At 44.0% G+C, this 72,089-nt stretch overlaps 1 protein-coding gene across 5 annotated transcripts; it reads left to right on the top strand.

Moving 5' to 3' along the window:
* The first annotated feature begins 16,722 nt into the window (after positions 1-16,722).
* Positions 16,723-64,650, top strand: egln2 (egl-9 family hypoxia-inducible factor 2). Of its 5 annotated transcripts, XR_013791134.1 has the most exons (7): positions 16,723-17,053; positions 17,620-19,145; positions 54,098-54,217; positions 58,274-58,410; positions 62,429-62,496; positions 63,043-63,297; positions 63,361-64,650. XR_013791134.1 is itself a non-coding variant. In XM_079514452.1 (6 exons), exons 2-6 carry the CDS (start codon positions 17,847-17,849, stop codon positions 63,115-63,117), a joined length of 1,593 nt encoding a protein of 530 aa, XP_079370578.1. In that variant the 5' UTR covers positions 16,723-17,053; positions 17,620-17,846; the 3' UTR covers positions 63,118-64,650. The 5 variants fall into 5 exon arrangements, 4 of the variants coding, with proteins under 4 accessions (XP_079370578.1, XP_079370577.1, XP_079370576.1 ...); XM_079514452.1 differs by having other exon boundaries at positions 58,274-58,307; positions 63,046-64,650; XM_079514451.1 differs by having other exon boundaries at positions 58,274-58,307; positions 63,043-64,650.
* The last annotated feature ends 7,439 nt before the right edge of the window (positions 64,651-72,089 follow it).

Raw genomic sequence — 72,089 nt, 5'->3', positions numbered from 1 at the left:
CGACACGCCAGAGCATATGGCCTATATGTGGCATGCGCCTGGACCACTAGGCCAGCGGGCGCCCCGGCACCGACTGGGTTAACTGTGCCAGAGATTAGCTGTTAACAGACGGACGGACACACCACACACACACACACACACACACACACACACACACACACACACACACACACACACACACACACACACACACACACACACACGGACGGAGTGCAAAACATACTCTCTCCCCATGCCTTCGGCAGTTCGGCCTGGTGGAGACAATAGGTAATTTAATTTACCTGTATTAATTTAACATGTAGGCCTACATACCTGCATGCATAAGCCATTAAAAAAAACATTTGAAAAATGTGGAATATTTATTTTAAACATTTTAATAACACAAACACTTATATGGGGTCCTAATAACATAATGTGTTTTCGGATGGGCGTTTGCGGACAAATTAATTAATTTTAATTTTATATATTAATTTGTGGGTCCTTGACTTGAAAATTAAACACTGAAGTTTGAACAACATTAGGGAACAAGCCCCCCAAAAAATGCAACCTGCAACTATAAATATTTACAAGTAGGATACCTTTACAGAAAAACAAGTCCATAGTCGCTTATAATAAGGGGACATGGCAACAGCGAGAAGAGGGCCCCCGGTCTTCTCTGAAAAGGTTAACGGGAATATTATAGCGCCATCCTGCGGTTCACGCCAAGGTTCAAGCATTCAAGGCTATTTTTTTTACAGTCTATGATTCAAGGTTACTTCTGCACAGACCAGGCAGGCAGGCTGCAACCTATGGCTGCAACTTATTTTTGTAACGCTACCTTTCAGACAACAATATAGCAATAATAGGAATTGGTAATGATAACTACTAGTTAAGAAAAAAAGAAGGAAAGAGGAAGCCAGATAATAGCAAAAAAGTCAGTAGTTTTAAACTAGAAATACTAACAGGATAGTTAAAATAGCTCATATAGACCTACACACAATGTATTATGCATGGCATAGGCTATTAAATACGTCAGCATTCATCAGTAGCTGCCAGTGCACAGCACCGACGGTAAGGTTGGTGAGAAAGTATGATATGAATGTGATGTGATATATTTATTATGTATAGGGCTATGATTAATAAAATGGCCTAATTCATGAAAGGTGGATTATTCAAGATGAGTGGGTTTGTGGTGGTGGAATTTCTCTTTGGTATGAATGATCAATGTGGCTCAATCAATCCGCTTTCCTTTTTGACTGCGCCTGAAAATACTTTCTGAAACACAGCATTGTGATGTCATGTTTATCTCACTTGGGGGCGCTAGAGGACACTAGACTATAATTAAAATCGATTGATTCAGATGAGCTTTATATTGGCAAGAGAAAACAAACGGTTAAATTGCCAAAGCAAGTGTCAAAATAAAAACTATTAAAAATGAAGATATTAAATGTACAGTTGAAGGAATACAGCAACGTGTAAACAGCTGTCATTGCAACTTGGAAAACGGTGTCTGTCACTCACTCAGTCACACAGTATCTCTCTCTCTCTCTCTCTCTCTCTCTCTCTCTCTCTCTCTCTCTCTCTCTCTCTCTCTCTCCTCTCTCTCACTCAGTCACTCTCTCTCTCTCTCTCTCTCTCTCTCTCACTCAGTCACACTCTCTCTCTCTCTCTCTCTCTCTCTCTCTCTCTCTCTCTCTCTCTCTCTCACACACACACACACACACACACACACACACACACACACACACACCCATCCAGAGCGCAGGAATACGTGTCCCTGTAATGTTGCACCTAAATAACCTGTGACTTATCTAAAAACCAGGTGAGATGAACACAGTAGGCCTATATTAAAGCTAATGTACGTCATTAGGCTACTATAGTCTATACTCTATCCATATTAATAAATTCACCTTTCTATTATAATTGACCCGTGATATATAACACTGATCCCATGCCATGACAAATAGATAAGAAATATTGTTATACATTACACATCATACCAAGATTCCACTAACTGTAACTGAAGCTACCTCGTAAAAAAGATCAAATACAATGATAGTTGCATAGCATAATTCTATTTCCAAATACAATGATAGTTGCATAGCATAATTCTATTTCTGAACATAGACAGAGAGTTCAGAACAGAACTGTCTTCATTCTTGTCATTTAACTTGATGTATAATTTCCATCAAATATACAGGTAGGCCTACATTTAGGTTTGTTTTAGCATGTATATTGTACCATTTTGCTCTTAATTCTAATGTCTGCTACACCATAACGCTGTGAATGATTCCGTTTGTCAACTCCGATACTGCCTCCATGGAAGGCGATACTGCCTCCAGGGAAGGTGATACTGCCTCCAGGGAAGGCGATACTGCCTCCAGGGAAGGCGATACTGCCTCCAGGGAAGCCGATACTGCCCCCAGGGAAGGCGATACTGCCTCCAGGGAAGGCGATACTGCCTCCAGGGAAGGCGATACTGCCTCCAGGGAAGGCGATATACTGCCTCCAGGGAAGGCGATACTGCCTCCAGGGAAGGCGATACTGCCTCCAGGGAAGGCGATACTGCCCCCAGGGAAGGCGATACTGCCCCCAGGGAAGGCGATACTGCCTCCAGGGAAGGAGATACTGCCTCCATGGAAGGCGATACTGCCTCCATGGAAGCTGCCTCCAGGGAAGGTGATACTGCCTCCATGGAAGGCGATACTGCCTCCAGGGAAGGTGATACTGCCTCCAGGGAAGGCGATATACTGCCTCCATGGAAGGCGATACTGCCTCCAGGGAAGGGGATACTGCCTCCATGGAAGGCGATACTGCCTCCAGGGAAGGCGATATACTGCCTCCAGGGAAGGCGATACTGCCTCCAGGGAAGGGGATACTGCCTCCATGGAAGGCGATACTGCCTCCATGGAAGGCGATACTGCCTCCAGGGAAGGCGATATACTGCCTCCAGGGAAGGTGCCGAAGGCGGAGGTGCAGCGCAGCGAAAGACATGAATCAAACACTGTGAAGCCCTTTTTCACCTAAAGCAGGGGTTTTCAACAGGTGGTCTGTGGACCACTGGTGGTCCGTGGACCATGGTTTCCACTAGTTGAGAAACCATGAAGTCAATGACCTGGTGACCTATGATGACCTTCCACGTAGTCATTTTACTGACAGTGTCAGTATGACACTGTTTAACTCTCTGTCTATGTTCAGTATTAGAATTATGTTATGCAACTATCATTGTATTTGGAAGTAGAATTATGTTATGCAACTATCATTGTATATCTCCGGGGTTGAGAATCCTGCTCATATCATAATTGCAAACAACCTTTTTTTGCAGATAAAGTGAAGTTTGCTTTGGTCCGACATGTATTACGACCTGCTTGCGGTTATGTTTAGGTTTGGGGTTTGGGGTTAGTAATAGTAATGTCCGACATACAGTATGTTCACCCGTGGCTTCGTGTGGTGCCACTCAAAGTGAATACTGCAGGGTTGGGCTTGCTGGATGCATGTTCCAACCCCTGGTATGTCTGTCAGAAGACATTGAGGGGTGATTTCACCCACGTGCGGCGATGCTGTGTTCACTGAGTCTGTACCTATAGTCAAAGCAGAGTGTAGAGTAGGAGAGTAGCGACACGCTTTGATCTCGCTACAAAGCGGGTGCCTATGGGCTATAGTTCCAAACATTGCTCCTATGGCTGGAACTATCCCGTTGAGATAGAATGAGCACGTCCGCATTCCATTGTTACAATGGGAGTCAACGCTAGTGTCGCCACTCTCTTATTAAATTACTGTGAGTCAAAGCAAGCTTTCCTTATTTTTGGACTGGTCAGATAGGCCTCAGGTAGGCCTATTATTTAGACTCAAATAATAGAGGCAAATTAGAGTCAAATTCCTTTGGTTTTGGGTTGACTGTTTGCAGAATCAATTATGTCAGATATAGCGTTCTTTTTTTGTGGTTTATTCCAGTGGTTTATTCTGTCTGGTGCATGCATGGCTTTCATGTGTTTGTGCACAGAGAATAACTAGACTATAGTGTGCAAAGTCTCTCGTGGTGTGTGTGTGTATGTGTGTGTGTGTGTGTGTGTGTGTGTGTGTGTGTGTGTGTGTGTGTGTGTGTGTGTGTGTGTGTGTGTGTGTGTGTGTGTGTGTGTGTGTGTGTGTGTGTGTGAGTGTGTGTGTGTGTGTGTGCGTGCGTGTCCTCAGTGAAGCCAGTTCCAATGCACAGGGGGTCTTTTGTGTCCCAGAGGCCTCCAGGGACCCAAGAAGACCACACCCATCATACCTGATTGTTTGGTGTTATCAGCACAGAGAGCTGGACACGAGCCTCAGAAATGTTTGTACTTTTGTGCAGACGCGCGCACACGCACGTGTGTGTGTGTGTGTGTGTGTTCGTGCGTGCGTGCGTGCGAAGTTTATGCAGGGGTGGGTCCAAACTTTGATCTGATGACCAGCTGACCCTCTGGTCTCTCTCACGCCATCATCCTCCACAATGTTTTTTTATGAATAATCTCGATGTCCTGAATTATGACCTTCTGTGCACCATGATACGAGATGCATGTTCTTCTGTTCCTGTTCATTTCTGTTCTTCTTATATCTGAATAATTTAATTGATTGAACATTTTATTAACAGTTTGCCGAATGGGTACAGACGCTCCTCTATGTGTCTTCGATCCTCACAAATACCCCATTTTGAACCCTCAGGGCTCCTCATCATATATAGTTTTTTTTATGGAAATTGCTCTCAGAACAGGCCAACTGACTTGGTAATAATAATAATAATACATTTTATTTATAAGGCGCCTTTCAGGGCACTCAAGGTCGCCGTACATCATGGTTAAAACAGTTTATACAAACATAGTTAAAAGCAAAACATAGCTAAGCTACAGCTTGCAGCAGAGGTCAGCCATATGCCATGCCTAAACAGGTGGGTTTTGAGGTGAGATTGGAAAATGGTGATAGAGTCCATGTTTCTAATATCAGGGGGGAGGGAGTTCCAGAGTTGAGGGGCAGAGCGGCTGAAGGCTCTTGATCCCATGGTGGAGAGACGGACTGGGAGGTGGTACCAGTGATCTCATATCACACTTGAACTTCCATGCGCGGCCAAAAGAAACTGTCTTTTGCGTCATTTCCGGGTTTTTAGACAGCTGGTGGATGGAAATGAAGCTCCACCCACGCGGCAGAAAGCCGCTGGGGCAAGCTTTTCCGGGAATCTGGCCGACGCGGCAATCTGCCGCATGGGTGGAGCTTAATTTCCATCCACCAGCTGTCTAAAAACCCGGAAATGCCGCAAAAGACAGCTTCTTTTGTCCACGTATGGAATCTTAGGTGTAGTTTTAGGGAGTGTATTGCCCTACTTGGTATAATCCCTCCCCCTCTGACCTCTTCAGTCCTAAATTTGCATTTCCTCTTTGTTTACAATGCCTGCCATTGTTGCCATTTCCGCTCGCGGGACGCGGTCATATCATATCATTTAGATATATAGAATGAAATAAAAGTATAACCAAAAGGTTGCGGTGGCTAAATATAGCGACACCAGCCACATCAAGACAATGTGGTACTGCAGCTGAAACTGCTTTAGAAGCCATACAGAAAGGACTTGAACTGGTTATATCAGAGTGGTGATTTAGGCTCAAACCATTAGAAAAACATTTGAGATCCCCCCCAAATTACGTACAGTCCTGTCGCCCAACTACTTTGCCATTTCTTATTATTTTGAAAAACATTTTTGAATAGTTATAATAGCCAATGTAGTATATTGTTACCCCATATACACATAATACACTTAATATGATGTAGTCTGTATCATGTAGAACTCCAGATAGCCTGAGCAAGGCTATCAGGCATCCCTTTTCTCCTCCCCTTTGTTGAGAAAAATAGAGCGTCGCAGTCCCGCCCCCAGGAAATTATTCTCCGTTAATTTTCCTCATAGACATTTCAGAAAGTATTTATTTAAAGACGTTTACACCGCGGACAAAGCCAACTCTTGTCGTGACAAATCATGACAACAAACACCATTTTTTGGGCCGAACAAATAATTAGAAAGAAGAAAAAAACGGCAGGTTACAACACTTTTTTGTTGTTTTTCTTCTTTGTAATTATTTGTTTGGTCCAAAATATTGTTTGTGTTGTCATGAGTTGTCACGACTCGAGTTGGCTTTGTCCGCGGCGTAACCGTCTTTAAATACATACTTTTTGAAATGTCTATGGGAAAAATGCATTGGGAATCATTTCCTGGGCCCGGCGTCGTCATGAAAGGGGGCGGGACTGCGACGCTCTATAGGCCTGCTCTGAAGTGATGTATAGGCAACATGTCTTTATACCAAGTCACAAAAACCCATACTGCAGAAACACCTGGATTGCATCCACATCACAATGTTATGTTATGCCATGTATTTCACATTGCACAAGTAATGAGTTGTTGTTTAGATGTAGGTTTACATATTCCATGTTTAAAAGTAAAGCCATGTCCTGAAGACGTGGGGTGAGCTTTGAGTGGTCAATATTGCGAGACCCGGAGTTAACAGGTCAAAGAGGTCAATATGGTTCCCATGGAAAGTTTATCAATGGATGTGATGTGACTACCATCGTAATATATTCTATTATCTTGAGACCTTAGTTACGTCCTTGGTTACGTATTGTTAATGGTTACACACACACACACACACACACACACGCACACGCACACGCGGGGCGGCGGTGGCTCAGGGGTAGAGTCTCCGGATGGTAACCGCAAGGTCGCAAGTTCAAACCCGGGCTCCCCCAGAGTTAGTGCCGATTTGCCGAAGTGTCCTTGAGCAAGACACTGAACCCCTAATTGCTCCTGATGTGCTGGTTGGTGCCTTGCATGGTTTCTTCCGCCATCAGTGTATGAATGTGTGTATGAATGGGTGAATGTAATGCACAATCTATGTAAAGCGCCTTGGATAAAGGCGCTATAAAAATGCACCATTTACCATTTACCACACACACGCACACTCACATGGTCACATGCATTTAGTGCATGTGAATAGACACCCCGTATATAAGCACCTCATTTTCCCCCCGTACTTTGCTTTCAGTGAATATTCGTCCTGTTGGCCACGATTTGGTCTAATCATTGATGTCCTTGAAATAAACTCTAAATTAGAAAGAAAGGACACTGCCTGGACCCTCTCTTTTTTATACAACCTGCCTGGTATATATCCACCTATTATCAACACGCAATAGACTACACCAATCTACATCGACACGTTGTGAGCTTGTAGATTGACTATTCAAAAATGTTTGTCAAAATAGTAAAAAAAAGAAAAAGGCAAAGTATAGTTTAGGGATAAAGGGGTTTCGCATGGATGAAAATAGCAGTATTATGTGTGTCTTAAGTACCATGTCTTATGACTTAACTTAAGACCTGGAGGCGTGGTCAATGCTGTTTGGCCACTCAGAATAGCCAAATGGCATTGACCACGCCTCCAGGTCTTAAGTTAAATCATAAGACCTGGTACTTAAGACACGCATAATACTGCCCTAGCTAGTGTGTAGGGTCACTAGGGTTTATGTGGTTAAATAATCTGGGCATTATGAAAACATGGACTTCATATAGTCAGGCATCTAGTCATACTGTACGTATCATGGTAATTAATTTGAGAGACGAGCGACACTGTTACGATGAATCGTGAATTAGGCTTCACTCGTCATACACAATAGTGACACAGCATATAGAATGTGACCTGAATATCGTCGCTGTCGCGAGGAAACCACCTATAAACTCCATTTATGAGGTTTTAGATTTTTATTTCTCCATAAATCAGTGCTATTGAACACCCTTTACGTCTGTGTGTTGGTAAAGACAAATGTAACGAATGGAAAATATTAAAAAGTGCTTTGGACAAAACCTCTTAAAGGTATATTCAGTGATTTGACTTAATCTAAATATCACTTATTTTTTCTTTTTTTCTGGATAATCCTCCCTACTATAGAGTGTGCTGACCATATAAGGAGTTCCTCCCTGTCCCCAGTGAGCCCCTGGGGTCAAAAGACCCTAGTTTCAGTTTTGGTGGCGGGTGGCAAAGCCTTCATCCAATCAGGATGAGAGGGGCCTTCCTCCAATCATGATCGAGTGGGGGCGGGCCTTGATGCACATGCTGTTGGCCTGTTGCACTTCCCCCACTGTAGAGAGTGCATGTGCACATTTTGTTACCGGGGCGGACTGGGTGGTTTTCCAAATCACTCAAATCACTGAATGCTCCTTTAACTTCACTGGACCCTCGAACTGTCTTCCCATGCAAGTAAGTGACAATATATAGTCACAATACCTACTTTGATGATGCAGTATTGCATTGTTTGGGGGCAGCGGTGGCCTAAGGGTTAGAGGAGCACCCTTGTTGCCGAAAGGGTTCCATTCCCCGGACGGGCAGGAAAGATCTGGGTGGGGAAGTGATTGTCATCACTCACCCAACACGCTGAAGTGCCCTTGAGCAAGGCACTGAACCCCCAACTGCTCCCCCTGGAGCTGCTTAGTGGCCAACAGTATAAGACTGTGGTTGTACTGGTCAGCTCCCAGGTTTTAGTGTGTGTGTGTGTGTGTGTGTGTGTGTGTGTGTGTGTGTGTGTGTGTGTGTGTGTGTGTGTGTGTGTGTGTGTGTGTGTGTGTGTGTGTGTGTGTGTGTGTGTGTGTGTGTGTGTGTGTGTGTGTGCAGGGCGTTGCTGAAAATGAGCACCTGTGCTCAGCTACTTCCCTGGGTAAATAAAGAATAAAAAAAAAATGTCTTCATTTCCTGAGTTAGGTGGTTTCAGCAGAGATATGTAGAATACCATTCAATATGGATAACAGGATAGCCAGATTAATGTATAGATTGTGTATACAATATTCAGACTAAGACTACGTTTAATATAATACATGTGCATCATTTTGAAGGTAATTATTCAGTATCTTTGTTAGTCTTTTAGAAGGAGATGTAGTAGAACATAAACATAAAAGACCATCTACCAGCTAGGCTGGTTGACCCTTGTTCTCTTTAGTGATTTCGTCGACTAAGACGAAAAATTTCGTCAACAAATAAATACATTTTAGTCGACTAAATCAACTGTAGATTTAAAACTAGACTAACACTAAAACATTCCAGGTGACTAAAATGTGACTAAAACTAAATGAAAACTATTGAAGAGACTATGAATGAATAGTTTATTTCGGTGCTTTACATTTACATGTTAAGTTTCATCATTTGCATTTAAGTTTTTTACAAAGAGGTGGCACCGAAAAGGTGTATAGGCTGAAGCCGAAGCTTATTTTGCCTAGCCTTTTTTAAGAAAAGAAACAAAATACAAAATTAATACAAAGAAAAGCAAAACAAAATACAAAGGAAACAGAAAAAAAGAAAAAAAGCATTTTTTTATAACTTATGATAATAATCTTATGTTAATATTTAATAATGACTATGACTAAAACTAAATTAAAAATTTGCTGCCAAAAACAACACTGGTTCTCTTATCATCCTGTACAATGTACAGGATCAGCCTGGTTGAACTGGTTCAACTTTATGTACAGTGCAAATTATGTAGAGTGAACCTAACCAGTGGCGTGCACACACAGACATTGTGAGGGGCATGGCTGCTCAAGTGAAAAAAGGCACCTTGTGCGGCGCGTGGAATCGCCGGCTACCTTAATAGCTAGTGTGTGCGATTTGTAGATTTCGTGACATAAATAATATATTAACAGCTCTTTTGACCTGAGATCAGATTCTATAAATGTCTTCTACATCCCGACAGTTTTCTGAAAAAGCTATGTTTCAATGTCAGTGGTTCTTCGATTTTTCAAAAACAGCAGACCTACAAGCTCGTAGCGTGCCACTCGGTGGCGCGCTATGAGCTTGTAGATCTGCTATTTTTCAATAGCTAAAGCATAACATAATGCTAACACCAAAAGGGGTTCCCGCCCAGAATGGGTTAAATCCAGAATTGGACGATTACACCACGTGCTGCATACTGTACACGGAACATACAAAAATAAAAAAACAAACTGTACAAAAAAACAAACTTTCAAAAGGGCACATTGCTGTCCAGAGGGCAAAAGGCAGGTGCTCTGGCATTACCATACCTTGTGTCTATCTGTGCACAGTGCACACCCCCGACTTTATGTACAGTGAGAGAGAGAGAGAGAGAGAGAGAGAGAGGAGGAGAAGGAGGAGGAGGAGGAGGAGGAGGAAATGTGTATACGTGCAGATTTGCACTAGTCTGTTGAGCAGGCTGGGAGATTCCCGTCCAGCTGCATTGGGAGCACTGACCTTGGCAGTGACTGCACTGTTTTGCAGTTCCTGGAAGAAAAGGAGAGAGAAAAAAAAGAAAGCGTTAAAGAAAGATTAAGTGTCAGCTATAGTCAACAGACAGGAAGCATGGGTGAGGTGTTTTGGTGAGTTTCCTGTCTAATATGAATATGATAATATGCTTTTCCCCCCCTTTCATTTGGGCACTGGATATTCAGCCGTAAATGGTAAATTTATAATAGCGCCTTTATCCAAGGCACTTTACATAGATTGTGCATTACATTCACCCATTCACACACACATTCATACATGGTGGAAACCGTGCATGAAGGTACCAACCAGCACATCAGGAGCAATTAGGGCTGTATTTTGCGTGTCTTAAGTACCAGGTCTTATTACTTAACTTAAGACCTGGAGGCGTGATCAATGCCATTTGGCTATTCTGAGTGGCCAAAGAGCATTAACCACGCCTCCAGGTCTTAAGTTAAGTAATACGACCTGGTACTTAAGACATGCATAATACTGCCCTCAGTGTCTTGCTCAAGGACAGTTCGACACTAACTCTGGGAGAGCGCGGGTTTGAACTGGCAACCTTGCGGTTAACATCCGGCAACTCTACCCCTGAGCCACTGCCACCCATGCCACGTCAGACAGCATTAGTAAAGAAAACGCTATTACACTGCCAGGCCCTCTGAACATTCCCCCCAAGGTTCTTTACCCTATATAAGCTTAACCTCGCCACGCCTTCCGGAGTCCATTTTGACCTAAGGATGGCGCTAGTCAGGAAAGCAGTGGGGTTCATCCTCCGTGGAGCTACAATGCACACAGCTTGTTTCGTGGCATCCCGGCCATTCGACATTGAGATGCTGTGGTTCATCTTCTGGCGAGCATGAGGGTGCACGCAATTGACACAGTAGTCTTTTCAGATAATTGTGTACTTTGGTTTGGGACCAAGTGGTTGACTGACTGACTGACGGACGGACGGACGGACGGACGGACGGACGGACGGACGGACGGACAGACAGACAGACAGGATTCCAGCTGATGGGGGGGACTAACAACATGGGGAAAGCTCCCTCATTAGGACCATTAAAGGACACCGGATAGGAAGCTGTGAAGGTCAGGAAGCTTTATTTAGGTGCACACAAATGTACTGCATGTGCACGTGTCTGCACATGTTGGCCTGTTGTTTCCTTTAATTATGATCGTGCTTTCCTTTCATCTCTTGATACAGCATTCACCATTTTATTTATTTTCATGGATTTTGTTTACTCCCTGAGTCCCTAGGCTCCATTAGTGCATCAATAACATTGTAGTGGCGTGTGTGTGTGTGTGTGTGTGTGTGTGTGTGTGTGTGTGTGTGTGTGTGTGTGTGTGTGTGTGTGTGTGTGTGTGTGTGTGTGTGTGTGTGTGTGTGTGTGTGTGTCTGCGTGCGTGCGTGCGTGCGTGCGTGCGTGCGTGCGTGCGTGCGTGCGTGCGTGTCTCACTGACTCCTGTTGAACAGTAATCAACTTCAGAACTAAAACAATAATGATATTAATCTGTTGTTAATCAATGTTCCTAAAATACCAACTGACAGACACCCACGAAAGAATGATTTTCCAACATTATGTCAACTGTATTTTAGTTATGTTTACTTTAATATATAACATCCATTTGTTTCATCACAGATAAGATAACAGCAACATAATGAAAATGACCAAGCCAATTAACCTATAGTCACACAGATGTGTCAAAAATGACATGTCTTTTTAAAGAGTGTACAGCAATAAAGTATCTTACAGATGATTGGCAATGGCAAATATTATGATGGAGTGGAGACAGTACAGTCAGTCCAACTGGGCTGACAGACTGTATACATTTTTAGAGCCTTACTGAAATGGAAGGAATTGGGGAAAGGAATATAAAGGGAGGCTCCGCACACTCAAATCTGTGCACAATCAATTTAATGCTGCAAGCTTTCGGTCTACTGACCTTCTTCAGCACCTCACTTAAAACCTTTATTTTGGGCGGGAACCCCTTTTGGTGTTAGCATTATGTTATGCTTTAGCTATTGAAAAATAGCAGATCTAGGTCTGCTATTTTTGAAAAATCGAAGAACGACTGACATAGAAACATAGCTTTTTCAGAAAACTGTCAGGATGTAGAAGACATTTTTAGAATCTCATCTCAGGTCAAAATGGGTTAATGCTGCAAGCTTTCGGTCTACTGACCTTCTTCAGCACCTCACTTAAATCTTCCAGCTGATGAGCGGTGGGCCGGTGGCTTTTTTACAATTTTGTCTGAATTGCCATATAATATAAAAGCTATATAAAAGTTGAATGCTTGTGAAGATAACTACACGGGCAGGGACGGATTAACCCCAACGAGGGCCCCTGGGCCGGTAATTTTAGCAGGGCCCCCATTTTTGTGTTTTTCCGTGTTTTTATCATCTTTTTGACCTAAATTTAACAAAATCAATGGCCAATGAAGGGCCCCAGGAGCCCTTTTCAGGGCGTCAAACCCAGTACCACGCGGTCCAATGCCCCACTGGCCCAATGGCTAATTTGTCCCTGTACACAGGGTGGCAGTGGCTCGGGGGTAGAGTAGCCGATAGAGCGGCTGGATGGCTGGATGTTCGATCCCGGGCTCCCCCAGAGTTAGTCGAAGTGTCCTTGAGCAAGACTCTGAACCCCGGCCTAATTCATTGCTCCCGGTGTGCAGGTTGGTGCCTTGCATGGCTTCCTCCGCCATCGGTGTATGAATGTGTGTGTGTGAATGGGTGAATGTAAAGCTTTCTTTTAGACTCTTACAGACCACAATACCAAAGTTCACAACAGATCTGTTATCTATTTTTATTACATGGCTTGGTTGAATGCTTGATTCTGATTGGTCAATCGCTTAATTCAGCGGTGAATTATGTGTCGATAATGACCGCTCCGCTGTATAACAGACCGCTGCCTAATCAAACCCTCTGAGCACCAGCTGCGCGGCTGCGCCCCGCTTGATTTACTGCTGTTTCCAACATGACAGCCATGTAAACACACACACTAGTGACACACAATGTCATTTACAGCTAAACATTGCTCTTAAAAATGTTTTTGGAAACATTTGAGCGAGAAATAGACGAAGCAGGACCCGAAAATGGATTCTATTTGATCAACTCACTTCCTTGTTTTCCGACATTGCTGCAGCCCTGCAGCTACAGACGCAGCCAGTGCAAACTTATGGAATACTTTTTTTGTTGTGTTTGGGGTCAATGTATTAATTTCTGTTAGTTAGCCATGTAATAAGCGGGATAATATCTGGCTAGGTGGTCATTGTCGGGATATAATTCACCACCTAGCCAGATACTATCCCTTACACACAATCCGTTAGCCATGATCTCATGTCCATGAGTGAACACTCACTGTCACTTATGAATATGTTCTTATGAATACACAGCCTTCAGTAAACCACTTTCATCTTGGCATCCCTAAATGTCCAAGTTTTCAGAAATAGCTCAATGTAGCTCACAAGATGATTCCTAGGGTTTAAGTGGTTAAGCAGTTGACGTGACTGACTGACTGACTGACTGGCTGGCTGGCTGGCTGACTGACTGGCTGGCTGGCTGGCTGACGAAAATTGACTGAATGAGAAAAAACAAGCTGGAACCTGAATATATGTTGCTATTGGTATTGGCTGCCCTAAAGTGTGACGTAAAGCTTGTATGAACCATGTGTGTGACTTCGTCTGTAGAGGCTGTTCCAGTATCACTACACCATTCAGCACAACACCATAGTTCAATGTGACAGGCTGACAGCTAGAGGGGTCAAAGTTGAACGAAGGTTGCTGTATATGGTAGAAATACGTTAACAATATAAATTACGCTATTCGTTTTGTGGATTCATTTATTTTTTATATAAGTGCCCCCCCACCCAAATGACCGGAACTACTTAGCCTAATATTCATCCAAACCAGACCAGAACTCCCACCACGGACACAGGCAATCAAATAATACATTTGCAACCACTATATTAATGTATGTAAGTATTTCCTTGTGCGTGCGTGCGAGCGTGCGCGTGTGTGCGTGTGTGTGTGTGTGTGTGTGTGTGTGTGTGTGTGTGTGTGTGTGTGTGCATACGTGCGTGTGTGTGCTAGCTTGCTGAGGTGTGAGAAGCCCTACTGATCCAGCCAGTAGTCCACATTGGCCTCAGTCTGACCAATCACGTATGTCCATGCTGAATGAATGTATAGCATGCGACCAGTGCGTAGTATATACTATACCAACCTTTTGTAAAAAATACCTCCCCTTTCCTCTATAGTAATCCCTCAGTGTGGGGCCCAATAATCCACCGCCTTAACCCCATTCCTGGCATTGTACTGTATAGGCTATACTGTATCTGGCACAATTCACCTCACTTCCCCTTAAACAAATAGGTATCAGGTACGGTCGCCCCTAAACCACCTCGCCCCTCGATTTCTTCCGCCAACCTCACGCCGACCGCTCGGCGGGATTCTCAGTAATTTTGTTTTACTGAGAATAAGGTTAGAAATAAGTTTAGGTTTAGGCATAGTTTTACTGGGGTTAAGTTTAGGTATAGGGTTAGGTTTAGGCATAGTTTTACTGAGGTTAAGGTTAGTAATAAGGTTAGGTTTAACTATCTAAGCATCATAATCTTACGTCTGGTATCATGGAGTTAGGAGGTTTTCGCCAAAGCATCTATAGTGGTTCTCAGGAATACCAAACAACTCGCCCCTTTACCAACTCGCCCCGGGCGTACAGCCGGCGGAACTGTGGGGCCTGGTATTCCTGGTATTAAGTAGCCTAAGTAAATTATGCTTAAAGGGTTGAACCTAACCTTATTCCTAACCTTAGCCCCAGTAAAACTAAGCCTAAACCTAACCCTATTCCTAAACTTAACCTCAGTAAAACTATGCCTAACCCTAAACTTATTTCTAACCTTATAAGTAGCCTTGCCGAGCCATGAGGCCCATAGGGCAGGAGCCTATCTCCTGTTTCTGTAGCGTGAGGCAGCTTGATGTGTACACCCCCTGGACATGACGCTAGTATGTCGCAGGGACTTACCCCCAATCTAACCCTTGATGCTGAGTGTCAAGCAGGGACTTACCCCCAATCTAACCCTTGATGCTGAGTGTCAAGCAGGGACTTACCCCCAATCTAACCCTTGATGCTGAGTGTCAAGCAGGGACTTACCCCCAATCTAACCCTTGATGCTGAGTGTCAAGCAGGGACTTACCCCCAATCTAACCCTTGATGCTGAGTGTCAAGCAGGGATTTACCCCCAATCCAACCCTTGATGCTGAGTGCCAAGCAGGGACTTACCCCCAATCTAACCCTTGATGCTGAGTGTCAAGCAGGGATTTACCCCCAATCCAACCCTTGATGCTGAGTGCCAAGCAGGGATTTACCCCCAATCCAACCCTTGATGCTGAGTGCCAAGCAGGGATTTACCCCCAATCCAACCCTTGATGCTGAGTGCCAAGCAGGGACTTACCCCCAATCCAACCCTTGATGCTGAGTGCCAAGCAGGGATTTACCCCCAATCCAACCCTTGATGCTGAGTGCCAAGCAGGGATTTACCCCCAATCCAACCCTTGATGCTGAGTGCCAAGCAGGGATTTACCCCCAATCCAACCCTTGATGCTGAGTGCCAAGCAGGGATTTACCCCCAATCCAACCCTTGATGCTGAGTGCCAAGCAGGTATGACGGGATGGAGCCCCCGACCTCCCAGTCTCAGGGCGGACACTCTAACCACAAGGCCACTGAGCTGGTATTTCTAACCTTATTCTCAGTAAAACAAAATTACTGAGGTCGGCGGAAAAAATCGAGGGGCGAGATGGTTTAGGGGCAATACCCTAGCAGTACCTGATACCAACTCCATGGGATCCTCAAACTATCTGCCAAACCAGCTATAGCTCCACCCGTTTAGTGTTTATCTTTTTTCATGAATGAATGCTATATGATTATGAACACACTTTATGTCTGTTGGTTAAACAAAATGTAACCAATGATTATTAAGAAGCGCGTGGCACAAACTGCATTGAGTTGTGCTTGAAATGTACTGTAATTCTCCAAACTGTTAATACATACTTCAATCAATCAATCAAACCTTCTATTAAACTCCACTTGAGCTGGATGGTTTATTTTTTTTATTTTTTTCATTTCTTGAAAAATGAAAATTATTTTTGGAGTTAGGTGGTTTCTTCCAGACAGCATAGATATAAAAAATATATATGTTGAAAACACAAACACATGTTAATATAAAGGAATCAAGGGAAGGCATGCCAGCCATAGTAGAAACACATCACGTGACCTCTGTGCACGTGTAACTGACAGCAGAGGGAATGGAGCACTATGGAATGAATGGAGAGAGAGAGAGAGAGAAAGAGAGAGAGAGAGATTGCGTTGGCAATGTAAACGAGTCATACCAATAAATCTCTTTTGAATTCAATTGAATTGAATTGCATTTGAGAGAGAGAGAGAGAGAGAGAGAGAGAGAGAGAGAGAGAGATAGGAGGATACTGTGGTGTGGAGTGTGGTGGGAGTTAACAGTGGAGGGAGGCGCACGTTCGGCGGAACGATATCGGACTTTCTGTTTGTTGTTGGGGTGTGTGTGCGTGTCAGTCTGTGTGTGTGTGTGTGTCTGCACTGTACTGTACCCCCCGCCGGTCTGGACGCTCCCCTGGTTTAATATAATACCAGCGTGAGCGTCGAAGAGCAAACGGTGTCGGTTTCTCTGATATTTATAACCGAGCGAAAAAGAAAAAACAAAATAAAAATAGCATGGGACGACGAGCGGCATTAGGAATCCCGGAACATGCGTACCCGCGGACGGTCACGTACGCGTCTGTAGCTCTGCCCATGGTAAGACCCCTTATGTTACATTATCTTATTTATTACAGTCTGTGGTGGGTGGACTAAACACACAACTATACAAGCTGACAACGCTTTGCACCATGACTTTTCTTTTATATCGTATATATTTGTCTTTTCTTTTTTTGTGTGTATGTCTTGTTAAGATCTTACAGTTTTATATATACCAACCCAAATTGTTGTTTTAATCAAATAATCGATGGACATCATGACATGAAGACCTCCTGGGCGTTTCAGTGCATATAATCGATTCATATTTCAATTTGGAAAAGAAAAGAAAAACCATTTAATTGCTACTAAATTCACCTAAAGTATAGCCTATACAGAAAGTAAAATCCTCAAGAATTTGCATTATTCAGAAAATATCAGACAAATAGCCTAATTAGTAATTAGTGACAGTAGTAGAGTCACTACTCGTACAAGAAGTGGTCTGTCTGTATGTATATATATATCCTACTTTAAATGAAAGCTTCCGGAGCAATATGATGATCCTTGTTTTCTATCAATCGGACTAACATCTTGTTTTCTGTTCTCACGTTTGCTTCAATGCCACCCAGGACATAAAGACTAAATGCATGGGAGTCTAATCCAGATCTTTGATGGCTGAAAGAAAGCCCTGTGGAAGAAGTCCTCAACGGGAAACTTCCAGAAGAAGAAGCAGCGCTGTTGTTGCCGCTCCTCTCTTCCTCAGCGGTCGTGTGCTGCCCTCACACTGTGACTCGCTGCCAATGAAGCCAGGAGGACGTGAGCTACGTGAGCATGCAGCAGCGCCGCACAATATGAAATGGAGAGGTGGGAACACATGGACCTTTTAGATCCCGGCTCTTCCCACCACAGAGCCGTCAGCGTCTCGGCGTCTCGGGAGAGACTGACGACGACGCGTGAGCTTCGGCCACATCGAGAAGAGAACATGGGACAGAAGCGCTACTGCACGGTGGTGCCGGGGGCCAGTCCCACCGCAGCATCCGAATTATTATTATCGCCGGGCCTCGCCTCCCAAACCGCTCCCGGTACTGGGTACACGGTCGTGCGGATGCAGTCCGAATTGGGAATTGGTCATTGTAACGGAGTGGTGTCTCCGTGCTCCAGCATCGAGGGGAGCCACAGTTGCATTTGGACTCAAACGCCCAAAGGCTACCCTCCGCCGTTGGAAGGGACGGCGGCGGAGGAGGCGCCCCGTGGTTACCCCCGTTTCAGCAAAGCATGCGTGATGGAGAATGGAGACGGAAGAGGTCCCGACAAATGTGATTTGTTGCCGGAAACGAGTGTCAACAGCGAGCTGAGACAGGCCAGACAGCTGCAACAACAGAAACGGAAAGGTGGGGAGAATCCCGAGTCGGAGACCATCAATGGTCATACGGGGTTATTATCGGGGTCAGGGTTAGGACGTTCTTCTGTGGCGCTGACTTTTTGCCCAGGAGACTCACCGACTGCAGATTTCAAAAGGAGGCGGCTTGCGGAGGACAATGTCCTTCACAAATCCTCCGAGCGATCTGGTGGCGCGCCCCGGGTTGTTGCGCCTCTCGCCGTCGTTGTCCACGGCAACGACATGACCCATAGCAACCAAATGAACCACAACAATAATTTGCACTATAGTGTACCTCAACCGCATACCTCCGACACCAGGCTCCACCACGGTGGATATGAGCCGTCGTCGCTCGGCCCGCCCTCTGCATCCGACGACGGCCAGGCCTCCCCCGCGGAGGCCAGCGTCATCCCGCCGCTGCAGGTCGCCGCCGGGTCGGGCTGGTCGATGGAGCGTGTCGCTCAGCAGTACGTCGTCCCCTGTTTGAAGTACTACGGCATCTGTCTGGTGGACAACTTCCTGGGCTGTGGGCTGGGCGAGCAGGTGCTCGAGGAGGTGGAGGTGCTGAACAGCACCGGGAAGTTCCGCGGTGGCCAGCTGGTCAGCCAGAAGAACATTCCTTCGCGGAACATCCGGGGCGACCAGATCGCCTGGGTGGAAGGATGCGAGCCTGGCTGCCGGAGCATCGGGGCGCTCATGACTCACATCGACGAGGCCATCATGCACAGCGCCGCCAATGGACAGCTGGGGAACTGCGTCATCAATGGTCGCACTAAGGTGAGAAACGATGCTGTGTTCCCCCCGCATGAAGCCGCAGTCATACTCCAGTTTGAGGTGACAGCTTATCACTGTGGTGTAGTTTTTTAAGGGTTAGAACACATCTCTCTGGGGGCACGGTGGCACAGTTGGTAGTGCTGTCGCCTCACAGCTAGAAGGTCCTGGGTTCGATTCCCGCTCGGGACGCTGTGGGTGCTGGCGGCGTGTTTCCTCCTCCGCGTCATCAGTGCCCATACCCAAGGTGTGGTTGGCGAAAGGGCCTTTCTGTGTGGAGTTTACATGTTCTCCCCGTGTCCCCTAGGGGACATGCAGTAATCCTGGTCTCTAAACTGCCTCCCCCTGGCCAGCCGGGGCGCCTGCTGGAGGGGAAAGGAACTGGTCGGAATAACGTGTTCCTTCCACGCGCTACGTCCGGCCAGGGAAATTCCCCTCTGTCAGGTGAAAAGAAGCAGCTTGGACTCCTCATACATAGAAGGAAGCATGAGGTCAGTCCGCTGCCCCCCCCCCCCAGGTTGGCAGAGGAAGTGTAGCGCCCAGGATTACATTAGATAATTGACACTGGGTGAAAAAACTGGGTTGCAAAATCGTGGAATAGCAAAAACAACAAAAAAAACATCACCGCGAGTATGATGGCCTCGACTCAGTATGAAGGTGACGGTGATATAGGTGAAGGTGACAACTTATCACCTAAAACTGGAGTATGTATGAGCCTTAAGAGGTCCTAGGACTGTGGTCCTGAAACGGCATCCTCCTGAACTGCAGGAACATGCTACTCGTAAGGGGGTGGGGGGGGGACAAATTTTATGTGACGATTGTTGTTGACATTTATGCCAAGTGAAGAAACACAGCTGGGAGACGGGGGAGGGTGATTGCAGCAAAGCAAAGCTGGTATATAGGCCACGAAAGTGTCTGATGTCAGTCTGGTGACATCACCACCAGTTCCTCTCAATGTCTCTGTGTCTGCATTGTTCCAGTCCATTCTATGTTTCACAACATCGGCGTCCGTTAGCAGGTGGACGGGAAAACACACACACACACACACACATACATACATACATACATACATACATACATACATACATACATACATACATACATACATACATACATACATACATACATACATACATACACACATATATATATACACACACACACACACACACACACACACACACACACAGAGCAGGGGTACAGTAGGTAGTGTAATTGTCAGGGTGAGTCAGGCTTAAAACCTGACATCGATATTATAGGCTAAAGATTCCAGATTGTATTTGTTACGTACCAGACACAGGTGGCACGCGAGAGTAAAACCCATTGGTTTCAGCTCCTGAACTTCATAGCGACATGACGAATGACCAGTTTGCACGCCAACCTGGCGTGGCCTTGGCTCTGTGCCCGGAGCCCAGGCCTGCCTCAGTCTGCCCCTGTCGCTGCAACAACACTGGCGTTGGCACCTCGCTTGGCTGTAGGTATCTCTTCTGCCATCGTTGTCTTCTGTGGCTTTGAAGATGACGTTCTATCTCGATCTCTTTGCCCGTACCGTACACAAACAAGGCGTCTTTAACGTTGGCATGGCGTGTGTATGTGCAATTTGCTCTCCCCCATATCGGTTGTTTGTGCAGTTATTTTCTCTTCATGAGTGAATATGCCCCACAGCATAAACTGTTTGTTTGGCCCATAAACCATGGATGGTATCTGTAGTAATGTTACTAGTTGGTATTTGGTAAAGTGACCCTGCTTAGGTTAGGGTTATCTGAGCCTGGTTTGTGTGGTAACGGGTATACCCTTTTCCATCTCGCCCCACTACTCTACTCTACCTAGCTGTAAATAACAAACATAATTCATGTTGGTGATTATATAAAAGGTATTATCATATTAATGTATCATTGTTAAGTTCACTCTGTATATCCACAGAGTATAGAGAACCAATAGGTTAATGCAATAATCAATTAATAATTGATCGCTTTTTTTGACATGTCATTACAGGCGATAAATCTCAAATCTTAAAAGGAAAAAAAGTGAAAATGGCCGATGTGATTTATACAAGCTTCCAACTTGTCCACACGTTGTGAGCTTGCCTGGCTTGTAGATCTGCTGTTTTCACTATCTTTGCACAACGTTTGTTGTGTTTAAGTGCTTAATCGATTATTCGATTAATTGACAAAGGAATGGATAGAATAATCGCTAAGAAAATAAATAATCTGTAGGGATGAGCCGACATTTTAGCCGATTATCGATATCCGATATAATTAATTGCTGTTATTGGCCGATAACCGATATTACCGGTTGTCGAGATGATTTCGTATCATTTTCATATCGCCAAACGATATTGTTTGATGATCCCAGCTGGTGTTCTTATTAAATGTAGCTACTCCTATTGTTTTTGACACCCTTTGTTGCTATCGATCGATCCACCTGTCTGTTCTGTTATCGGGTTGACCTGTCTGTTTATCTCTCACACGGTTGACCTGTCTATCTGTCTCTCACACTGTTAACCCATTTTGGGCGGGAACCTCTTTTGGTGTTTATAATTTAGCTATTGAAAAATAGCAGATCTACAAGCTCATAGCACGCCACCGAGTGGCGCGCTACGAGCTTGTAGGTCTGCTATTTTTGAAAAATCGTGAAAATATTTATTTCAGAAAACTGGAAAATTTTGAGTTCAGGCCTAAATGGGTTAAACATGTCTGTTTATCTGTCTCTCACATGTGCTGTCTGATCGTTATGGACTCTTGAATGGTGCCTGCCCTCCATGGCCTTGTGAGTTAAACATCACAGGCCTGTCTAGACAGTTTCACCCATTCAGTGGTATACAGTAACTAACTACATTTTTACAATACACTTTGACTTTGAGTTGCTCAAGTTAATTCATTGTAGAACACTTTCCCTGCGATTCACGAGTTGCCCCGAGTTATGTTTTCATTGTTTAATCCAAGTTTTTAATCAGTTTTAAGTCATACGGGCAATCCACCTGGACAGAATGGGATATGAGACGCGTTTTGACAACGTCATCGCACAAAGGTCCGTATAGCTCCGACGTGCAAAGGGTTACAATGGGAGAGCCACCTAGCAGCGCGCCGCGGCTGCCCCGTCCGGTCTGTTGTTGTGGTCGGCACTTTGGAATATTTTTGCAACACTACAACAAGCGGTTACACCGTTTTAAAGTGGATTCATGACAAGCAACTCAGCGGTCGGTGCACTGGCTGTTCAAAGGTACCTTTAAACATACTGTAGGCAGTCTAGCCTGAAAGACGGGCGTAAATTGTAGGCATTCAAGCTGTTAAAGGACCACTTCACCACTTTTCAACATCTCTTCATATAATTGGTCCTCACTAATGTTCATGATAAAACACCACCATTTTTTCCTACTCAGTCTGTGTCTCATAGGAGGGCTTTGGGCAGTTCGGACACCCGTCCACCAGTGACATCATCATTAGGCAGATTCTTTTTTAAAACAAGATTTGTTTTAAAATATATTTAGATTTGTATTATCGTGAGAACGATGGCTTCAACTTTTGCATTGCAACTTTTCAGGAAAAGAAAGCCTGCCGTTTCTATTAGCTTGGATTCACCATCGATGATGTCACCGGTGGATGGGTTTCTCAACTGCCCACAGCCTTCCTATGAGACACAGACTGAGTAGAAAAAAATGGTGGTATTTTATCATGAACATTAGTTAGGACCAATTATAGGAAGAGAAGTTGAAAAGTGGTGAAGTGGTCCTTTAAGTGAATGTCAGATTGAGTGGCAAATCGAGTGGCAAAGTCAGTGACAAAGTGAATTTAATGTTGTTTAAAGTAATTTAATGCAATCAAATAGGACTTTTCTGTTTGGATGAATGGGCTGGCAAGGCCAGAAAGTAGTTTTTTGCCACTCAGTAGGCATTCCGCATAACTTCTGGGTATGATGATGATGTCACGCGCATACCCTCTATTTTCAAAAGATTTTTAAACATTTGAAAACTTGAAATGGGACATTTTGCATAATGAGTACTTTTACTTTTACTTAAGTATATTTCGAATTTTCAATGTCAATACTTTTGTACTTTTACTCGGGTAAATGTTGCTTGTAGTAAAAGTATTTCTACATTGCAGTATTGATACTTTTAATACAAGTAAAACATGTGAGTACTTTCTTCCACCACTACACCCAATGCTCATTGCTTTCTAAACATTCAAGTCAAGCGTCAAGCTCTGGCCCCGGACATCCTGACATGTCTTTCTCCACAGTAACTTAGGTTACGTGTATAGTGTTGGTTTAAGGACATTGAGTAGCATATGTAAACAAGATATTGCAGAGAAAGAAATCCATAGGTTACGAAGGTAACCCCGGTTAATTAATTAGACGAATATACCGTACTCGACTCGTATATCTCTGCTGTCGGGAAGAAACCAACCAAACTCCAAAATGGTCATTTTTCAGGAAATTACATTTTTTTCAGGACATTAAACACATTTATTGCTTATGGCGGAATATTCCGTCATATAAAATCCAATCGTGGTCTGTAAGGTCGGGTGACTATACGAATATATCGGCAAGTGGATTGGATGAGTCCATCGCCGATTTCTTTTTTTAATTAGGCGATTTTCTTGCCCAATGTAGCCCAATTACAGCAAAATAAAGTGTGAGCAATATGCGAAGCAATCGGGCCAGCAAACTAGTAACATTCGCCGCTGGAAACCCCCCTCGTCCCCTTGTAATGGTATGCTCCATTGGCCCAGCAGCAGCAGGTCCGACCGTCCAGGGAGGAGATTGGGAAGGCTGTATGTTGTTACGTCTGTCACTCCAGTCCGACTCAGTTAAATAATATACAGTCGCACCAGAATGCACACTGCTGTCTCGTGTCTCATCACAACCTGCTTCAATGCGCGACCCGTGACCCGTGACCCGTGAAGGAAAAGACTGAGTGACAAGCGTTACCAACAAGCTAAGCTAACACCACCACCATTGTTAGCTTAGCTTGTTGCTGCTGATTCAACGCACTGATTCAACTTCACTTCATCTCCGCCTGTAATCTAGGTTATTTAGTTATTGACCACGTGAATGAACCCTTACACCGGCGGGCGCTGCAAACATGGGCTGATCTACAAGCTCTCAATGCGTTGCGAACGGCGCTGCAGATCCACAAGCTTTATAGCACAAATATATCGTCCATCTGCGATTTTAGGCCAGACGATGGGCGATAGGAACATTTTTGGGATATCGCCCAACCTTAGTGGTCTGCTTCTTCTTCGTCATTAACGCTTTTTAATGATATAAACGGGATCGCTGTTTCGCGCATGCGCACTGCCGTTCACTTCCTTGTTTACGGCCCGACTAAACCTTCTCTTCTCTCTAAATCTACGTTGCTCTCCATTGTTTTGATCAAAACGGCAATGTTCTGTCCTCATTTCTGACTTAACTTGTCCCCCGCCAACGTTTAATGTCATTAAATGCCGCAGCCTGCCGCTCATAGACCACCATTCATAAGAGCCTTCCCCAGAGCTACCAGTACCAGCTGATTTTTATGAACTGGAAGTGATAAGCAATAGTTTCAGGGGCGCTCTCTAAAGACTTCCATTTTCGTCATAAGCGCTGAAACGGCATCGCAAATTGAGGTGTATGATCACCTCAATTCTGAGAAAAAGGCAGATAAAGATCGTCACTAAAGATAGTCTGGACGGAGGGAAAATATTGAATGACGGCACAACACGGAAGCGAAGCGCTGCCTGGCGACGGAGAGCCAAGAACCGCTAAATATAATATTTGCGATGCTGGATAGAGTGGATCCGATTGAGTTAATCAAGCATCTCGTTTTGGAATATAAACGCTTCTAGAGAGAGATGAGATGTGACAGCGTGAGTAATGGAAGATTTCGCCTTCCGGTTTTGGGGAGGAAATGGAAAGCGATTGCTTTTCAGTGTAAAATCTGCCCATCTGCTTGGCACTCTACTGCCTTTTATTCTGAAAAATTCCCGGGCAAAGAAAGTGTTAAGAAAAACACAGATTTTGAAAACAAAGCAATACTGCCTCATCAAAGTTGGTGTTGTGACTTATGCTGCAAGTAATTGCTATATATTGTCAATTACTTGCATGAGAGGGGGAGAGGTGGTGGAGTTGGTTGCTTTAGCAGCCAGTTTGAAGGTCCAATGGAGTTAAGAGGTTTTGTTTTTTGCCACACAGCACAGACACGCACATGAGTGTATCTGCCAGACAAGTCTTATCAGTTTGTACTGTATTACCCCATCTTCTGTGTTCAAACAAGGACTGGTAGCTCTCACTCCCCTATCAGCAGCCTTTGCTCCGCTGCGAGAGAGCGGCCTTTGGCGATTGGAGGTCGAAGGCCGCACTCTCGTCTATTAAATGCTGTCGCGGTGACATTACAGACGGGTGGGAAAGTTGCAGTCAGCAGTTTATGCATTCTTATGAGACTGGGGAAGACATTATGTGTTTAAGGCTAAGCTGGTGAAAATTTACTTTTTTTTTATTGCCTCCTAATTACTCTGTTCCATCATGGACTGCATGTTGGTTTCAGTGTGGATGGATACAGTATTGTGAGTCAGCTGTACAATAATGTCACATATAATCAGATGCAACCATTTGAATCACACACAGTCAACATGTCAGGGTTTTTCCATGGACATTTTCAGTTAAGACTCTGATTGGCCGTAACTGAAGTCGTGATTGGTCCACGGACGTCCGTGATTGGTCATTTCATGTCTCTTTTTTTTGTCTTAGGGCAGGGGTTCTCAACCCGTGGGTCGCGACCCCTCGGGGGGTCACCAAATTATTTTGGCGGGTCCCCAAATTATTTAAAAAAAAAAAAAATGGGGGGGGGGTAGAGTGCCTGGATGATAACCGTAAGGTTGCCAGTTCGAAACCGGGCTCCCCCAGAGTTACTGTCGAAGTGTCCTTGAGCAAGACACTGAACCCCTAATTGCTCCCGATGTGCTAGTTGGTGCCTTGCATGGTTTCCGCTGCCATCGGTGTATGAATGTGTGTGTGAATGGGTGAATGTAATGCACAATCTCTGTAAAGCGCCTTGGATAAAGGCGCTATGCACCATTTAGTATTCATTCATGATATATTTTCTCTATTATTAAGGTTATTTTTGCAGTCAGTTTGTATTGGGGGTGGGGAGGGGCTGGGGACCCCCGGAAATGCTTTGGCCATGTCTCGGGGTGGCGAGACATGGCCAAAGCATTTCTGGTGGTGGTCCTATAATAACCTCTCAGTAGCTGTGACCCAGGCGTTATCAACTGGCTCCTGCAAGATGATTTGCACGGTCGGTCAATACAATCTACCCTCGTTCTTCTGCCCCACCTTTCAAAGTAGTTTGTTACCATACGCAGTTTATCCTGACACGGTCCTCTGTAAAGAGTCTACCGGAGCTACCGAAGATGAAGAGATGAGTGTGCACTGCAGCCAAATGGAGGGTTACACAGCATAGGGATGGGCAAAAAAAAATACCGTTTTCATATCGGTGTCTGCCGATAGGGCTGGTGGGTATTGCCTACAACCTCAATGAGTGTCCGTCCATCCATCCATCCATCTTCAACCGCTTATCCGTAGTCGGGTCGCGGGTGCAACAGCTCCACCAGAGTGTTCCAGACTTCCCTCTCCAGAGCAACATTAGTGACTTCCTCCTGGGGGATCCCGAGACGTTCCAAGGCCAGTGAGTCGATGTAATCTCTCCATCTGTGCCTTGGTCTTCCCCAGCGACCAAGGCTGCCTCACTTTCCAGGCGAAGAAGCAGTGACTATACTCCGAGTCTCTCTCGTGTGACTGAACTTCTCACCCTATCTCCAAGGGAGATGCCAGCCACCCGTCGAAGAAAACTCATTTCGGGCCGCTTGTATTCGAGACCTTATTCTTTCGGTCATGACCCACACTTGACCTGAACGAAGATTGCTGGGTAGATGCAGAGCTTTGCCTTCCGGCTCAATGAGTGTGTCCTACTCATTTTACTTTTGCAGAATCTTAGACCATCGATTGCCGATGTTTTGACCAATATATTGTCAGAAACGGAATTCAAACAAGGTTTCCGAAAATAGTTTTGAAAAACTTAGTTGATAACATTTAAACAAAAAGCAAGGTTAAATTAATACAAAAATGTTTTAAAGGATAAATGCAAAAGATGTAATCATATATATCGCCACTGTCGGACAGAAACTGATTGTTTTTTAAAGCCGCGTCACACAGCATTTCCTGCCGTATCGATATGGTAGCCTCTGTATCCATACGATTGTCGGCAAGGAATACGATACGATTATTGCCGTATCGATTACGAACACACCCCTATGGGCCGAGGTTGGCCTTCAAATGCAATATTGGTATCGAACCTATATCAGAATAATATCGGTTTTAGCTGATTATTTAATTTTATTATTATTTTGAAAAATAAAATAAAAAAATCCTGAAAAAGCCTTTTGCGATGAAGAAAGGCGGCAGTGTTTTATATGCCTTTTTCAGAATGGACAAAATTATTATATACATTTTTAATACAGAATGAGATCAATTATCAACATCTGTTAATTCTGTTTATATCGGTTATCGACCCTAAAAGCAACGGATATCGATATCGGCCAGAAATGTCATATCGACGGCCATCCCTATATTACTATATAGGGATATATAATCGCTTTATCTTTCCTCCTCCTGTCTTCCCTGTCTATTCCTCCTTTTGTTCCCTCTCTCTTGGATGTTCGTCCTGACCCCCCCGTCCTCTTCATCCTCTCACCTTCACCATGTTCGTCCTGACCCCCCCCGTCCTCTTCTTCCTTCACCTTCACCATGTTCGTCCTGACCCCCCGTCCTCTTCATCCTCTCACCTTCACCATGTTCGTCCTGACCCCCCCGTCCTCTTCATCCTCTCACCTTCACCTTCACCATGTTCGTCCTGACCCCCCGTCCTCTTCATCCTCTCACCTTCACCATGTTCGTCCTGACCCCCCCGTCCTCTTCATCCTCTCACCTTCACCATGTTCGTCCTGACCCCCCCGTCCTCTTCATCCTCTCACCTTCACCTTCACCATGTTCGTCCTGACCCCCCCGTCCTCTTCTTCCTCTCACCTTCACCATGTTCGTCCTGACCCCCCCGTCCTCTTCATCCTCTCACCTTCACCATGTTCGTCCTGACCCCCCGTCCTCTTCATCCTCTCACCTTCACCATGTTCGTCCTGACCCCCCCCCCCGTCCTCTTCATCCTCTCACCTTCACCATTCCCTCACTAGCTTCTCAGACAAAATAATCCCCCACTGTTTCCTTGGTAACGGGCCCATACAGAGAGGAGCTCTGCAGTGTGTGTAGAGAGAGACAGACAGACAGAGAGGGGCTGGCATTGTGTGTGTATGCGAGACAGAGAGAGAGACAGACAGACAGACCGAGAGGGGCTGGCAGTGTGTGTGTATGCGAGACGGAGAGAGAGAGAGAGACAGACAGACAGAGAGGGGCTGGCAGTGTGTAGAGAGAGACAGACAGACAGAGAGGGGCTGGCAGTGCCCACAATAATGTCAACCCAGCTCCGACTCGTATCGCTGCTATGCAGACCACAGACACTATCTTATGGAAGCAGTATGGTAGTATGCTGGAGTTAAAGGAGATGGGGGAAGTGGGAAGGCTTCAAGGTTGTACCTTATTCTTATACCTTGTGCAGAGCACGGGTATATAAGAGTTGTTTGGCTTCCTTCAGACAATATAGCAGCATACGTAAGTAAAAGAAGAAGGAAAAGATACGAGCAAAAGGAAGTGTCAGTACGAATGGGATAATAAACATAGATCATTGTTTGTACAATGTACTGTACGTATAAGCTTAGCATAGACCAGCAGCATATGTTTTTTACCTCTGTTATTATGAGTGTTCTTCAGTACTGTAGTACCACCTGGTATGGATGTTTGTCTGCAGCCCTAAAGTCACAACTGCTGCAACAACTGAACATTTGTTCGAAGATTGTTGGACAACAACTTCAGAAACTTTATACATCCATGTATGATAACAGCATCCTAAGGTTAGCAAGGAATATCACCTCTAATACTAAGCATGTGTTGTATGGAGAATATAGGTTGCTACCTTCAGGAAGGAGATATGGTGTACCAGCATACAATAAAGTCAGATTAAAGAGGTCCTTCGTCCACCAGTCGACCTTGAGGCTTAATCAGGAGTTGTAGTAGCCACAGGATAATCTAAGCGTGGATATTGCTCTTGTCTTCATGTCTTTATGTATGTAAATTGTCTTGTTCTTTGTGTTATGTCAAATGTGTGTATATGTGTTCTGCATACTTGGCTGCTGTGTCGCAAGACAAATTTCAGTGTGAACTGACAATAACATATATCATTCATCAGTAGTCACCACAGTACCTTCTATACAATGTGATGTTACGAATGAATGGAAAAGGTGTGGATATGGGAAGAAAACGGTGAATAATGAGGGGATATACTGGAAATCAAGGCAGTGGTTTGCAAACCTTTTAGCTCAAACTAGTGAAAATAGCAGAGCTACAAGCTCACAACGTGTCTTCTATTTTTTTTTGCTATTTTCACTACTTTGTTTTCTAATGGAACGTCTTTGATTTTTCTTTTATTTCTTCATGAAATCTTTTTTTTTATGTTTTGAAATAAAAAATAATTAACCCATTTTGGGGCGGGAACCCCTTTTGGTGTTAGCATTATGTTATGCTTTAGCTATTGAAAAATAGCAGATCTACAAGCTACGAGCTTGTAGGTCTGCTATTTTTGAAAAATCGAAGAACGACTGACATAGAAACATAGCGTTTTCAGAAAACTGTCTAGTGACTAAATGGGTTAAAAACAAAATGTAGGAACAAATGGGTCTCCCGTCCCGACCCAGTGTTTGGGAACCAGTTTGCTAGGCTATAGGGGCGCGGTGTGAGGAGCTGAACTGTGGAGTTGAGAACAAGAGGAGAGAGAGAGAGAGAGACTCCACACTGCAGATGCTGTTGTTCAATGCAAACGTCTGCTGCAGTGTGTCCTCAGGTGCCCCTCCCCCCCCCCCCACCCCCCGGCCGCAGCCCGTCGGCTCCCCTGTTGCCTGACACACACACACTCACAAACACCCACACTGCAACTGTACACACCTCACCATTACACCATTTAATCCATTTTGACCTGAGATCAGATTCTAAAAATGTCTTCTACATCCTGACAGTTTTCTGAAAAAGCTATGTTTCTGTCAGTGGTTCTTCGATTTTTCAAAAATAGCAGACTTACAAGCTCATAGCGCGCCACCGAGTGGCGCGCTATGAGCTTGTAGGTCTGCTATTTTTCAATAGCTAAAGCATAACATAATGCTAACACCAAAACGATTAATTATTATTGACGATTAATTATGCACACAAGTAATTGTGGTCAACAATTTAATTGTGTTTTTTTGTATTGAACATTGGGCTATACGTTAGAATTTGTATTTCTGTTTGGCTTTTAGGCTTTGTAATCACAAATTGCACAGAGCAGATAATATGCCAAATAAATAACTTAAATCACTGATTTAACAAAGAAATCAATGACGCATTTAATCATTTTTATATACATATATTTTTGAAAAATGTAAATATAATTACGATTATTTCAAATAATTGTGATCGGACGATTATGTAATAATTGTGACAAGCCTATAGGCAAACCGTGTTGGCGTTCCTCGCTAACGACAGGCCGTAGTGGAAGATGCTTTCGCTTAGTGGCAACGAGCATCAAAAATAACTCGTCTTGAAGAGTGTGTCAACTCATTCAAGTTATTGGCTGTCGTGATTAATTTAAGTGTTCGCTATACAAAGGAATATATATATATATATTCCTAATCTGTTTTATCTTAACCTCAGTAGACCTCAGTATGATGATCTAAAAGTATGATGATCAAAAAGTGAATTATATTTATTTGGCTGTGCAATTCCCCCTGGGAGAGAGAGATGTACAGTATGAGTACAGTATGAGATTCGAGTTAGATTTCGTTATGTTTTTACAGAACTCCACAACACATTTACAGTATGTTATGTTATGTTATGTAAGTCGGCTGAGTCACAGGGATATCCATTCCCATGTAGGCATCTTTTCTTGGGCCAGCGTGGCACCGTAAACGGCACATTTATCCCATTTAGGCCTGACGTAAAAACAAAACAAAAAAGGGGCATATTTTGCGCATCTTAAGTACCAGGTGTTATGACTTAAATTAAGACATGTAGGCGTGACTGATGCGATTTGGCCACTCAAAATAGCCATACAGCATTGGCCACGACTCCCGGTCTTAAGTTAAGTCATAAGACCTGGTACTTAAGACACTCAAAATAGGGCCCAATGTCTTCTGAAATAATATTTATTCAAAGATTTGTGCGCATTTTCGCTATTTTTCAATAGGTAAAGTATAACATAATGCTTAGTTAAAACACCAAAAGGGGTTCCCGCCCAGAAGGGGTTATAAAATGCTGTTGTGGTAGCAGCGCGGAGCTGGCAGGGCAGGGCATCTGAGGACTCTCTGCAGCACCGCGTCCTGAGTTACGACCACACGTCTGCTGCAGCCTAGCTCCTCTCTCTCTCGCTCTACACGATCAACTTTCCCTGCTTTCTGCACTCATCGATCCCCAGCTCTGATTCATCACAACGTTTACATTAACCACCACAGCATCGGCTTAACGTATCAATTGGGTGAAATGAAAGATTGTTGTTGTGTACGTTGATTTAGATTTATAGGTTATGTGATCTACACACACACTGAAAGGCATTTTGTGCATTACGGCTTGGCCCGTTTCCATTCCATTCCACAGCAACTAGATTGCTGACCAGTAGTGACTGAATCACTGTGCTGACTGCTGAGAGACACGTACGTACGTGCGCACGCACGCACATGCGCACGCACACAGGCATAGAAGCACCATAGAGAAGTTGTTGAAAACCACAGAGCACTTTCCATAATTCTCAAATGATTGCTCATACAGTATGCACTAGTACAATGCCAAGTCAGAGCAGGGGCCAAATCCAGCTGAAGGTTGAAGTCCACGTGAGACGTGCATTTGGGGAGTATATGGAAACGTCCGTGTCGTGACGTACTTCACTGGAGTGGTATCAAGGTATCCAGGGTGAACTTTAATGTTTGGAGGGATTCAATTTGAACATTGGAAAGTGGGCATTTTCAACTCCTACGTAATCATATTTTGATTTACAGGAAGAAAATATTATTTGATTTTGATTGATTTTTATTATGTTTATCCTACGACTGAATAGGACCCTTTTTAATAGCAGACACTTTGATGTGTAAAAACACGTCCAAAGAAAGGTAGTAATGTTATTGTGGATGAGTTTCAGTTTGTGTGCATGAAGTTGACTGGCAGTTGTCATTGTCAATGCTTGTACACAGTAACTCTCTAATTAAAGATGGAGTGCCGTGATTTTCTACACCCTAAAACATGTTTGACTGTCAAGGTTTCAACCTCCAGGAAGAAACCCTAAATACAAAGGCAAGACGTCATTGCACATAACAAGCACACCATATAACCCACAATTGCTTGTATTACCTTCAGGTGCGTTTGAATGTCAAATCGCAGACGTGCTTGAATCCAGCATGAAAGCCGACCGCGAGTGTGATATTGCTTAATCATTAATTGGGCTCGTAGTTGCGGAATCCAGCTGACAATACAATTTGAGACTTCTGCACTCTTAGATTACAAGAAATGCAGACACACGCAGGCACGCACACACACACGCGCTCACACACACACGCACACACACCACAGAACTTTTTGGGTGACTCGTACTGTACATCATTTTAACCATTGGGACTAACGGCAGGATTGACTCATCGGGGCTGAGGACCATTTTACCACTTTCGCTTTTGTGTCTCTATGTGCGCACGCACGCACGCGCACGCGCACACACACACCACAGAACCTTTTGGGTGACTCATACTGTACATAATTTTAACCATTGGGACTATCAGCAGGATTGACTCATCGGTGCTGAGCACCATTTTACCACTTTCTCTTTTGTGTCTATTCTCTCTCTCACACACACACACACACAGAAGTACAGTTAAGTACTAGTCAATGACGCATCACCCCCACAGACCCATTATCCAGCATATTATCCCATTTTGGGCAGGAACCCCTTTTGGTGTTAGCATCATGTTATGCTTTAGCTATTGAAAAATAGCAGATCTACAAGCTTGTAGCGCGCCACCGAGTGGCGCGCTACGACCTTGTAGGTCTGCTATTTTTGAAGAAATAGCAGAACGACTGACAGAAACATAGCTTTTTCAGAAAACTGTCAGGATGTAGAAGACATTTTTTAGAATCTGATCTCAGGTCAAAATTGATTATATGAAGAGCTGTCATTATCTACCAGGGGGAATGGAGGGCTGGATGGTGGTGACAAATCACTTGATGAGTTCTGGTCATGATTGATCAGGATTCAGACGTTCATCTCATCACTGTGCACTCCGCCGTAATCAAATGGAAACTAATAATGATTGCTACGCTGGTACTGTATATCTAACGATATAGTAAGTGCATCGAAAAAAATTATTTTAATTTCCAAGAATCGACGAAGTATATCGAAATGAAAACGGCAACGCTGACTATGTGTCGTAACGTATCGGTTTTGCAATGGAAATAATCGGTATCGAATCGTTCTGCTATGCAATTAATCGATTGTATCAATACTGCTGTATGTTTTTGTGCGTGGTATTTAGCAATTTTTTTAAAGAAAAATTAAAAAGAGGTTTAATTACTTAATTAAAAAAAATGTCAATGTATTTTAAATAGTTACTGTATCGATTTCAAATCATTGAATCCTATCGTATCGGATCGTCATGATGAACCAATATCGTCCATGTATCGTACCGTGTTTCGTGATACGTATCGTATCGCTGTTAAAATTTATTGTTACACCCCTGGTATATCCACCGCCACTAGGGGGCGCCAAAAGTCCCAGACCGCCACCATATATCTTTTATTTTATTTTATATATTTTTATTTTTTTCAAAAAAAAAGTCTAAAAAGAAAAAGAAAAAAAAAATATTATTATTATTCTTTTTTTACACGAAAAACACGTCCTTGGCGCTCCAGGACATCATGAAAAAGAAGTTAAATAAGTCATTGGCGACCATTGAGTTAATTGCCTACCAGCCTGTGGCTACTGTAGTGATTCATGGATCGTTCAACACCTTTCAATCTTTTCTGTATTCTCAATTCTCTGTCATTGCCTTCAGTTGTTTTCTTTTTTTTAAGACAATTCTTTGAGGCAACATACAATACATTCACCAGCAGGACTAACTGCGTAACCTGAGATATTAGTGATGATGTCATGTTGACCTTCATACAGATCTTCCTTATCCAATCATTTCATTTGCTTACTGATAGAAAACCCAAACTGTTGTTAATCGGAGTAGTCGATTAATTTAGTCGATTATAAAAAGCTATTAAATATTCTCATTTGATTCGTTGACGAACCTGCTTCTGGCTTCTTGAGGGTAGGTTATTGGTTCTAAATATCTTCTCGAGGGTGAAGTAGGTTATTGGTTCTAAATATCTTCTCGAGGGTGAAGTAGGTTATTGGTTCTAAATATCTTCTCGAGGGTGAAGTAGGTTATTGGTTCTAAATATCTTCTCGAGGGTGAAGTAGGTTATTGGTTCTAAATATCTTCTCGAGGGTGAAGTAGGTTATTGGTTCTAAATATCTTCTCGAGGGTGAAGTAGGTTATTGGTTCTAAATATCTTCTCGAGGGTGAAGTAGGTTATTGGTTCTAAATATCTTCTCGAGGGTGAAGTAGGTTATTGGTTCTAAATATCTTCTCGAGGGTGAAGTAGGTTATTGGTTCTAAATATCTTCTCGAGGGTGAAGTAGGTTATTGGTTCTAAATATCTTCTCGAGGGTGAAGTAGGTTATTGGTTCTAAATATCTTCTCGAGGGTGAAGTAGGTTATTGGTTCTAAATATGGGTTTCAATATATTTCCAGGTAATTGCCCAGCTCTATGTTAGAACATGTCGTTTTTGAGAATTCTAGTAAAGTTGGTGAAGGACATTTTTGTAGCATTAATCAGTGGTTTTCAACCTTTTTTTTCATATCAAGGTCCATTATTTTTTTCGGCATTTGAGCCACGGAGCCACGGAACCACCATTTGATGACATGTAGCCTCTCAGACCCATTTGAGCCACGGACCACCATCTGATGACATGTAGCCTCTCAGACCCATTTGAGCCACGGACCACCATCTGATGACATGTAGCCTCTCAGACCCATTTGAGCCACGGACCACCATTTGATGACATGTAGCCTCTCAGACCCATTTGAGCCACGGACCACCATCTGATGACATGTAGCCTCTCAGACCCATTTGAGCCACGGACCACCATCTGATGACATTTAGCCTCTCAGACCCATTTGAGTCACGGAACCACCATCTAATGACATGTAGCCTCTCGGACCCATTTGAGCCACGGAGCCACCATCTGATGACATGTAGCCTCTCAGACCCATTTGAGCCACGGACCACCATCTGAGGACATTTAGCCTCTCAGACCCATTTGAGCAACGGACCACCATCTGATGACATTTAGCCTCTCAGACCCATTTGAGCCACGGACCACCATCTGATGACATTTAGCCTCTCAGACCCATTTGAGCCACGGACCACCATTTGATGACATTTAGCCTCTCGGACCCATTTGAGCCACGGACCACCATTTGATGACATTTAGCCTCTCGGACCCATTTGAGCCACGGACCACCATCTGATGACATGTAGGGCTCTCAGACCCATTTGAGCCACGGACCACCATCTGATGACATGTAGCCTCTCAGACCCATTTGAGCCACGTACCACCATTTGATGACATTTAGCCTCTCAGACCCATTTGAGCCACGGTCCACCATTTGATGACATTTAGCCTCTCAGACCCATTTGAGCCACGGACCACCGTTTGATGACATTTAGCCTCTCAGACCCATTTGAGCCACGGACCACCGTTTGATGACATGTAGCCTCTCAGACCCATTTGAGCCACGGACCACCATTTGATGACATGTAGCCTCTCAGACCCATTTGAGCCACGGACCACCATCTGATGACATTTAGCCTCTCAGACCCATTTGAGACACGGACCACCATCTGATGACATTTAGCCTCTCAGACCCATTTGAGCCACGTACCACCATTTGATGACATTTAGCCTCTCAGACCCATTTGAGCCACGGACCACCATTTGATGACATTTAGCCTCTCAGACCCATTTGAGCCACGGACCACCATTTGATGACATTTAGGCTCTCAGACCCATTTGAGCCACGGGACCACCATCTGATGACATGTAGGGCTCTCAGACCCATTTGAGCCACGGACCACCATCTGATGACATGTAGCCTCTCAGACCCATTTGAGCCACGTACCACCATTTGATGACATTTAGCCTCTCAGACCCATTTGAGCCACGGACCACCATCTGAGGACATTTAGCCTCTCAGACCCATTTGAGCAACGGACCACCATTTGATGACATTTAGCCTCTCAGACCCATTTGAGCCAGGGACCACCATCTGATGACATTTAGCCTCTCAGACCCATTTGAGCAACGGACCACCATCTGATGACATGTAGCCTCTCAGACCCATTTGAGCCACCGACCACCATTTGATGACATTTAGCCTCTCGGACCCATTTGAGCCACGGACCACCATCTGATGACATGTAGCCTCTCAGACCCATTTGAGCCACGGGACCACCATCTGATGACATGTAGGGCTCTCAGACCCATTTGAGCGACGGACCACCATCTGATGACATGTAGCCTCTCAGACCCATTTGAGCCACGGACTATGGAATCAGGACAGACTCATAATTATCCGTATCCGTATAAACAGATTTGTACTCGTATAGGCAATTCGTAACAAACAGTATGCAAGTGTAAATCAGATTTGTATCTGTAATGTACAATTTGTAACTCTTATTCTCAGATTCGTAATTCAAATGTTCACTTCTGTGTCTCAAATAACCACTTTCGTGTCTCAAATACCCACATCTGTGTGTCAACTTATACATTTTAGAAGGATATTTATTTGTGACTCTCCACTGAATTTTGTGAGTAATTATGAGACTCTTTTACCTCGCTGTTAGTCATATGATTTGTAACTTGTAAGAAATAAAATCACCTATGCACGCACCAGATTTGTACTCGTATAGGCAATTCGTAACAAACAGTATGCAAGTGTAAATCAGATTTGTATCTGTAATGTACAATTCATAACTCTTATTCTCAGATTCGTAATTCAAATTTTCATGTATGTGTCTCAAATACCCACTTTCGTGTCTCAAATACCCACATCTGTGTGTCAACTTATGCATTTTAGAAGGAGATTTATTTGTGACTCTCCACTGATTTTTGTGCGTAATTATGAGACTCTTTTACCTCGCTGTTTGTCACATGATTTGTAACTTGTAAAAAATAAAATCACCTATGCACGCAGAGTCATTTGTCTATGCACGCAGAGTCATTTGTATCTCACATTTGTGTGTCAACTTAACTCAAATGTAGCTGTTAATTTGCACGGATGTGTGGGAGTATTTTTGAGACTGAGAGAACAGTCTCATAATTATCTGTATCTGTAACAACAGATTTGTACTTGTGAAGTGCAATTCGTAACTCTAATTGTCAGATGTATCTCAAATCTTAACATTTGTAATTCAACTTAGAAATTCTAAACGCAAATGTAGCTGTTAATGTCCACGGATGTGTGTGGCAATTTTGAGACTATTGTACCGTGGTGATTTCACAGCAATCTGTGACTTGTGTAGGGAGCAGTACCGAGTACCTCCAGTAGATGGCGGTGTGGGTACCAGATCTTCGGCTATGTATAATTAGCTAGGATTAGACTTCCTGTTTACTTCCGGGTTGGGAGCTAGCTAGGATAAGGCCTTCAGAATAAGAAGTTAAGACCTCATAATTAATGTGTTCTTTTAAATGTCATACATTTATTTAAAAAAAAATGCATTTATGATATGTCTTTTTAAAATGCGTATACTAGAGTACTTATATGTGCCCTAAAATGTTTTTACCGATTTAAAATGGCTATCCCATTAAATTGGACAGAATATGGTCAGTATAAGAGGTTAAGACCTCGTACTTAATAATACTTAATAATACTATTTGAATTGAAATCCTGAATATTTTTTACATTTTTGAATTGTAAAGCTGAAAAGTAACATAAAATGGGAGACCTCTACAACACCACACCATCCGCTAAGCGGGAGAGGTGTAAAATAAAAAGTTACCGGGCCCCCAGTGGGCTCAGAGGTCAAAAGTGTGCCATTTCCAGACCAGAGTGGACGCTGGACCAAAAACGGCTCTTCGTATCAACAGGTCTGACATATGCACACGTTCGGGGAGACCTCCTCTATAACACCACACCCTCCACTAAGTGGGAGAGGTGTAAAAAGTTTTTTGTCCAGCGTCCACTCTAGTCTGGAAACGTTTTTGACCTGAGCCCACTGGGGGCCTGGTAACTTTTTATTTTACTCCTCTCTCGCTTAGCGGAGGGTGTGGTGTTGTAGAGGAGGTCACCCCTTTTATGTTACTTTTCAGCTTTACAATTCAAAAATTGAAAAATATTCAGGATTTCAATTCAAATAGCAAAAAATAGATGATCTACAAGCTCAAAACTCGCCACACTGCGTTTTGAGCTTGTAGATTGGCTATTTTTGCTCCGACCTGTATGTATGCAGTGTGGCCGTCTGGAGTGATTGTGGAAATATAGTGGCCCTCTCCACCATCAAAGTTGCCCACCCCTGAAATAGGTGACGCTGCGTATAGGAAAATGTGCCAAGACTGCAAAGTGTCCAATTTAATAGGATAGCCATTTTAAATCGGTAAAACATTTTAGGGCACATATAAGTACTCTAGTATACGCATTTAAAAAATATATAAATGCATTTTTTTTTAAATAAATGTATGACATTTAAAAGAACACATTAATTACGAGGTCTTAACCTCTTATTCTGAAGGCCTTATCCTAGCTAGCTCCCAACCCGGAAGTAAACAGGAAGTCTAATCCTAGCTAATTATACAGAGCCGAAGATCTGGTACCCACACCGCCATCTACTGGAGGTACTCGGTACTGCTCCCTACACAAGTCACAGATTGGTGTGAAATCACCACGGTACAATAGTCTCAAAATTGCCACACACATCCGTGGACATTAACAGCTGCATTTGCGTTTAGAATTTCTAAGTTGAATTACAAATGTTAAGATTTGAGATACATCTGACAATTAGAGTTACGAATTGCACTTCACAAGTACAAATCTGTTGTTACAGATACAGATAATTATGAGACTGTTCTCTCAGTCTCAAAAATACTCACACACATCCGTGCAAATTAACAGCTAAATTTGAGTTAAGTTGACACACAAATGTGAGCTACAAATACAAATGACTCTGCGTGCATAGGTGATTTTATTTTTTACAAGTTACAAATCATGTGACAAACAGCGAGGTAAAATAGTCTCATAATTACGCACAAAAATCAGTGGAGAGTCACAAATAAATCTCCTTCTAAAATGCATAAGTTGACACACAGATGTGGGTATTTGAGACACGAAAGTGGGTATTTGAGACACAGAAGTGAACATTTGAATTACGAATCTGAGAATAAGAGTTACGAATTGTACATTACAGATACAAATCTGATTTACACTTGCATACTGTTTGTTACGAATTGCCTATACGAATACAAATCTGTTTATACGGATACGGATAATTATGAGTCTGTCCTGATTCCATAACGGACCACCATTTGATGACATTTCATAAAAATGTGTCCGTTTCTTCTCAAAGTTAAATAACCAGCAGAATTGGTTGAAAACATAAAGCCTTGTCCAACTTCACGGGTGGACTTAACGAGCTTGTATTTAACCATCTGTGTTGTGTTGGGCGTGTTGCATGTCTCAACATATCGAATTTGAGCAGACGGCACAGCTGTTCGACCCAGATGCACCCTCCTTGTCTTTTAGGCTGTGCGCTGCTGCCCCAACCCTGCATGGCACGACAGAATACAAAGTTAATCATCATCATGCACCTTTTGTATGCGTCACGGAACTTACATTTGTTGTTCTTGGCACTGATCCCAGGCCAGCCTTTTTAGCGGCCTGTGAATTACAGCTACATTAACTTGCTGCTGCAGCAACCTAACAACCTTTCTGTCTTTCCGTCACTTTCACTGTCACACACACGTGCACACACGCACACGCACACACACATGCACACACACACACACTTGCTCCAGTAATGGCAGCAGGACCTGTATTTGTTCAGCCTTATCTTGACCTCCCCCCTCCGCTGTCTCTTATCGGAATATGCGTGCAGCAATGCAGTTTTTATTTTCATTCTTGTCCAGAACAGTGCGTTCTGTGTGCATGGCCATCACCTTGGCAGTGCCGTTATCTACTCCGCGCGCCTATTAAGCCATTAATGCAGGCGGTTGGCAGACTGGTAGCTGTTTCCAAACAGACTGGTCTCATGGGGGTATAACTTTTTCCTTTTCCCCAGTGCTTCATGGGGTGTGTAATTGTGTGTAATTGCTTGGCTGAACTACTAGTTTTGAGTAATTTTTGGTGCGGCTTTCTGAGCCTTAATGATAGTGACAGAGACCGTACAGGAAACGGGGGGGAGAGAGTAGTGGATGACAATTAAATGACATGCAGCAAATGGTCCAACCCAGGGGTAACCAACCAGGGGTTCGGGAGCTACCAGTAGCTCGCACGAGCCATTCAAGTAGATCCCGGAGTGAGCGGGTGTCAGACTGACAGGCAGCCAGCCATCACTACCAATACACAGAATGTGGATTTTGAATAGCTCGCAGTGATGGCCCCAGACATGTGTATCGAGTCATCAACTGCAGCGTTTGTTTGTTCTCTTGTTTGACCGCTATCCGTTGTGCACAACTAAAAACCCACAGAGCTAAACAGCCTCTCACTCACTACTATACCTACACAGGCAAGCAGTCTGACTATGGAAAAATACATTTGTCTTAATATTTTGGCATTGATTATCAGTGTTTATTCTTATTTAAACTATAGTGTTTGTGTGCACATGCATTGAGCCTGTCAAAGTGTTTTTAACATAGCCTATTTTAGTGGTAGATCATGGCTTACAATTGGGAATAAAATGGGCTCTTGGGCTTGAAAAGGTTGGTTACCACTGGTCCAACCAGTCCTGGGAGTTGAACCAGGGACTCTGTGTCAGGCATTAGAGCCTATGGGCTCCATTTTTGTCACCACTAAACCCCTTATCCCTAAACTTCTTTGCCTTTTTTTACTATTTTGCAAAACATTTTTGAATAGATAAAAAGGCCAGTCTACAAGCTCACAACGTGTCAATGTAGATTGGCTAGTTGAACTATTCAAAAATGTTTTTCAAAATAGTAAAAAAAAAGGCAAAGAAGTTTAGGGATAAGGGGTTTAGCGGTGACGAAAATGGAGCCCTATATGTCCTGTTTTTGGCTATATAGAAGTGTATATTTGTACGTCTCTAAATGTTATGATGAATTGAAAACGGTGGACCCTCTTGTGAACGACTGTAATGCTCTATGGTGTCGTCCACTCACAGTTAACAGTTTTTGTATTGAGTTGCGCTTGAAATGTACTGTAATTCTGCAAACTGTTAATACATACTTCAATCAATCAATCAATGTGATAAGAGGGTATTGGGTACATTAGGGTAACTTAACCACATGAACCTATATGCTGGGCAAAGGTTGGCTATTTTCGTCAGATATTTGCTATATAGAGGGAAGAAAGGAGGGGGCCAAACCAAAGGCCCTGGTGGACTCCAAGGTCACTTTAGTTTGCTCTGATTGGTCAGCTGTACTGCTGTATCAGCCCTGCAGGGGCTTATCAGTTATCAGCCCGAGGGTTTAGCAGATGTCACACTGCAATTTCCACTGGTATTTTTGTGTTGTTTGTACATGTGCAATATATTTAACCTAAAACTACCTTTTTTTTCTTTGTCTGTAAAATGAGTTAATTCTTTCACCACTGGAAGTGAAAGACTTTCATGAACACAAATCAACACTACAAATACATAAACTATGATATCACTTCTATTTTATTTATTTTTTGTTTTTTTTGCGGCTTTCGCCTTTATTTTATATTTTTCATAGAGGGGCAGACAGTAGGCTGACAGGAAATGGGGAGAGAGATGGGGGGGGGGGGGGGGTGACATGCAGTAAAGGCCGTCCGGATCGGTAGTCGAACCTGCGGCACACTGCCAGACTTGGGCTGCCGGCCAAGGTGCCTGGACCACTGAGCCACTGCCCAGGCCATACCGTATATCACTTCTATTTGAGTGTAAATCTTCACTGTAAAGCCAGGGAAAACTATTGATATTTACATAATAGTATTGTACTTTTCTTATTTTATACTGTACGCCCAGTAATAGATTAGCTATGGGATACATTGAGGTTGCAGAGGTTTTTCAAGGACATGTTTTTTGGCTGAAGCTGCTGAAGCTCTGACTTGCTCTTTTAGAATCCCCCGTGAAGTCTACAAACGTGCATCTGCACTGTTCATTCTACCTACTGTGCTGTGTTGCTAGGCAACACCAGTGTAAATAGAAGTGCAGTGATTTCCATTCCAACCCCTGTCGACGGTGACAGAATATTTTTTGGGTATTGTACTTTGATGCCACACTAGCCTCGGAAACCCAGACGTTTTTATTTCCAGGGAGGGAAAAAAAAGTCTGGGTCCGAGTCCACTTCAATTCGGCATAGAGTAGCTCAAACATCACTCACTCTCTGCTGATTTCTGATCGTCTGCACCTTTGTTAAATTGACAAACACGCACACATGTACACACACACACACACTCCTCTCTCTCTCTGTCGCGTCTAAGTAATTAGTCTCATGTCGCGCAGCTGCGCATAGTTTCTCCCGGCGGATCCTGCCGGGAGCTGCCTATGTCATAAAAAGCATAGGTGAGTTCCAGGCTAATGCCACACTATATCTGTCAGAATGCTAATGGTGTCCCCCCCATACACAAAAATATAACGCCTCATACCCAACAAAGCAACAATTTGTTACAGCCTCGGGGACTTTCCAAATCTATTAATCGTAAAATATAGATTTTAGCTGGCAGTACGCAATTTTGGCCAAAACTTGTCTCCAAGCTTGTGAAAGATAAAAAGCGATGCTGTTTCTCATAACCCCTTTTGGTGTTAGCATTATGTTATGCTTTAGCTATTGAAAAATAGCAGATCTACAAGCTCATAGCGCGCCACCGAGTGGCGCGCTACGAGCTTGTAGGTCTGCTATTTTTGAAAAATCGAAGAACGACTGACATAGAAACATAGCTTTTTCAGAAAAGTGTCAGGATGTAGAAGACATTTTTAGAATCTGATCTCAGGTCTAAATGGGTTAATCATTTATATTCATCATATAAATATGTTGAGGCCATACTGGGGTCCACACTTCTTCTTTCTTTCCTGCATAAAGTGTTATGATGACAATGTCGTCATTGTAGTGGCAGAATTCAATATTCCACTGTTGACATAAAGCATACATGGGGAAAAATACATCATTTTCCCTTGGCCTACCTGCTGGCGATGTGAATAGGAATTTGGTGCCGATCGCTCCAGCAGTTTGCGATATTAGTCCTGTGCAAATAAACACACATACCCTCACGTAGACGGTTCTACAATTTACAATTTAGGCATTTAGCAGATGCTCTTAACCCATTTTGGATTGAGGCCGATTCTAAAAATGCCTTGAAAACCTGACCTAAGTTCTCTGAAAAACTTCAAATATTTATATACCAGCATCAAATATTTTTAATTTTTTAATACTGTACATACTGTACAGAACCCCAAGAGGGGTTCCCGTCCAGAAGGGTTATACAGTAACACCAAAAGGGGTTCCCGCCCAGAATGGGTTAATCCAGAGCGATTTACATTAAGCAAGAACAAAAAGCATGGCAAATACATCATATACCGTACATAAAAAGTAGTTATCATGAAACATGCGTAAGCTAAGAACATAACAGTGGAATATATCTACATAATGAAACCATATGTATAAACTATACATATATAATATACTATACTATACCATATACATATATATATACTATAAAGTGCTGTAACTACATAAAAAGCAATTCTAGTGCTGTCTACGTAACGCGCTGCCTTCGAATAAAGCAAGTAAGTAGCCTTGCCGAGCCATGAGGCCCATAGGGCAGGAGCCTATCTCCTGTTTCTGTAGCGTGAGGCAGCTTGATGTACAAGTACACCCCCTGGACATGACGCTAGTATGTCCCAGGGACTTACCCCCAATCCAACCCTTGATGCTGAGTGTCAAGCAGGGAGGCACTGGGTCCCATTTTTTTTTAGAGTCTTTGGTATGACTCGCTCTGGATCGAACTCCGACCTCCCAGTCTCAGGGCGGACACTCTAACCACAAGGCCACTGAGCTTCGAATAAAACCATGCCGTAAAAATGTGAAGAGCAAGGTCAAGAGTTGAGCCGGAATCATGCAAGTGGAAAAGGGCCCACATATTCACACACAAACTATAATGATCACACCCTAATGCACTGAAGAATGACCTGGGGAGTTGTTTGGTACTGTAGCAGAGGCAGTATCATTGGTTGGTTATTGGCCTCGCTCACACATGAAAGACAGGGTGTCTTCTCGGTGTCTCCTGTGTCCACTGTGTGTCGCGCAGCTCGCAATTCATTTTCAATGGGAGTCACGTGGTTTTGACGAAAACGGCCTTACTTGATGGCTCTGTTCTGCCCTCCTGCCCCCCCCCCCCCCCCCCATCGAGCAGAGCTGTTCTGTCAAAACCACTTGACTCCCATTGAACATGAATTGCGAACTGCTCTGCCCCCCCCCCCCCCCCCCCTCCCCCCAGAGCAGAGACGGAACACGTGTTCTGAATACCTCTCGGTGCACAGCAGGTCTGAATGCCAGTTCCGAGGCCAGAGACGCGTGGGGGGGGGGTGGGGGTTCCGAGGTTAATGAGCTCAGGCTGTGAGCGTTTGTCAATGATGAGAGGTGACAATGGGGGCTGAGTGAGCGCCGTCACACACCACTAACACCACTCGAGTCCACTTGGCTCTACATGAGCAGTGGTACACGCTGACTGACCCTCAAAGAATAGGCCGGGTGAAGCCTGGCCTGTTTTCTCTCGGGTTGGCTTTGAGGACCTGGTCATGGATTGGCTGCCCCGAGTCTGAACCCATACTCTGAAACGCCACCGGCTAAGCCAATGGGAGGGCCTTTCTAAGCCCTGAAAGGCCGCAACGCCAAGCCCCCCGGTAAGGCTATCCCAACGTTGAAGCTGCCACCACTACCTACTGGCGGAAAGTGGAACTGCAGCACGGAGGTGGACGGACGTTCAGTGACGCCACGTGCGTAACGTGCGGGGTCCGGGCTTAACTTCCGCTCACTCGAGCCATTGAGTTATAATTTCTTTTTTTTTTTAAAGATATTTTTTTGCGGCTTACGCCTTTTATTGGTTTTTGAAGGGACAGACAGTAGGCTGACAGGAAACGGGAGAGAGATGGGGGAAGACATGCAGTAAAGGCCGTGTCGGGCTCGGGAGTCGAACCCGCGGCACACTGCGACTGGATTACCAGTCGGGTGCCCAGATGGTTACGCCACCGCCTGGGCCATTGAGTTATAATTGATATGATATGATATGATATAGTACTTTATTGTCAGTTCACACTGAAATTTGTCTTGCGACACAGCAGCCAAGTATGCAGAGCACACACATTTGAAAGAACAAGACAATTTACATACTGTACATAAAGACATGAAGACAAGAGCAATATCCACCGCTTAGATTACCCTGTGGCTACTACAACTCCTGATTAAGCCTCGAGGTTGACTGGTGGACAAAGGACCTCTTTAGTCTGACCTTATTGTATGCTGGTACACCATATCCCCTTCCTGAAGGTAGCAACCTATATTCTCCATACAACACATGCTTAGTATTAGAGGGGATATTCCTTGCTAACCTTAGGATACGTGGATGTATAAAGTTTCTGAAGTTGTTGCCCAACAATCTTTGAACAAAATGTTCAGTTGCAGCAGTTGTGACTTTAGGGCTGCAGACAAACATCCATACCATACCAGGTGGTACTACAGTACTGAAGAACACTCATAATAACAGAAGTGAAAATTGTACTTCCGGCAGTCTTCCGGGTGCTTCAAAACGCCACTGAGCAACTTCCATCGAAATGAATAGCAAGGGGGGGGGGGGGCTAACGCTCCGGTTCGGTGTCTATCCTTGTATTACTCTATGCGCAACGCGGAAGTGTTAACCCAGACTCTGCAACGCCGCAGTTACGCAGTATAACTCCCATAAAATGGTGGTCAATGATGTGGCTAGCCCTGTCTGCCACATATTCAATGCCAGTATAGCAAGTGGTGTATTTCCGGAGGGGTGGAAAGAAGCAAAAGTAACTCCTCTGCCAAAAAATACAAATGATAATTTCAGTGGAAAAAACAGTCGTCCAATCAGTCTGTTGCCGATCCTCAGCAAACTATTGGAAAGAATTATAACTGACCAAATACAAAGCTTTTTTACAGTGAATAAACTATTTTCAAACTTTCAGCATGCTTACCGCGAAGGACATTCAACTGGTACAGCACTAACACAGATAACGGATGACTGCTTAAGACATATAGATAATAAAAAGGTAGTGGGCGCAGTACTATTAGATTTTAGTGCAGCTTTCGACGTTATAGATCATACTTTATTATTGAACAAACTGAAATGTTATAATTTTTCACATAATGCTATAGAATGGTTTAAAAGCTATTTGTCAAGCAGGAAACAGTATGTTTTTTACAATGGCAGTTTTTCACAAGTGGGACAGCTACAGTGTGGGGTACCACAGGGCAGTTGCTTAGGTCCTGTTTTATTTTCCATTTTTACCAATGACTTACCATTAGTTTTAGATCAGACAACAGCAGTAATGTATGCTGATGATACAACTCTATATATGCCAGCAAAATCAATTGATTATCTAACAGCCACTATGAACATAGAATTACAATCTGTCATAACATGGGTCAATAGTAATAAACTAGTTCTTAATTTAGCAAAAACAAAAAGTATTGTATTTGGATCAAAGTTTGCGATGAAAAATAAACCTCTGTTGAATCTATTAGTCAAAGGGATGCCAATCCAACAGGTAGAGGAGACAAAATTGCTAGGCATCATTTTAGATAGTAAATTAACATGGTCAAAGCAGGTTGATAAGACTGTTGCAGCAATGGGAAGAAGTCTGTCTGTTATTAAGAGATGTTCCAAATATATACCACAACAATGCATTCCCCAAATTGTGCAAACACTGGCACTCACTCATTTGGATTATTGTCCAATGGTATGGTCTAGTGCTGCAAAAAAGGACTTAGTGAAATTACAATTGGTCCAAAACAGAGCTGCACGTATTGCTCTGTGCTGTACAAAAAGAACAAACACCAACAGAATGCACGCCACTTTGGGATGGCCACTGATTGAGGACAGACTTCATATTTCCCTGCTGTCTTTTGTCAAAGGTATTATTACATCTAAAGTTCCGGCTGTCCTGTATTGCAGGCTGAAGTTCAGCTCTGACGAACACACCTACAATACTAGACATTCAGCACAAGGTCTTTTTACGTTTCCCATCTCAAAAACTAATGCAATGCAACACACAGTAATATATAGAGCAATGAAAGAGCTGCATAGTCTTCCATCACAAATCAGACAGGCAACAAGTAAATCAGATTTTAAAAATAAGTTAAAGAAATATCTCATGTCACTTGCTTTTTGAGTCATTGAGCACTGTTTAAAATATTTCATACTGTAACGGTAGGCTACTCAAACTGAAATTGTATATATATGCAATGTTATTAATCACTTGTTTTATATTTAGTTGTATTTTTTTTTTTTTAACTGTTTTTCTTACAGTCTTGTAAAATGTATTTCATATGACTGTATTGATTGTAATGTATTTTATGTGTGGACCCCAGGAAGAGTAGCTGCTACTAAGGTAGTAGCTAATGGGGATCCAAATAAACAAACAAATAAACAAACAAACAAATGGGCGCCCATCGAAACCCAGGCTCTGCAAAAAAGAGACTTCCATAACTCTACGGCGGCTAATGCTATGAGCTAACTGGAGCTACAGAACAAAACGCAGTGAACGAACCAACAAAAAGCACGTCGGAAATGAACGCAAACAACGGCCGCGAGGTTGTCACTGAGAATCGTATACGTAAAAACAATAACAAAAAAATAATAGGAAAAATAATTTAAAAAAACGGTGGGCACAACGGAGAGCGCTTGATTCACCTGGGAGTTAATGATACGTTGTGTCATTCTTGTTTCATATTTGATTTATTTTATATAAACAAATCAACATTAATACATTATATTCTAATAGAAGAATAATTGACTTTATCGATTAGTCTCATTAACCACCTTTTTTGTGTTGTACAATGGTGGCATGCAGAAATTGCCAAAAGATTCGATCTACAAGCTCTCAACACGTTGCGATGCAACGCATTGTGAGCTGGTAGGTCAGCTATATTCAGTATAAAGATTGAACTAGATGTTAGTTGGGCTGGGCTGCAAACAGATTTATTAGCTTCGTTACAGATTTATTAGCCATTTAGGCTAATGGTGGGCTGTTTCTCCAATCCCGCAAGCTCGGAAATGTCATGTTGTCGATACGGTGGCTGTTTATTTCCCCCCGTGATATGACTAATGCTGCGTCGATGTTGCGAGATTTACGATTTGTGACGAGAAGTAGATGTTTAAACTACTCGTAGCGCGTAGCGCGCCACTGAGTGGCGCGCCACTGGGTGGCGCGCTACGAGCTTGTAGGTCTGTTATTTTTGAAAAATCGAAGAATGACATAGCTTTTTCAGAAAACTCAGGATGTAGAAGACATTTATAGAATCGTTCCCAGCAGGCGCGCAGTTGGGGGGGGGGTGGATGGGGGGGGGATAATCACCCTCAGTTTTATGAGGTGGGGGGATCGTCCCCTCCACCTTTTGAGCGGCAGAAAACCCCCTTTTTCTTTTTTTCATGCGTTCCTCCTGCAACACTACTTGCTAAGTTTCGTGGCTCCACTACACCACGGTGCTCTGCTCTGACACAGCTGTAGTTGCCCTTCCCTCTCTCTCCCGTCTCCACCGTCTGGTAGTAGCAGAGTCACGTGTATACTGTCAACATTATTTTGTTTTGAAACAAAAGCGCACCCCCCAAACTGTTAACACAATTGTCTGGGACAGGACCACAGGTGGCGAGCGCAGAGGTGACGTCGTGAGTGACGTCAGAGGCTCGGAGGAGCAGAGGCTCAGAGTGCAGGAGTAAATGGCACTGACGTGGCAATCTCTGACTTTGCCAGTGGATTGTGAACAGAATGTAAATAAGGATGGTGGTTTCATGTGGATCTCTGACTTTATGTGGCCAACCTATGATAACATTCATCAGTGACTGTCGTCTCCATATAGAGTTTATGCGCATGCATGAAGTGAGTGGCAAAGTGAGTTTAACGTTGTTTAATGTTGTTTTATCTGAAAAAGCTATGTTTCTATGTCAGTCGTTCTTCGATTTTTCAAAAATAGCAGACCTACAAGCTCGTTGCGCGCCACTCGGTGGCGCGCTATGAGCTTGTAGATCTGCTATTTTTCAATAGCTAAAGCATAACATAATGCTAACACCAAAAGGGGTTCCCGCCCCGAGAATGGGTTAATGCAATCAGATAGGACTTTTCTGTTTGGATCTATGGGCTGTCACTTAGTAAAGGTTCCCACATAACTTCTGGGGTATGACGATGATGATGATGATGTCGTGCGCATACCCTCTATATCGGCGAAATGTTTCAGCCCGAGTGGGTTTCAGGGACTTACTTCCTCGGCCTACTGGCAGTTTGTACAAGAATGTTGCCGCTGATTGATCCAGTGATTGGCGGAAGGCCCCTCTCTATCCTGATTGGATGAAGGCTGGGCCACCTAGCCAAAAACGAAACCTACGTTTTTTTGACCCCAGGGGTTAACTGGGGACAGGGAGAAACTCCTTATATATTATTATATGAGTTTCTCATATAAATGTAAATGGCGAGTTTGTACTTCTGCCCTCTGGGAGAAGATACAAAGAACCAAAGTGGAAGTACATCAGATTTAAGAAATCGTTTGTACCAGCATCAACTAAGATGTTGAACAAGGCTCTGAAACAGCAGTAACTGTGTGAGGCTAGATTATCCACATCATGTGTGCAATGGTGTAATGTTGTGTCTTCCTCTGTAATGTATTTTGTTTGTCATTGATTTTTTATGTGTGGCTGTAGCAGGGGTGAAAGCCCAAGACACATTTCCCTTGTGGACAATAAAGTTTACCTTGACCTTGATATGGTCAGCACATTCTATAGTAGGGAGGATTTATCAAAACAAAAAAAGAAGTGATATTTGAATTAAGTGAAATCACATACCTTTAACCTACTGTAGATGGCTCTGCCAGCACAAAGTTTCTCCGTTACAGATCATGTATTTCCGACTGAAACAAAGTGTCGACGTGACACGTGGTGGAGACTCTCGTCTCTCGGGGGGAGACTCTCATGCCGTAGTAAACCACAGCGTGAAGGATGGGATCTGGCACGTTAAATCAATATGGTAGCAGTGCAGAACTCGTCCCTGGAGCTTCCACGTGTATTTATATGTTACGGCTCTCTTGTTAACCTGGAAAGACGAGGTGAAGCGAGACAGCAGGACTCGAGAGATGTTGTGTAAAGTGTCACTTCCCCTGCAGGGTGATGGAGCTCAGATCGTTGACGACGGCGGCGGCGTCGTCTGTCGCTGGTCGGCCTCGAGAGATAGAAGAAGTTATTACCCCCGCACGGCTATCATCAACCATACAAACCTCTCTCTTCCCCCATCATCAGCTCTAGAGTGATGATGGCGTGATTCTCGGTCAGATCAAGACATGGTTCTTTTCTGTTTGGTTAAAGAGAAATATACAGAGACAGCTCGATGACGCACAGCAGGGACGTGGATAGGCTCATGGTTTATGTCATAAAGAGCAGTATTAAAAGGTTGTTCAGCTGCATGATGAATTCTGGTCTCCACTTTTGTATCGTGTTTATGACCTAGTGCAGGAGCGGGCGACTTTGACGATGGAGGGGGCCACTATATTTCCACACTCACTCCAGAGGGGCCACATTGCACACGGTATACTGTCGTAGGAAAAATAGCAGATCTACAAGCTCAAAACGCGTCGCACTGCGACGCGTTTTGAGCTTGTAGATCTGCTATTTTCTCTGCCAGTTGCCCATGCATGACCTAGTGGACATACTATACTACCCTACACAAAGCCAAAGTGCAGTAACAACGTATTTGTGACACACCTACTTATTTGTGTATCCCAAAGATCAAATTAGATTTTGGGGGAAATAAACTAATTTACAGAAGGAGGAGAGGACACTGGAACAGCACGGACATTTAGAGCCTTTTATTAGGTGCTAAGTATACAGAACCACTAACGTTTCCACCTTGCGGTCTTCATCAGAGTCATGTCATGAAGTAATTTACCTCAAGAACATATTTACACTTAGTATAATATCACTTAATTGCCCATATCTAATTTGACTGACCAGTTTAAACACTTAATATGTATGGTATGGATAAAAAGAAAATCACACCCGTGTGAAGTAAGTGGTGCAACTCCGTGTGGGGGTCTCCGGAGGGGGGGGGGGGTGGTTCCAGGGTGTGATTTTTCCAGGGTGCCGGCGAGCCGCCCCACGTCCGAAACGGTTGAGAAATGACAGAGTTACCGTGTGGTCCCTCTACTGTACTGTACTGTACTGTACTGTACTGGCACACCCGAAATCACCATATATACAGTTAATATGTGCGTGTGTTTGTGTGTGTGTTAGGTTGCGCACAGGTGGTGAAAAACAACCATGCTGTTTTCGTGCTCAGACGCACCCACACACACGTAGTCACTTAAGGAAGTGGTTGCACCACTTAAAAATAAGTAAATCAACTTGCTGCTAAATTGACTACCGGTAATCTACAGTCAAGTGTAGAATCTCATTTAATTTGATCTCCCTGGCTGACGCAAGTGCTAGGGACCTTGCATCTGTCAAAAAAGCACAGTCCACATGTATCATAATCCCATTATATTTAATTTGAGACAAAAAAAAGTCTCAAATAAATTGAGATTAATTAGGTGTCTTAATGTCGATCTTAGCCCCACTGGGTACAGCATGGGACTCTGAAGGAATGGCTCCCACCGTCGCCACAGAGAACGCTCCCTTTAGCACAGAGTACTCACAGTACTCACACAGGGGAAATACCAGCTCCAGGAGACCATTGTTTTAGCATCGATACTGCATCACGCATGACGGGCTGACCTCTAACATAGTGTTTCTCTTCATAGCCCACACTCCCTTTCTGTGTCAGTGTGACGACGAGTGGTGCATAGTCTGCATACCTTCACTATACTCAAGACTCGCATGCTTCTGTTTGAGAGTGTGTACAGTATGTGACCCTGAATTTAGATACAGTATTTAGGCCTGACGTCGAAATAAAAACAAAGTTCGCTCTGAAAGAATATATATTCAAAGATTTGTGCCGCATTTTTACGATTTTTCAAAAATAGCAGACCTACAAGCTCGTAGCGCGCCACTCGGTGGCGCGCTATGAGCTTGTAGATCTGCTATTTTTCAATAGCTAAAGTATAACATAATGCTTAGTTGAAACACCAAAACTGGTTCCTGTACAGAATGGATTAAAGCTGCTATCAGCAATAATATGTCAACATTTTAAATAACCTTTTTTTTTTGTATTCAGACAGCCAGCAATGGGTAAAACGTTCCCCCCCAAAAAAAATGTAGTCTCTGTGACACGTCTATAGGGGCCGCAATCTGCATTCAAAGATTTTCCTAGAAGATTTGTCATTGGTCGATTTGCCTGTCTACTTCCTGATTGGTTAGTCATTTCGACCAATGACATTGGCGTAACAACCAAACTGGGAGAAGAAGGGGGTGACATAATAAAAAATAATTTGACTCATTCTGACACAGCGGATGCTGTTGTCATGTCTCTCGTTCTGACACAGCGGATGCTGTTGCCATGTCTCTCGTTCTGACACAGCGGATGCTGTTGTCATGTCTCTCGTTCTGACACAGCGGATGCTGTTGCCATGTCTCTCGTTCTGACACAGCGGATGCTGTTGCCATGTCTCTCGTTCTGACACAGCGGATGCTGTTGCCATGTCTCTCGTTCTGACACAGCGGATGCTGTTGCCATGTCTCTCGTTCTGACACAGCGGATGCTGTTGTCATGTCTCTCGTTCTGACACAGAGGATGCTGTTGTCATGTCTCTCGTTCTGACACAGAGGATGCTGTTGTCATGTCTCTCGTTCTGACACAGAGGATGCTGTTGTCGTGTCTCTCGTTCTGACACAGAGGATGCTGTTGTCATGTCTCTCGTTCTGACACAGAGGATGCTGTTGTCATGTCTCTCGTTCTGACACAGTGGATGCTGTTGTCACGTCTCTCGTTCTGACACGGCAGATGCTGTTGTCGTGTCTCTCGTTCTGACAGCGGATGCTGTTGTCGTGTCTCTCGTTCTGACGCAGCGGATGCTGTTGTCATGTCTCTCGTTCTGACACAGCGGATGTTGTCGTCATGTCTCTCGTTCTGACAGCGGATGCTGTTGTCATGTCTCTCGTTCTGACACAGCGGATGTTGTCGTCATGTCTCTCGTTCTGACACAGCGGATGTTGTCGTCATGTCTCTCGTTCTGACACAGCGGATGCTGTCGTCATGTCTCTCGTTCTGACACAGCGGATGCTGTTGTCATGTCTCTCGTTCTGACACAGCGGATGCTGTTGTCATGTCTCTCGTTCTGACACAGCGGATGCTGTTGTCATGTCTCTCGTTCAGCAACGCTAACTAACCTTCCTCCTCTCATCTGTCCTCAGGCCATGGTGGCGTGTTACCCGGGCAACGGGACAGGGTACGTTCGTCACGTCGACAACCCCAACGGTGATGGCCGCTGCATCACCTGCATCTACTATCTCAACAAGGACTGGAATATCGAGGTATATTTCACACAGTTCACTCTGACTCACGGTTATTGGACCGGTCCGGTTCTTTGTGGACCCGTATACAAATATTAACATTATCGCATGCATAACTAAGCTTCTATGAACCTTTTAAAGATGGGGCCCAATCGAAGGCCCAAAAAGGCCCAATCGAAATGACAGTGATGTAGTGAAGTCACAATATCACCCCTCCCCCTTTATCATACAACAATAGCTGTGGGTGTGGCTTCAGTTCAGGTGGATCACCACCCATCACATGATCATCTGGCGCTATGATTATACTAGGAGAAAAAAAAGTGTACAGAAAGTGGTAAAATTGGGTTTTTATGTGGCCACACCCACCAGTTCATTAAAGGACCACTTTTCAACTTCTCTTCCTATAATTGGTCCTCACTAATGTTCATGATAAAATACCACCATTCTTTCCTACTCAGTCTGTGTCTCATAGGAAGGCTGTGGGCAGTTCAGAAACCCGTCCACCAGTGACATCATCGATGGTGAATCCAAGCTAATAGAAACTGCAGGCTTTCTTTTCCTGAAATGCAAAAGTTGAAGCCATCGTTCTCACGATAATACAAATCTAAATATTTTAAAACAAATCTTGTTTAAAAAAAAATCTGCCTAATGATGATGTCACTGGTGGACGGGTGTCCGAACTGCCCAAAGCCCTCCTATGAGACACAGACTGAGTAGGAAATAAATGGTGGTGTTTTATCATGAACATTAGTGAGGACCAATTATATGACGAGATGTTGAAAAGTGGTGAAGTGGTCCTTTAAGTATGCCTGATGATCATGTTTTAGGGGAGGGGGAAATCACGGTACTCCATCTTTTCTTTTTTTTGGGGGGGGGCTTTTGCCTTTATTTGATATATATATATTATTATTATTTTTTAATTATTATTGTTTATGGAGGGACAGACAGTAGGCTGACAGGAAATGGGGGGAAGACATGCAGTAAAGGCCGTCGGGATCGGGAGTCGAACCCGCGGCACACTGCCAGACTGGATTACCAGCCAAGGTGCTGTCGGGTAGAAACCTTGTACCAAAGCACCAATGGACCCAATTCTTAATGGCGGCGGTGGCTCAGGGGTAGAGTGGTGCGATGGCAACCGCAAGGTTGCCAGTTCAAACCTGGGCTCCCCCAGAGTTAGTGTCGAAGTGTCCTTGAGCAAGACTCTGAACCCCAAATTGCTCCTGATGTGCTGGTTGGTGCCTTGCATGGTTTCCGCCGCCATCGGTGTATGAGTGTGTGTGTGTGTGAATGGGTGAATTGATGCACAATCTATGTAAAGCGCCTTGGATAAAGGCGCTATATAAATGCACCATTTACCATTTTAATACTTTTCATTGGTTCTATATTCATAAAAAAAAGACAGAATGAATCACTTTTTTAAAAAATAGCAAAGATTGCAGATCTACACGCTCACTCACAAAGAAATGTACATAGACTGTTTCTGCTATATTGCAGCGGCATAACTCGGTGTATTAGACCAATCGCCCCGTCGGATTCGGTCGGCAGTTTGGGTTCAATGTCCCCGACCCGTCCTGTTGGTGACCCGGGGCGCCCGGGGTCTCTGTCGCCTCGAAAACCCATTTCCCCGTCTCGTGAACCCGGCAGCAGCCTCGAACCAAAGAGTAATACAACTCTTAGCGGTGGATAACTCGCGCTTACGCGTTGATGAAGAATGCAGCTAGCTGCAAGAAGTAATGTGAATTGCAGGACACATTGATCATCGACACTTTGATTGCACCTTGCGGCCGCCTTTATGACCAAAGTCATTAAATGCCAGCCGCTCCTCCAGACCATAATCTACTTGGTTGTAAGAGGCGTCCAACAACTCGGGATGCCAAAAAATGCAACTAAACGGATTGCAAAATGTTGTGCAATCTCTTCTACTATCGGTAGCCACCAAATATGGCAAAGACTTAAGGTCATTACACACTGGCGAATTAGCGACGCGAATTAAAAATTCGACACCGGAGCGAACACCGGAGCGAACAAATAAAGAGCGAAAACGGTCGCACATTCGCACATTCGCACATTCGCCACTGATGTGGAAGCTTGCATTGACTTCAATTGGTTTTAAAAAAAGGCGAATTATTCGCACGAATAATTCGCGTCGCTAATTCGCCAGTGTGTAATGACCTTTATACTTGTACCCCTGAAGAGTGTGTGTGTGTGTGTGTGTGTGTGTGTGTGTGTGTGTGTGTGTGTGTGTGTGTGTGTGTGTGTGTGTGTGTGTGTGTGTGTGTGTGTGTGTGTGTGTGTGTGTGTGTGTGTGTGTGTGTGTGTGTGTGTGTGTGTGTGTGTGTGGAATGCGACCCCAATCAGCTGACTGCTCACTCAGTGTGAATGGCCTGGCTGCTCAACAGTGTGTGACCCGAATGCGACCCCAATCATCTGCAGGGGTCAATGGGTCGTGCTACAGACAGTCGTACTCTAAAAACAGACATATTTATCACAAAAGATTGTTTTGTGATGATTAGGCCCCTCCCACTGCCACACCCCTTTTTTGGAAGACGTCATGACCAGTTAGTTACTCAGCAAAATGCTGTGCAAATTTGTATGTCTACTTGGAAGTTATGCACCTTTTTATGATAGGCCACTCCCATTGCATTTGCACCACCCCTTTTAGTCAATTGGTATGAAAGCACTTGACCTTCATGCAACATTTCAGCCCCCTACAGCATATATTGTAGCTGCTAGAAGAGGGTCATTTAGGAACATTTGGCCAACCGCTGGCGGCCATTTTGAAGAATGGCTGCCACGCCCACTAGGATGAGAATTTTGCGATGGCCCAATATCCAGTTTGTTGTTCCCAATATATCTGTCAACACTTCTGCCAAATTTGGCGCTTCTTTCATAAACTGAACGATAGGTTAGCTATGCCGCCTCACTACTAGTTCTGTGCGACACTGTTGCGTGCCTAAATAGGCCGTTCATTTATGAAAACAGTCTTGCGTTGCCAGACTGTTGCCTCTTGCAATTTTCAAATGCTTACGTCATACAGTCTGGGGGCGACTGTGGCTCAAGAGGTAGAGCAGGTCGTCCAATGATCCATGGGTCCTCCTGTCTACATGTCGAAGTGTCCTTGGGCAAGACACTGAACCCCAATTGCTCCCGATGTGCTGGTTGGTACCTTGCATGGCTTCTGCCGCAATCGGTGTATGAATGTGTGTGTGAATGGGTGAATGTAATGCACCATCTATGTAAAGCGCCTTGGATAAAGGCGCTATATAAATGCACCATTTACCATTTACAGTTTGGATCAACGATCAAGATTGTGGAATAGTCGTGTGGCTACACGAGACTAATGGAAACATAAAAAGTCGAAATAGGAGATGCAAGGTTTCTGCCCAACAGCAACGACGTATTCATGGAACACCATAAAAACACTGTCTGGGGGAATTTCACTACTAGGGGACATTGCATTACTATAGGGGGACAGCTTGGATACTTATAATACAAGTTTATTTCCTTTCAGCTACTGATATTCCCAAACACTGCAACAGGAAATGAATTTGGGCCCATTTAGAATGTTTATGTTGTCGAGTGTGAAAAGGCTGTATGTCAAAGATCCTGACATAACGCGTGTGCGTTAGGGCATTCACTTCTAGTAATTTTTACTAGTTGACTAGTTGCCTAGTTTACTAGTCGACTAGTTGTTTAACTACCTATGTAAAAAATAAAAAATCTTTTTTTTTTTCTTTTTTAGAAATAAACATTTGTACATTTAAAAACTGTGTACATTGGTGACTATAACTATAATCTACCTGATCTTGAGGCCTACAAAATCAGGGGAAAAAAAATAAAATAAAAAATACACTTTTTTATTTTATTTTCTTATCAACTAGTCAACTAGTACCAACAAGGTCGACTAGTGGATTTACTAGTCGACTAATAAACTAGTCGACTAGTTGCTTAATGCCCTAGCGTGTGTGTGTGCGCGCGCGCGTGTGTGATGAATGAATGAATGACAGCCTGCCAAACATTTTCAGTGGTGAGATGAGTTCTTCTTTAATCCCTGTGTGTGTGTCTGTTGTGTTTTAGGAGCAAGGAGGCCTCCTGCAGATCTCTCCTGAAGGTAAAAATGTGATGGTGAACATTGAGCCTCTGTTTGACCGGCTGCTTATCTTCTGGTCTGACCGCAGGAACCCACACGAGGTCAAGCCGGCCTTCGCCACTCGGTCAGTACATTGATAATGTACCGCTTTCTACAAACACTCCCACACACGCATATAGGGCTGAAATATTACTTGATGATTCATTCTCAAGCAAATAATTGCAATTAACAATTTAAAGCAGGGGTGGGAAACTGGCGGCCCGGGGGCCACATGCGGCCCCCAGCTTCACTTAATGCGGCCCGCAGGTTAATATCAGAATACTGATATAGTATTGATTTCAGCTGTTACAATTCCAAACCCGCTTTAATTACTTCATGACTAGTATTAAATGACTAGTACTTAATGACTAGTATTAAAATGTTAACATAACTATAACTAAATGCATTTGAAATTCAATAAAAAAGTTACTTTTCAGGATTCCAATTCAAAATAGCAAAAATTATTCAGGTTTTCAGTTCAATTTTAGCAAAAATAGCTGATCTACAAGCTCAAAACGCGTCACATTGCGACGCGTTTTGTGCTTGTTGATTGGCTATTTTTGCTACGACAGTAATATGCAATGTGGCCCTCTGGAGTGAGTGTGGAAATATATTGGCCCTCTCCATCGTCAAAGTTGCCCAGCCCTGATTTTGTTTCATGACATTAATTTTCATTTATTTTTATTTAATTATTTTTTTAAAGTTTTATGACCTCAATTACACTACACCCAAAAAACTGAACTTTGAACGTTCAGTGGATTTTCTGTGGTCTGGAGTTTTCTCTGTGGTTTGGAAGCCTGTTGAGCTGCAATGAAAACAGGCAAAACAGTGACATCTGATGGCAAATCCCATTGACATATATGGGATTTGCAGGCTGTGACATCACAAACAGTAGGACAATCAGAGCACTTGTTTGAGCCAGAAAAACCCCAGACCACAGAAAATCTACTGAATGTTCAAAGTTCAGGGTTTTTGGGTGCAATTGAGCTCAGAAAACCTAAAAGAAAGTTTGTAAGAAAAATTACAAAAACATTTTTTTTAAGTCACAATCCCTTTAACCATTTCCGTCCGTAGGACGTGTCCACACGTCCTAGGGGTCCCAATCAACACGTCCATAGGACGTCTGTAGAATTTTTTACTTTTTTTTAATTTGTCAGTTCGCCTTTCGGCTACCGTATGATACGGGCTCTGGGCTCATGTTAGCTTACCGTTGACTTAGCTGTTAGTGCGGCAGAAAGAATGACTCGTCTCTCCTAATCCAGGGCGCTCTCCGTGGTTTTGAACTGATCGATATACTAGCGCTTCATTTCTGCTCCTCATCCGTCTCTCCCGCAAAATATGAACGCTTTTTGGATCATATATCGTATAAATTAAAACGATAGCAATGTAAGCTAGCAATGTAAAGAACTATTTTTTTGCGGATTGTTTCTGGGTCGTGGGTTTCAGAGTAAAAGCGGGCATGTCTTTCCGGCACCCCAGAGCTCCTATTTTGAAGGAATCCCGGCACCGATTGTGTTAATAGTGTTCTGGCATTGAACTTTGGTCCATATAAATACAAATGTGTTTGGCTTTGCCTTTAATGACTGACTCTACCTTGCGCTGTTTTCATTACTGACTAATATAGCATTCAATCAATAAAATAAAAAAAACACAGCTGGGAACCAAACCCAGGGCTCCATTTTGTCACCGCTAAACCCCTTATCCCTAAACTTCTTTGCCTTTTTTTTTACTATTTTGAAAAACATTTTTGAATAGTTCAACTAGCCAATCTAAATTGACACATTGTGAGCTTGTAGACTGGCCATTTTAACTATTCAAAAATGCTTTGCAAAATAGTAAAAAAAAATAAAATAAAAAGACAAAGAGGTTTATGGATAAGGGGTTTAGCGGTGACGAAAATGGAGCCCCCAGTCGTTTTTATTTTATTTTTTGTTAAAAGGAAAGGGGGTTTTCTTGTGCCCCATTGGATCGAGCTATAGAGAGTTCCAGAGAGATAATGTCCATTAATGAGAGGATCCATTGTGAGACCTCAAGTTTATGGGGAGGTTTCCATCTTAGGACGAGCAGTTTAATGGAGCCCCCAGTCTTCATTGGGAAACCTGCAGGGTATTGTCTGCTTGTCACTGCACTGGCATCTCCTAATGGTCCGTTTTAGCCAGGAAATCATCTGGGGAGAACCTGCACATGTGCACATTCCGAACATAGTTGTATACTTTATAGACAGAGTAACTGCGTTCAGACAGACTTGTGTCAGTTGCAACGTTTCGTACTGCCTGCTAACCCTACAACTAAACATAAAAGACATCTTGTATCTCAGTGGGACTGCAGCTGTATCAATAAATAAAAATAACCTTTGCACACACTTGAACCCTAGCGGCCCTTTTCTAGTCATGTTGTAAAAGGTGAACACTGAACATACAGCAAATATTGTAGATCAGTCAATAGAATATAGTATATAGGCTATAGGGTTATACAAGTTGTTAAGACCGGTCTGTGCATTGCGGCACAGCAGCACACACCCGTTCACTCACACAGAGCATTGCTGAGTCCACCATCCTCTGCAAGACTGCACATCACAGGAAGAGTTTCCATAGCACATAGAATGACAGTAAAGTTGTTTGTGAAACAAGAACACGTTCTATCTGCTATTTCACTCCTAAATCGTGTTGTATCTCCTATGTATGCTATGTCACTCTGAAAAATGTATGGGCAGGGTAGGGGTCCTTAAAATGAAAAGGGAACCACTCTATTTTAAATGGCACAAAGTTCAAGGGTGTTCAGGTAGCAACACTACAGGCGGCAGCGGAACTCTTGTGGTTGGGAGCTCCTTTGACGAGCGTGGGCAGCAATACAATCAAACAAAGTAAAAGATTATATAATTAACAATGACTGGTCTAGGGGCACGGTGGCACAGTCGGTAGTGCTGTCGCCTCACAGCTAGAAGGTCATGGGTTCGATTCCCGCTGTGGGCGCTGGGGGCGTGTTCCCTCCTCCGTGTCATCAGTGCCCATACCCGAGGGTGGGGTTGGCGAAAGGGCCTTTCTATGTTCTCCCCGTGTCCCCTAGGGTAGGTACCCACACAAAAACATGCAGTAATCCTGGTCTCTAAACTGCCTCCCCCTGGCCAGCCGGGGCGCCTGATGGAGGGGAAAGGAACTGGTCGGAATAACGTGTTCCTTCCACGCGCTACGTCCGGCCAGGGAAATTCCCCCCTGTCAGGTGAAAAGAAGCAGCTTAGACTCCTCATGCATAGAAGGAGGCATGAGGTCAGTCCGCTGCCCCCCAGGTTGGCAGAAGAAGTGTAGCGCCCAGGATTACATTAGATAATTGGCACTGGGTGAAAAAACTGGGTTACAAAATCGTGGGATAAAAATTATTAAGTAACAATGACTGGTGAGTTGCAGTGAGTGACGCTGCATGCTGCGTTTGGGAATGTGAGCTCACTTCTCTCTCCTTCTCCCCTTGGACCGACTGCTGGGGGGCAAGGTGGGGCTTGAGACAGGAAATACGTGTTTCCTGGGGGGGGGGGGGGGGGGGGTGTAGGAGGGCGGAGGCGGTTTCTACGATGGGGGAGGAAGGTTCGACTGCAAGACTCGTGCTGCCCTGGGGTGTGGTGGGGGGGGGGGGGGGGGGGGTGCACGAGAGACAGGAATAAACAATGCAGGCCCTCCGTCCGGAGAGACGGGAATGAAACCGTCCACATTAAACCTCCGCTGCCTGGCCGACACGTCTGCTTTTATTTTATATTCTTCTTTTGTGGCTTTCGCCTTTTTTATTATTATTTTTTATAGAGGATGAACAGACGGTAGGCTGACAGGAAATGGGGAGAGAGATGGGGGGGGGGGGGGGGGGGGGGGTCTGACATGCAGTAAAGGCCGTCGGGGATCGGGAGTTGAACCGGCGGCCAGACTTGGACTACCGGCCATGGTGCCTGGACCGCTAGGCCACGGCCGAGGCACACGTCTGCTTTTCTGATGCGTTGAGCAGACCGACCCCTTTAGCATGCGTCTGGACACAGACACACTATTTCATTCATTCATTCATTCATTCATTCATTCTTTCATTCATTCACTCACATTCATGTTATATCTGTGTCTTCACAGCTATGCCATCACTGTCTGGTACTTTGATGCCAAGGAGAGGGCAGAGGCCAAGGAGAAGTACCGATTGGGTGAGATAGTCTTCTTTCTTGTTGTTTTTTCCTCACTATGCCTTACCTTTTGGGCAATTCAATTCCTGAGTCGAGTTAATCACCAGTAAGACGCCTGAGGGCGAGAAGCGACCTCGCCCCAAAGGGCGAGGTCGCGTGCACGCATCCGCCTGGGTGACAGCAGACTGCTGGGCGAGCGCTGGCGCTTTGGCATGTGGGGTCAGATCAACATATCCGCCTGGGTGACAGCAGACTGCTGGGCGAGCGCTGGCGCTTTGGCATGGGGTGGTCAGATCATAATTTTCGGGCCTGTTGAGAACTCTAGTTTTCGCCGGCTGCCGGGCACGGCTGCACTAATAACTTTGGGGCAGGCCCGTCTAGAGTTTGAATGGTCAGGTATCAGTCAAAAGGGAGACATTGACGAGGAGGGATGGATGCGGAAGGATCAACATATGGAATGTCAGGACAGGTCAGCTCCATATATGGAGATCTAAGGGTTAACTGCGAGGTCGCAACTGAAGTCCTATATCAGTGATTCCCACTAACGTGCTTCTCCTCTATCTACAGCAGCCGGTCAAAAGGGAGTTCAAGTGCCTGTCCCTCAAAACAGCAAGACCTAATCACTGGGCGGAGCTTCTCTGAACATGTGACAAGGCCTACCGCGGCTGCTATTGGACAGTACAGTCATAGAGGGAGAATGCCGGGCGAACTTGTCAATCAAGACGTCAAGCTCCATCCCCGCTCTGTGGATGTCAACTGTCACAAGTGTCAGTCCTCCTTCGCAAGCTTCTCAGCATCTGATTGGTACGCTGAGCAAGCCGAGTGTCTCTGATTGGTACGCTGAGCAAGCCGAGTGTCTCTGATTGGTACGCTGAGCAAGCCGAGTGTCGGAGACTGAGCCCGATGGAATCAAATGGATGGAGGGGAGAGAGAGGGATGAGAGAGGGACTCGTCACACATGGTTCTCCTTATCTCTCCTCCTCCTATCATCTGTACGACGGCGGTTCTCAAAACCCATTTTGACCTGAGATCAGATTCTAAAAATGTCTTCTACATCCTGACAGTTTTCTGAAAAAGCTATGTTTCTATGTCAGTGGTTCTTCGATTTTTCAAAAATAGCAGACCTACAAGCTCGTAGCGCGCCACTCGGTGGCGCGCTATGAGCTTGTAGATCTGCTATTTTTCAATAGCTAAAGCATAACATGATGCTAACACCAAAAAGGGGTTCCCTGCCCAAAATGGGTTAATTCCGAGGCTCGCCGAGCAACTCTCTGAATTACAGACATTTGGAACTTTGAGAACCACTGGGTCTATGAAGAGAACCAATGTGGCGAAAATGGACGTGCTTTTAGATTTTTGTTGTTGCGGTTTTTGCCTTGCCTTTGTTTTCAATAATCATCAGTACTGTTGTGTGGTGATGAGATCAGAAATCATTGTTTCTCTCTGCTCCAGCCTTATTTTGTCCATTAAAAAAAGAGATGTCAAATATGTATGTACATGCCCCCAAACCTACTTAATTTCACCTTTCCCCAGCAAAGTCTTATTAGATTTATTTATCACTGAGGGCCAGGGTATCATAACTAATAACTCATTCCAGGCTAACGACTTCCTTAACGCCTTTTTAATGAAATCCCGCACCGCCAACGACACCTTTAACGTGTTAATTAGCGCTTTATTTAATGATAAACCTATGAAGTTGGCTTACCGCATATCAAAGCTCTCGTCGATCGGCAGCTCCATGTTCGATTGCTTTCCCTTCAGCCTCGATGCATTGAAAAAAGATGAAGGTGGTGGATGAGGCCTTTCTAGTCCTTTTTTATGAGTATTCCATTTCAAATCGCGCTGGATAAATAAATTGTGCATTTATATAGCGCCTTTTTCCAAGGCACTTTACAGAGATTGTGCATTACATTCACCCATTCATACACCGATAGCAGCGGAAACCATGCAAGGCACCAACTAGCACATCGGGAGCAATTAGGGGTTCAGTGTCTTGCTCAAGGACACTTCGACAGTAACTCTGGGGGAGCCCGGGTTCGAACTGGCAACCTTACGGTTACCATCCAGGCACTCTACCCCCTGAGCCACCGCCGCGACTGTGTTTAGTAGCAACTCCCCTTGACTGCGCATCTAAAATATAAAAGACTCTTGGCCAGTGATTTGTCCGATCAGCGCGACCACCTTCGCCATTGCTTTTTTGGGGAGACGAATAGAACGGTGGTGAACGGTGGCGGTCGCTGAACTATCGCCCCCCCCCCCTGCGGCTGGCCGGGGTTGAGATAATGTTTGTATAACCCATTTTGGTGTTTTAAACATTATGTTATAATTTAGCTATTGAAAAATAGCAGATCTACAAGCTCATAGCGCGCCACCGAGTGGCGCGCTATGAGCTTGTAGGTCTGCTATTTTTGAAAAATCGTGAAAATGTGGCACAAATCTTTCTTTCAGAGCAGAACGTTTTTAACTCAAATCTTTGCTTCTGGGAGGTCCCTGGAACAACATATTTTCAGATGGGGGTTGGTGGCCAATTACATATCATTTTTGGGGTCCTTGACATGAACAAGTTTGAGCACCACTGAAGAAAACTAAGGATTTAGAAGACGTTCTTTAACGTCAGGCCTAAATGGGGTGGGAGTGGTCCTTTATTATGTCATTGTGGTGGATTATGATGCAGGGTCAACCACATGCATTTCATCACTTTAATCACAAAACATTTCTACATTATTTTGAAAGCAGCCGATCTACAAGCTCACAATTTTTGAGTGGTTCAGCAGCCACTCCAAGGAACTGCAATGTGTCCCTGACTGTGTCTTGTCTGTTTAGAGTACCAACAGGTGACAAAGTGGCACTGTTGAGCTTCACACTGCACAGGTGCATGATGGGAAGCTGAGTTTTTAGTGATAGGGTAACACCAGCACAGAGCAGGGACGCACACGCAGATTAGACACACCAACGGACCGACGTGCGGAAACGACGGTCGGACATGCGGTTGAACATGCCGCAACATAGTCAGACAGCCAATTGTCAGACAACCCAACAGCACTACTCGGTTCAGACGGGTCTGATTTTCATTTTCGCCTTAAACTTTAACACATTAACAGTTAAAGGACCACTTCACCACTTTTCAACCTATCTTCATATAATAGGTCCTCACTAATAATCATGAAAAAAATGGCGCAATTTTTTTCTACTCGGTCTGTGTCTCATAGGAGGGCTGTGGGCAGTTTAGAAACCGTCCTCCAGTGACATCATCGGTGGGGAATACAAGCTAATAGAAACTGCAGGCTTTCTAGTCCTGAAAAGTTGCAATGCGAAAATGGAAGCCATCGTTCTCACGATAATGAAAATCTAAATATTTTTGTTAAAAAAAATCTGCCTAACGATGATGTCACTGGTGGACAGGTTTCTGAACTGCCCACAGCCCTCCTATGAGACACAGACTGAGTAGGAAAGAATGGTGCCATTTTATCATGATTATTAGTGAGGACCTATTATATGAAGATAGGTTGAAAAGTCCTTTAAAGGGCATGCCCAAAATTGGGATGCCAGGGAAGCGCCAACTTTCGTCTTAACGTGGTGGCAACCCCTGAAGTTGACACTAAACAACCCGGGGGCAACTATAGTGGAAGGCGAGTCCCACAACATATTTCATAACGCTTGCTAGAGAGAATCCGGTGGTGTGTAAATCCCTAATACTATACCCGGTCATACAACGGTGTCACTTGCTAAAAAAGAACAGAAACTACAAGATGATAATGCGTTGCTTGCATGCCCCGTAGATATGTCCACTCTTGTGCGATGTTGTACAAATGAATGTCGTCACAAATAATCGATTCAGCAATGCATCGCAATTCGACCGTGCAGCAATGTGACATAATCAATCGAAGCCTAAATATATATATAATATATAATTATAACGATAATACTGTACATATAATATAATTCTAAATAAAATATGTTGTTCGGTATATCTGACTGCTTGTATTGACTGATGAAAAGATTGCCACGTTGTGCAGTAATGTAGAAAAGTGTGATGGATTGCAATGCATCGTAGAATCGAATCGTTACCGGGTGAATCGTGATCGAATATAAATTAAACATAAAGCAAGCAATAGCCAGCTAGATTCTTAAAACTGTGTATAACCCATTCAGGACGGGTGGTACCCTTTTGGTGTTTTTAAGCATTATGTTATACTTTAGCTATTGAAATATATATATTTTTAAATGTAGGAAAAGAAAGTGGGATTTTTCCATTTGTGTCGTAACCCATACAACCTTGCTCTGTGACCCACAAATGGGTCCCGACCATAGAGTATATAAAAGGATAGAGACTGATCTGGCGCGAAGCTCCGCCCCCTCCGCTATTCATGTCAGTGGAAGTTGCTCAGTGGCGTTTTGAAGCACCCGGAAGGACCGTCTCAAAACGTCTACTTCCGCATTTGCCAACCAAATTTTGGTTGGCAAATGCGGAAGTGCAACCGAGCGCTCAATGTTAAAGCCCAGCTGCACGGGGTTTCCCGGTCATGAATCCACGGGTCCGCCTGTAGTCCCTCCTGTTACCACTAGGGCCCAGAGCTTCAACGCTGGAGCGCCTCACTGGCCCCTTGGTCCCGACCCACTGTCTGGGGAAACGCTGGTCTTTAAGGGTTCCATCCTCCAGAGCCCTGAAGGTGGTATTTCAGTGTGTTACGAGAGGTTATCTTAACAAGAGAGGGGGATAAAGCACTTTATTATGTGAATGTGTGAATGATCATGGAATGAGGAAAGAATTATAACTACAAATTTTGTCTAATGCTTTTTATGGAGAATGGCTGTGCATAAAAAATGTAATAGAAATAGAACAGAAATTGTCTGCCTAATTCTTTTGATTTTCTTGCAGTATTGAATTAAAACTTGCCTGTTTTTGTACATGAAGAGTTTGTGGATTCTCTCACACTCTCGCACGCACACACACACACACACACACACACACACACACACACACACACGCAGCTTGAGGGGAAAGGAACTGGTTGGAATAACGTGTTCCTTTCACGCACTACGTTCTACCAGGCAAACTCCCCCCTGTCAGGTGATAGGAAGCGCCCTGCTCACCCCTCACACATTGAAGGAAGCATGAGCTCAGTTCGGGGCTCTCCCCAGGTTGGCAGAGGGAGAGTAGTAGCGCCCCCAGGATTACAGTTTAGGCAATATTGGCACCGGGTGAGAAATGGTTTACAAAATCCAGTCTTAATTGTCTCTGTATGAATAAATATATTCTATAGTCTATCAGTTATCTTCACAAGCGTTATGTCAGTGGAATCTGGCAAGATGCACATCCTAGTAGTGCAGGAAAATGTCAAGTCAGTAATGGACAGTGCAAGTCTTAAAGGGATACTTCACCCTTTTTGCAAAACAATATATGTTAATGACGTTTAGAAGATTTAGAACACTTTCCTGGGGGTCTTTATGTGTGTAATATGTGGTTTTAGATATTTTAGATTTTAGCAGTGAGCCCAGTGTCTCTGATGTCATGGACACTGGGCTCACTTACTTCCTGGACTACATGTTGTCTCAGTAAGACAGCCCTCCCCCTATCCACAAGGAGGAGCAGAGCACCAAAGCATTATGGGAATTGTAGTCCAGGTAGGAAGTGAGCCCAGTGTCTATGACATCAGAGACACTGGGCTCACTGCTAAAATAAATTAATACATTCATTAATAAATTATCTTAAACCACATATTACACACATAAAGACCCCCAGGAAAGTGTTCTAAATATTCTAAACGTCATTAACATGTCTTTTTTTTTTAGCAAAAAGGGTGAAGTGTCCCTTTAAAGCTCTCAAATGGGGAGCAGGCTTAGTTATATGGAGCGATACTGGCCTGTCGGACTGTCCAAGTCGCTCCTTTCTAAGACTGCCATCTAGTGACCATCCCTTTAGTTTAGACTTTAGACTGTTTCTCACCGTCCTCATATGAGAAACAGTCTGTAGACTTATGTACAGTCTGTACTTATGTACAGTCTGTACATAAGTCTTATGTACAGATACATCAGTGTTAATTTTGACAGCAAATTCTGATTTAGTCTGAGTAACACCATTTAGTTTTAGTCCTATTTTAGTCATCTGAAATTGTTTAGTCTTTGTCTATAGTCTTATTCGACTAAATATCAAAATCTTAGGGCTCCATTTTCGTCACCGCTATAAACCCCTTATCCCTAAACGTCTTTGCCTTTTTTTTTTTACTATATTTTGCAAAACATTTTTGAATAGTTAAAATGGCCAGTCTACAAGCTCACAACGTGTCAATGTAGATTGGCTAGTTGAACTATTCAAAAATGTTTTTCAAAATAGTAAAAAAGGCAAAGAAGTTTAGGGATAAGGGGTTTAGTAGTGACGAAAATGGAGCCCCATGTCTTTTAGTCTTAGTCTTATAATCCAGGGGTTCTCAACCCGTGGGTCGCGACCCCTCGGGGGGTCGCCAAATTATTTTAGGGGGTCCCCAAATTATTTTCACGATTTTTCAAAAATAGCAGACCTACAAGCTCGTAGCGCGCCACTCGGTGGCGCGCTATGAGCTTGTAGATCTGCTATTTTTAAATAGCTAAATTATAACAATGCTTAAAACACCAAAAGGGGTTCCCGCCCAAAATGGTTTAAGGTTATTGTAGCAGTCAATTTATATTGGGGGTCGGGAGGGGGCGGGGCGGGGGTCCCGAGACGTTGCCAAAGCATTTTCGGGGGTCCCCGGCCAAAAACGTTGAGAACCCCTGTTATAATCAACAAAATTAACAGAGTATTTCTTCTTATTGTCTCCACCAGGACGAAGGCATGGGGAGAGAGTATGTTTTGCACTCCGTCCGTGTCTGTGTGTCCGTCCGTCTGTTACCAGCTAATCTCCGGCACCGTTAACCCGGTCGATGCCAAATTTTGCACACACTCTCCCTGGATGCCAACGATGAACCTCTGCCCCAAATTTTCCAGAACGGCCTGTTATAGCGCCACCAGGAGGCCGACTTTTGAAAAACACATTTTTGGATATTACTCCTCCACATTCTGTCCCAAAATCCCGCAAATCGTCAAGCATCATTTACTTAGGTTAGGAATACCTGGCTGAGCAGTTCTGCGTGCATGCGTGCGTGTGTGCGTGCGTGCGTGCGTGAGTGCGTGCGTGCGTCTCACACGTCCATGTGGACGCTGCTCTGTCCTGCATAGGCTTGAAGGCAGCCAGTCATAGGCCTACATTTTGTCCTTTCACGTTTTCAGTGTTTAACTTTTGCTTCAATTCCAGGCAGCTCATTGAAGCCTGCTTTCCAATCACACTTCTGCAACTACGGTATTTCACTCTGGGGCGTCTGGGCGCCAGTGTGCATCACATCAGCACTCTGCATCCCACCCAAGACGTGAAGTGTGTGTGTGTGTGTGTGTGTGTGTGTGTGTGTGTGTGTGTGTGTGTGTGTGTGTGTGTGTGTGTGTGTGTGTGTGTGTGTGTGTGTGTGTGTGTGTGTGTGTGTGTGCGCGCGCGTCGCAGAGAAAATTGTTATTTTGAGGGTCAGCTTGGCACTTTTTGGCACCTTTTGTTGCCCCGCCCCTCGGCGTGTTGCCCTACGTGCAGTGCGTATTGCGCGTATACGTAGCAGCGGCGCTGTGTGTGTGTGTGTGTGTGTGTGTGTGTGTGTGTGTGTGTGTGTGTGTGTGTGTGTGTGTGCGCATGCATGCATGCATGTACCATGACTGACTGACTGACTGACTGACTGAGGTGCATTGCGTCTCAGATGTGCTGGCCGCTATAGACACGAGACCCTCCGCAGGCGGGTCGAGCTTCTAGTCAGTGGCGTGCACAGACATTTAGAGGGGCAGGTGCTCAAGTGAAAAAGGGCACCTTGTGCAGCGTGTGGAACCGGCCGGTTGCCTTAATAGTGTGAGATTTATAGATTTTGGGGCCTAAATAATATATTAGAAGCTTTTTATCAAGAATTGATCAATGTCACCATGGTCCACATACTGTACAGTGTACAATGTACAAAAAAAAGAAGCTTTTTTCTTTTCTTTTTTTCAAAAGAGCACATTGCCAAAAGGTTCTAGCACCCCCTATCTGTGCACGCCACTGCTTCTAGTTATTATTATTCATAATTATAGGGAGATGTAGGCCTAACACCTGTGACGTGTCCCCAAGAGTGAATCTGTAGCCTTGGCGAGCCCCTGGCATTTCTGTGTTTGACTGCAAAAAGGATCACATTTCTTTCCAACTATCAGTTGTTGAGACTGCCCGAGAGAGACCATATGCAGTGCTGGAACACATAGGCAGTCTTAACAGGGTGAAATGGGGACGAGTCAAGGACATATAGTCAGTTATCTGCAATGTTGTCATCCACCTTCCCCACCTAGTGGCTCAACACTCAACCAACTTCCTCCACAGCAGCTCTGATATGTCACCGCCGTAATGGCATGCTCAGCCACCAGAGGGCAGAATGGAACAACTAAAAAGCCCCTTTGAATGCTTCGGGGTGTGTTTGTTTATTATGTGAACGGTAGAAGATACTCTTTGAGAAAGGCATACATTACATGCAGCTGCTCCTTTCCTCGTGCTATCTCTGACTGTCTGTCCGTCCGTCCGTCCTCCCCCCCCCCCTTCTCTCTCTCTCTAGACAAACTACTATGAGACACAGACACATGTTGTAGGTTGTGTGTGTGTCCAGTGTCCTACAGCCAGGCACGTGTACCCACCCCACCGCATACATAATACACTCTCAAGAGAGTGCATTCTTTCTTGGCACCCTGGCTGTGTACCACATGCCTCATGAACCTGGGTATTTGAACCATGACCCCATTCTTAGAAAACAAAAGCGTTAAATCACTGTAAAAACTTGAAGATCATGACATGCAGGGCCTTGATTGAACAATTCACTTTTTCTTTTGAATAAATTCAAAGTCAGATATTAGTTATAGGAGGAACACATTTTATTAATACTTCTTGGTTCAGTCATCTGGATGTTTCTTTTTTTTCTGGGGGGGGGGGGGGGGGGGTCTTTGGCACCCTGTTCTGCATGATGTAATCTCTCTTAACGGTTTGACGTCCTCATAGCTATAGCCACGTGACCAATGTGCTGTACTTCATTTAAAAGTGGCTGTGGTTTGGTTTCCTCTGGCCTTGCATCACCACCAGGCTTTACAACACAGCACCTGTGGAAAGCTTGGCTTTCATTTCCATTTTTAACCAGTACCAATCCGGTCTAGAGCCCGCCTATACTATATATAAAACTATATCCATGTATTTCTATATTTATTTATTTCCACACAGATACAGTACAGTATGCAGGAGTAGACCGTTGACATATCTGCAGATTCTCTTGGATATGCAAACCAGCAGTGGTGGAAAAAGTAAAAAAGAAAAAGAAAAAAAACAAGATTCAAGTTTTCAAAATAATTGTAGTGGAGTAAAAATACAATATCTGCCTCTGAGATGTAGAGTAGAAGTAAAAGTATTGGAAATTAGAATTACTTAGTAAAGTACAGATACCTCAAAATTGTACTGTACGTACAGTAATAACTAAGTAATTGTACTTCCACCACTGCAAACCAGCAAAGCAACATTGATCCGAGGGATCATTGGGATACCATGCTAACTCCTTCC

Source organism: Electrona antarctica (genome assembly GCF_951216825.1).
Source record: "Electrona antarctica genome assembly, chromosome: 11".
Lineage (NCBI taxonomy): Eukaryota > Metazoa > Chordata > Actinopteri > Myctophiformes > Myctophidae > Electrona > Electrona antarctica.
Note: the sequence above shows the minus strand (reverse complement) of the source record. Positions and strands in the feature narration are given on the sequence as shown.

What these genes read in the sequence shown, in the direction of transcription:
- egln2 (XM_079514449.1), top strand. Translation starts at nt 17,847, where the DNA reads ATGGAGAGGTGGGAACACATGGACCTTTTAGATCCCGGCTCTTCCCAC. An exon ending in TCATCAATGGTCGCACTAAG is followed by an intron (nt 19,146 to 54,097) that starts GTGAGAAACGAT and finishes ATCTGTCCTCAG; the next exon opens with GCCATGGTGGCGTGTTACCC. An exon ending in AAGCCGGCCTTCGCCACTCG is followed by an intron (nt 58,411 to 62,428) that starts GTCAGTACATTG and finishes GTGTCTTCACAG; the next exon opens with CTATGCCATCACTGTCTGGT.